Source organism: Pezoporus wallicus, unplaced genomic scaffold (genome assembly GCF_028554395.1).
Source record: "Pezoporus wallicus isolate ANWC-B61680 ecotype Strahan unplaced genomic scaffold, APGP_CSIRO_Pwel_v1 contig_2771, whole genome shotgun sequence".
In the NCBI taxonomy this organism is placed as follows: domain Eukaryota; kingdom Metazoa; phylum Chordata; class Aves; order Psittaciformes; family Psittacidae; genus Pezoporus; species Pezoporus wallicus.
The window spans coordinates 60,300-121,247 of NW_026640005.1; the positions used below are offsets into that span (position 1 = coordinate 60,300).

General features: G+C 39.2%; 2 protein-coding genes across 2 annotated transcripts; one reads left to right on the forward strand and one right to left on the reverse strand.

Annotated features, from left to right (window-relative positions):
* The first annotated feature begins 3,367 nt into the window (after positions 1–3,367).
* Positions 3,368–17,692, forward strand: LOC130603380 (RNA exonuclease 1 homolog). The gene is made up of 11 exons (XM_057417050.1): positions 3,368–4,045; positions 8,265–8,361; positions 8,615–8,677; positions 9,172–9,306; positions 9,724–9,837; positions 10,397–10,470; positions 10,732–10,842; positions 11,128–11,243; positions 12,126–12,264; positions 14,564–14,684; positions 17,586–17,692. The coding sequence occupies exons 1-11, from the start codon at positions 3,368–3,370 to the stop codon at positions 17,672–17,674; spliced, it is 1,737 nt and encodes a 578-aa protein (XP_057273033.1). The 3' UTR covers positions 17,675–17,692.
* A 5,198-nt stretch (positions 17,693–22,890) lies between these two features.
* TEK (TEK receptor tyrosine kinase) lies at positions 22,891–60,580 on the reverse strand. Its single transcript, XM_057417046.1, has 23 exons — positions 60,136–60,580; positions 51,247–51,558; positions 46,392–46,502; positions 42,720–42,872; positions 40,669–40,800; positions 39,149–39,289; positions 38,302–38,430; positions 37,145–37,299; positions 36,729–36,870; positions 36,189–36,350; positions 35,274–35,408; positions 34,126–34,419; positions 32,493–32,792; positions 31,851–32,008; positions 29,834–30,044; positions 28,734–28,844; positions 28,211–28,401; positions 27,713–27,826; positions 26,486–26,556; positions 25,870–25,910; positions 24,713–24,809; positions 24,125–24,224; positions 22,891–24,017 (listed from the first exon to the last, which is right to left on the reverse strand). The coding sequence occupies exons 1-23, from the start codon at positions 60,185–60,187 to the stop codon at positions 23,943–23,945; spliced, it is 3,387 nt and encodes a 1,128-aa protein (XP_057273029.1). The 5' UTR covers positions 60,188–60,580; the 3' UTR covers positions 22,891–23,942.
* Positions 60,581–60,948: the final 368 nt, after the last annotated feature.

A 60,948-nucleotide genomic window follows, 5' to 3' on the forward strand; every position in this document is an offset into this window, starting at 1 on the left:
TTCCTCTTATGACTGAGTTTTCACAGGACAGTAAGCTAGATCTCATCAGCAGGAACACTGTTTTCAAACTGCTGGCAATAAAGCCAAATGGGCATGAGAGGCAAGGGCTGAGTGCTAAAATGACTTTAAAATGGAAACCATGAAATTTTGCAATACTAAAATACTAGCAACCTACGCTAATAGAAAAAAAACACCTGATTCTGCTTTCTGATTACTTTGTAATCAGCTACCAGCAGCTACTTTGTAAGTAGTTGCTTTCTGATTACTTTGAACTGAGCTGGTCTCATTCCTATGGTTTGCTGTGGGTTACATTCATTGCTACTAGGTAAAGAGTTACTAGCTAAGTATGTAGTCCAGAGAATCAAAGTGTCTCTTCATCTGGCTTTTAAGCAGATGCTACTGATTTTCTGCCTTCACAGCTCAGGAATGCCAAAACTTCAGTCAGAATACAGATTCCCTCTCTCTGTATTCACTCTTCCAATGAAGCAGGTACTTGATTTCCACAACATGGGAAACTGTTTTTCACAGTTCACTGTAAATGGTAATGTGGTTTTATATTCTTTCTCAAAGAGTTCTGCCCTTGTGATGCAAAGGGTTAACCGATGTACAGGGGGGTTAGGGTTAAGCCTCTTGCTAACTCAACAAATGTGTGCTCAACACTTACCGTGCTTGCTGGAACAGGGTGGAGGGACCAAGGCTATTGATAAGAGGAAGGAACAGTAACTCCTGTTCTCTGGACCCCTAAACCGACTGAAACCAGATTTGTGGTTTGGACAGTGACTAAATCACCAGTGAACATGCGCAACAACTAGAGGTGAGAAGTTCAGGGAAGACTTGTTTACTTTGTCTTGAGACCCCCGCCCACGACCATCAGGAGACCCTACGCAAGCAAGGACCTTTTACCTCATTATAATATGAAGCGGGGATAGGTCATGAATATGTATAAGCGTGTTACATAACCTCATGAATATGTAACAGTTTAGAGGATAAACATGAAGGAGAACAACCCTGAGGTGCGCATACCTTTGGAGCAGCGATCCCCCATGTGCCTCAGCGCTGAATAAAGAATACCTACTTTACACCTTTAACGAGTTGTGGAGTCTACCTGCATATCACTTGAGCATAAAAAACTGCAGCCTGGAAATAGTACTGGGATAATTTGATGGTAGTCAGGAAGAAAAAGAAAGAAAACCACCACCAGTGTGGGGTCATTCGCTTCCTGACTTCCACTTGCTGATTTTGCAGGTAGCTGTGCTGCATGATGGGACTCGTTGAAGGCTGTCCATATGTATTTACTTTCAAGTGACCAGCATCTGTCATTAAATGCAATTTCTTCTTTATTCTGCAATTTCTTGCAAGCTTGAGCCCCAAAGGTTCAATCAGGCTCTAGTTAGTCAAAGAAAAAGCCTACAACATGGCTTACTGCATAGTCTGAATAGCACCTCACCTGTATAAAAGACGTGGAAACATTACTTTTCTGAGATATATTTCTCTGGCAATAACAATTCTGGTAAGACCATAGTGGCTTAGAGTATTTCTTTGAGGTAGTCAGATGTACTGGTTTTGTCTGGGATGGAATGAGTTTTCTTTGCAGCTCTGTATGGTGCTAAGGTTTGCGTTTCTGCCCCAAACAGTGTTCATAACACACCCATGTTTGTTATTGCTGAAGAGTGTTTGCACAGCCTCAGGATCTCTGTTTCTCATGGTGCCTTTCCAGCAAGTAGGCCAGAGGTGGGTGAGAAGTTGGTAAGGGACACATCCAGGAAAGCTGACCCAGGCTAACCAAAGGGATAGTCCAAACCATATGATGCTGTGTGTGGCAATAACACCTGGGGAAAGAAAGAGGAAGAAGAAGAATTTGAAGTAATAGGCACAATGAAGGCCTGCTTTCCTGGAAGTGGCTAAACGTCTGGAATGGGTGTTGTTCCCAGGCAATGGGAACTAGTGCATTAATTCCTCACTTTGCTTTGCTTGTGTGCACAGCTTTGCTTTACCTAGTAAACTGTCTTGATACCAATCCACAAGTTTTCTTACTTTACCCTTCTGATTCTCTCTGCCATCCCACTGGGTAAGTAAGAGCAGCTGCATGGGCTGCAGCTGCCAGGCAGGGTTAACCCACAGCAAAAGGGTTGTGAGGCTTTGTGGTACTGCCCTGTGTTAATGTATTGTTTTTGTGTTAATGTCGAAACTGCTTATTTTGAACAACCTGCAAAGGATCCTGTTCACTAACAAAATGTGACTTTCTAGTATTTCCCTGAAATGTGTTGTAGTTACTGATACAATCACTGTTGAAATCAAATGGTGATGTGTTTTTAAATGACAATGTAAATAGCATTTTTGTTAAAATACACAATTGATGCTAACAGATCTCATGGATGACAGGGTCTCTAAACAAGTAATAAAACTCTGGGAGGGCAATAACCACTGCATTTTGTGATTTGCCAGAATATCTGTTTGAGGGTATAATGCATTGAGAAAGTATCAGGCTGAGTTTTGTTATGCAGTCCACAGCCTATAAAAGCTAAAATGATAGTGGTTAGTCACTTAAACCTGCAGTTGGAAATTCAATTTCTGAGGCTGCTTGAAGTTTTTGCAAAATTGTGAACATGCCTGGCTTGAAATGTTACTGGGTATTTGAGACAATGAAACTTGTAATCTTGTGCATGATTAATAAAATAGATTATTTCTTTTTTCCTCAGCTGATATCTGTAGATTGCTGTTTAGGATGTCTTAATTTAAGGTCATAGCTATGCCTTTCCTCAAAGAGAGGGGGGTGATTTACAAAAACTCAAAAGGATTAAATTAGCAGTTGGTTCAGTCAAGAATTAAGTTAAGGAACAGAAGGGGTTCTCACAGTACAGTATTCCTGATTAAACTATTGGAAACAATTTAACCCTTGAAAATTATCTTACAGAAAGACACTTTTTCCTAAGGAAACAATTGTCCACTTTAGCACATGCATGTCACATGGTTTCAGTTTCCAAATATACAAATGATGGTTGTTGGCTTTTAATTAGACTTTGTTGATTATAGTTGTCCAGCAACTGTTATTTGATATAAACTTCTTCAAAATTATTTTGCAGGTCTCTCTTCTGAAACAAATGAGGATGAAAATGCTAAACAGCAGTTTAACCCAACCACTCCTCCATGTGGAAATTGGGGTGGGAACTCAAAGATGCCTCCATTTAAGATTGGATGTGCAATCACAAAGATGCCAAGAAACCCAGTGAAACCTGAAACTGAATTTTCAGACTCTGATGAGGAAGGTAGACTTGTCATTGATCTGCCACCAGAAGTTCCTAATAAAAAGCCAAGAATAAGAAGGAACTGTAGAAAAGCTAACAGGGACAAAGAACTGACTGCTGTAATGTGTGCAGGAAAATTACATGATGATGCTATAGCAGACATTCTTGGGAGTAGCGAAGATAAGTCTGAGGAAATTACTTTGCGGAAAAACAGCAAAAGTTTAAATAAACTTGGAAAACTAGGCAGTGTTTCTCCAAAAGCAAGAGAGATTTGTTTGCCTGATGTAACCACTGGTATGTTGAAGGGTTTGGGGGAAAGAGATGCCCTTACTTACAGTGAGGACAAATATGTGTCTTCAGCTGCTTCTACTGAGGCAGGCATGGAGAAGGGAATTCTGAAGCAAGGAAATGCAAAAACTAATATGTTGGTGAAAGCATTTCAGGAGAGTACTACTAATGAAATCTGTGTGAAGAGCAGAAGAGTAACAGAGTCTCCCTTGTGTACTGGTCACTCATCAAAAGATGGAACTGCAATTGGAAGACCTTATAAGGAAATTATAAATACAGAGAAAGGACAGAGTATAGAAGAAAGTGGGGGTAATGATAGTGCAAAAGATACGTACCTCTATTCAACTTATTACTTAAATAAGAAAGAAAGTGGTCTGGGTTCATCCACTGAGGAAGCGGAAACCAGTGGGGAGGACACAGGGCTCTCTGAACCAGATGATCCTTTAGAGGAGTGTCGAAGAATTTTTGATGAGTTTGAAAGAGAAGCAAGAAAGAAGGACCATGATCAGCAGGTAATTTGTTTTGCTTTCAGTAGTTGGGGTTTTCTTTTCTGAGCATATTAGGGCAGGATGTGATACCTAGTCAAGTACAAGTACTCTTTCAAAAAATGTGTTAGTAAGGGTTAAATATTTGAAACTTCATGACCAGTAGACAGAATCATAAGGAACACTTAATGATTCTGTAGTTTAACAATGGGTGAGCTCTGCTTCCTGAAGTAGAAAATTGCTCTGAATAGTTCCCTGCTATATGGGTTTCTATTACTTTTACTGTAATAAGCAAAGCTTTAGAGGCAGTTGAGTATTCAGTAGTCTCCCATTCTTATTAACAAATGTAGCTACATTGAGTACCACTGCCTCAGGTTCAAAGTATTGTGTTCTGAATGTAAAATAACTGTCTAACGATGGAATTGTAATTTTTCCTGGTGAGTTTTTGACTGTGTATCCTGAAACATTGGAATGAATGGGTCGTGAGAATATTGCTGAAGTTTAGCGCTTCATAAGATTTGGTCTAAATAGTCTATTCTTGTTTTTTTATAGGCTTATGGAAGAAATGTAGATCTCAATTTGTTAGAAACCAAAGTAAATGCTCCTGGGCAAAAGAGAAGAATTGCGCACATGGCAAAATTTGATGTGAGTTATAATCTTGTGATAAACTGAGGATCAGCATAAAATATGTTGAACTTGAGGTTGGCAGGATTCTGTAATCTAATTGAAAAATATTCTGAACTTAGAGCAAATGTCTCATCAACTCTTCTGTTAAAAGCTGTACCAAGTAGTACTTGGAGCTGGTTCCAGATGCAGGTAAAACAAGCTGCTGACAAGAGCAGCTAACGCTAATGGGAGCTGAAAAGTCAGTCTGGAATGGAGGTATCTACCATGAAATTTCAGATACAGCGCTTGTGTGTCACCTTCACTTTTTCTATTTTTACAGTGCTTTAGGTGACAATGTCAATAGAAGGCATCATTCTTTAAGCCCACCTCCATTACCCCTAAGCTGTTTCAGTTTAGCATTTTCCTGTCATGAATAGAATGCTGAATCTGATAGCAAAATTCCATTTGAAGAAGCAGTGTGTTAACTTTAACACGATCTTGCTGTGCTTTGGAACTACCTGAATATTAACTCTGGTTTTGTGTGTGTGCATATTAGGTACCCAAGAAAAATGAAATGGTGTTTTTCAAGGCATCTCCTTGGCAGCAGCATCATAATGGAGGAATTCAGCAAGCAAGCTTCTGCTCTCCAGTATGTACCTGGTTTCCTAAACAGAATTCTGCATGCCCCAGTAACAGTGAGGCTAAGTTGTGACAGTGATGCTGCTTTTGTTCCCTGTATGCAAAACTCTCCTTCTCCTTGGTGGTAGCACACATTTAAATGCTGCTCTTAAAGGATATTTCTTAGCAAATAAATGTGATATAGACATATGACTCAAATTACCACGTTTGGTACGCAATGCATTTTTGTAACTTTTTGGACTTTTTTGGGTGTGACAGTACTATAGTTAACCTAACATAAGGCAGATTGTCAAAAGTGATGATCTTCTGTGATGAATTCTATGTTATTTGAAAATAAACAAAATGTGATGTGTAAAGACTCTACATTGCATAATCTAACAAAGGCTACAGATTCCTAAAAATTTTTTTTTTTCCCAGTGTGGTTTACTGGGTCTTTAGTTTATGCTCCGAGTGAAGTACTGTCTGAAATAAAGGCCAGATGGAGAGCATGACTTAAATCATAACTGAACTGCTAGTCCTTGCTAAACAACTGAACTTTCTCTAAGGAAAAAAAAAATTAAATAGTTTTAATATCTGCCATAACCTTGAGGAGAAGACTGATTAGTTTAGTTCAAGTAGGGAAAATCTCTACAGCTACTATTTCTGATGGTAGTTCCTGGCTCCCAGTATTGTGAAACTGCAGTTTTCTGAATAGCTATTCAGCAATGTTTGATTTTTAATTAGGGTTTTTCCTCTGAGGGTGGACAAAACAAATGGCTGAATTAATCTTACTTTTGGGGGGTTATTTGTTACATATTGACCACACTACCATGAGGTTTGGTTTTGTTTTATTTTTTTTTGAGGTTTTTATGTGGAAAAGGCCTTCCATTCCAGAATCGGGATGCAAAGTACCACAGGAGACAAGGCAGCGATATTTCACTTGCTTTCTCACGGAATGTGTCAAAACATGTAGCACAGTGAATGAGGCTATTAACAAGGTTTGTTATGGTTTATAGTTCTTTCCTTACAAATCTTCAACTTAATTAAGTCAGCAGTTTTATCTTGCACAATGTGTTGGTGGCATTCTTTTTATTTGGTTAATTTTTTTAAAGTAAAATATTTCAGGAAGCAGAATTTAAAATGTACTCAATCTTACACTTGCCACTGTTATCAATCACTTTCCTCTAAGCAAAAGTATTTGTCTTTACCACTGTTAAAAGCTTCTAATAAGACATGCCATTTTGGTAATAAAAAAAGAAAAACTTTTGCTTCTGCAAAATAAAAGTCTTGTAAATACTGAAAGCTTCCTGGAATGTAATAATGGCTTTGAGATTTATTCAGAACAGAAGGAAAACATCTGTGAACCACTTTGAGCCTTTGGTCTTGTCTTTTTGGTTTTCACCACACCAAGTACTACTCCCAGCAGATATTGTCTGACAAGCACAAATATCCCAAGCTTAACCTTTAGGTGATCTAAATTTCTTACAAGCTGGAAGTCAAAAGAATTTATGGAGGTGTGCTGATAAGACTCTGTGGGTGTTTTTGATTACACTTCGAATGGAAGCTTGGAAAACATCACATGATACTACTCTGCTGTTACTGTGTTGCTGTATTATGTAGCACATCTTGGTATGCCTGATTTTCATTTTCATGAAGTAATGTTCCTTTTACCTTCCCTTTAACTTCATAGAACCATAGAATGGTTGGGTTGGAAGGGCCCCTGAAGACCACCTAGTTCCAACACCTCTGCCATGGGCAGGGACACCTTCACTAGACCAGGTTGCTCAAAGCCCCATCCAGCCTGGCCTTGAACACTTCCAGGGATGGGGCAGCCACAGCTTCTCTGGGCAACCTGTGCCAGTGCCTCACCACCCTCACCCCCATAGTGAAGAATTTCCTCCTGTGATAATTCTCAGGTTCATCTGTTTTCCCCTTTCCCTTTGCTTAGGGCTTGTAACTTATGAAATGTACATGCTGTAGTGATTGTTACAAGGCACTGTTTACACCTGAAATAAGCTGCACTTTTTGTGAACTACCCATGTAGTGTTAACAGTAAAATAAAACCAAGGAAGAAGGTATCTTCTTCCCCAGAAGATTAATGTGTGTACTCCTTATTTTGAGCATGTTTCTTCCTGACTAAAAGGTGCTGGACCTTCCTCTCCTTGCTGTTCTTACAACTTTACAGAAAGAAAATTGAGGAGACCTTTCTTCACCTCCTTTGACGCAGGATCAGAAAAAGTTGTCTTTAGCCAGGGAATGTTTACCAGTAGGAATGGTTACCCTGAGAGTGCTCAAATCTTCCCAGGGATTAGATTTCAATTCTGAGTTGAAGCACTGATTTTTTCCCAACAGATCTTTGCTTCACAGGTGCTGAATTTGTCTTCTAAACTGCCACATGCCCAGAAAACTTGTTCTAATAGTTCATTATCCTGGCTGTGAAAAACTGTGGGTTTTCTTTCTAACCTGAACCTCTGTAGCTTTAGCTTTCACCCAATGGATCATACATGTTTTACATCGGCTAGACAGAATTCAGAATTCTGCAATCAGATCTTTTCTTTTTTTTTTTTTTCTTTTTCTGTGAAGGTATTTATAGACCAAAAAGTTCACCTCCTCAATCCCTGTGATAAATTAATTAGATTCCAATAATGGTCTCATAATTGAATTATCTAGATTTAAGACTTTCTCTTGTACTCCTACTTAAAATACTTCTGATATATGCAGTGATAACACTCAGCATCTTTGCTACATCAAACAGAGCTCTAATATTCAGGTAGGTTTGTAAAATACTCTGTAGATCCTCTTTGGTAACAGTGCCTTTCACCATAATGCCTCCCTCTCTGAGCAGGACTTTAAATCCATCTGACTTTTTGTCTCCTGTCGTACTTCAAATTTAGGACATTACTTGCATGTGTAACTATCTCTAGGTTCGCAGCCTTAGATTCTAAATGGCAGTGCTTTTTGTAGAACATAGAGTGCTCACTAAATGTCTATTTTTTTAATTTTTTTTTTATTTTTAATGTAGGCTCTAATAGAAGAACAATCTATTTATGATCGCATTGGCAATAAAAAGATGTACCTGAATCTTGCTGTGAAGACTCTCAAAAAGCTAAGAGGTCTTGGTAGTTTTGCTTTCAATTAAGATTTATTTTTTTTTTAATGGGTTCTAAGTGTAGAAATTAGAACAGCAGAAAAATGTCTGAAAATCATTATTTAGTTCAACTTTACTAAAGATATTTCTGTATCTTTAAATCCTTTTATAGAAATATATCACTGAAATAAATTGGTGGCTTGATTTATAAATATTTGCTTAGGATATTAACAGGAAATCTGAAATTGAGAAGAAATACTAAAGACATGTTTTCCTGCCTTTAGGGCAACCTAATAACAGCAGATCTTCCAGTGGCACAGGATCCCTACAGTCAGAGGAAGAAAAAGGTAAAGAAAGGGGAAGCAAGATGTCAGTTCTCCACTGCCACCTATAAACGGTCTTATTTCAGCATGACAATGTTGCTCTGGTTTTGGTCATCCTTCATCTATTTGCCACTGCAAGGATTTTGTACACAATTCCCCGTTTATAACTGAAAACTCTTTCACAAGGGGAAAACGTTGGAACTTTTTTTTGGGAATACAATGTTTTTTAGTACTGCATATCTAGCCTTTCTGGGATAGCTAGTGAATCATCATGCCTATATAGTGTCTATTTTGAGTAATGCTTCACCTCTAATCACCTCTAATTGCTCTGAGATACAAGCATATATGTTTTGGTGTAAACTGTAGTGGTCAACTTGCAATTTTGCTTTGGTTTTATTTTGGAAGTACTAGTGTTTTTAAGTGCTACTTACAGTTGTTTTAATGTTGCTTAAGCTTTAGGTTTGTTTATGTTTTGGCTTTTGGTTTTGTTTTTGTTTTTTTTTTTTTAGCATTTACAGATGGTGCTCTATATGAACTCTTAAAAAAGTATCTTCTGACTAAGGAGCAGTTGAACGAAAATAACTTCCCTCGACAACATCCTGGAAAAAATGGTAGTGCTATTCTTACTGGTGTAAAAAATTCTGGATGTAATGGTAAGTGCCTAGTAGGCTGCAACAAAATTGAATTTCAATCAGTTGTTCACAGGACAGTAAAATACATGGGTATAAAATTATACATTATGCCTGTGTTCCGTCTTTACTGCCTAGACTGCATGTGAATTCAAAGTTTTCAAAGCTAAACAATGAGTCTTCATATGTCCTTTTACATTTTTGTTCCAACATAGTAATTAAAGTCGTAGGTAAACTTGAATTTCTTGTTGTGCTATAGAGGAACTTTTTCTTGATACATGGCTTGTCTTGAGAGGCTTCTTGTATATTGATATTCTGTTTTCTCATGTGCTGTTCATGAAACTTCTTTTATACTTCAATTCAGCATTTTTTAACTTCATGGCAAGCCACCTAGGAAATACACTCTGCTTATTGGTTTATTGGTTTTTGGGGTGTTTTTAGCTTTCAAAAGGGTCTGCTGTAGGTGTGGTGAAATATATGCTGTTACTTCTTCGGGAACACATCAACGTAAAGAGGAATGCAACTATCATTCTGGTGGAGTATTGAAACAAAGAGGTAGGTGACCTTGGCATTCAGTCTTTATGGAAGCTGTTAAATGTTATGACATCTCGTGTCAAAGCTGAGCAAGATCAAAGTAGGAACTTTTTTCCTATAAGGTTCAGCTGAGATACATTCTGCTGTTCTTCTGGGAATGTGTCTAGCTAGTAAAGCCTGTTTTCTCCGAATATGCCCTAACTTTAGGAAAGCTGATATGAATAAAACTGTGTGGGAAGAGGGTGGCCTTGCATTGACTTCTAAGAGAGCCTTGTCATGGTTTCTAAGAGACACCTTAAGTACTCAGAATCAGTCTTAAATATGCCTCTCACAGAGAACTTTCTAGAACATAGTGCAACTTTCTCTTTCTTATTTATTGGTATTTCTTTTTTACAAAAACCTTATCTTGGGAGGGAACAATGTAGAGTTTGTCATCTTGGCATAGGTGGCACTCGCTGTTTTCCACAGTGCTGTTTCAGGAGAAAATGGAAAGGAAATTTGAGAAGCCGAGTGAGGATACTGATTTGTTTTTGCTGGTTGCTGCTACTACTGCTCAACTACCAACTTTTCTTTTTGTCAGTACCTGGTGGTGTAGAAAAACGTTACACCTGTTGTGAGAGAGTAGTTGGGTCTCCTGGATGTCAGATTGCAAAGGTAGGAGTAATGTTCTAAGAAGATTTACATAAAGCAGTATCTCACTGTCCTTTTGATTTTATAAAAAGGTATGGCTCAGTGTTAATGACTTGGTACAAGCCTTTTAGGTTTACTTATTAGTGTTCACTAAATTATATGACACATGCTGACAAGAAATATTATATATATATTCCCAAGTCTCTTAGAGAAACAAATTTTCTGGCAATTTGTGTAAGATCTATCTAGTAAACTTGCACTTAAATACCAATGGAAACTTTGCAGCTTCATGTTCATGATGGGAGAAGGGAGAAATTGGAAGGCTTCATGAAGACGTTAATTAAATCACCACCTCTTGATGGAACCCATGATGTATATGCTCTGAACTGCGAGATGGTATGTGCAACCTAAAAACTTTGGTTCAGCTAATAGAAAATTATATTGCTTTTTTATGAAGCCATATCCTAGTTGTAGTAGTTTGGCACTGAAGTCTCTTAGGTCTGCAGAACTCTGACTAGACCTTTCAGTATGACTAGTCATCCTACAAGACTGACCTTTAGTATTGTGGGCAAAAATATTTGGATCTGTTGACTTGGTAGCTTGTTGTGCTTTATGAACAGCTTGCATAATGTAAGGAAGCATTGTTGTGTAAATGCTCATTAAATGTACTTTTTTCTTTAGTGTTACACAACCCGTGGCTTGGAACTAACTAGAGTCACAGTGGTTGATCCTAAACTACAGGTTGTGTATGATGTATTTGTTAAACCAGATGGTAAAGTTGTGGACTACGATATAAGGTATGCTACTTACTCTATAATACTTCAGGATTAGATTTAATAAATTGGCGGATAACTATATAAGAAGAAACATGCTTCTCCCAAATGCTATTTCTAGTAACATAATCAAAGACATTCAGTCACCCATGAGGCTTTTGTTGTTACATGCTCAATTAAGAACAGTTCTTCTTTTTGCCTAGTTCCACCTTTTTTTTTCCTTTTCACATTGAAAGACCTTTTTTCCAATTCAGAAAAAAAAAAAATGTTAAACCTCCCAGAATTTGCTCAGTTCCCTAAGGTGACAGAAGCAAATGCAAATTTAATCTGTAAGTGTTGTCTCACAAAAAAAGCAATATAGTCATAAGCCATGCATTGAGGTCATCAGACTGTACAGCTTAATAAGATTTGTCTGTATTTAGTGTAGATCTTGTATTTGTTCTTCATATTGGGTTTTGTCATTAAGACCTGAAAGACACCTTTTTGATTCCTGTTAGTTCTCTGAAGTCCTGCAACAGCTCGATGAGGAAACGCAGGTTTTGAGCCTCACTGTAAAGAATTTGGAGGAGAACCAATGTAATGTGTTCCTATTTCAACACCAATATTTGCTTGCTCAGAGTCCTGTCTTTTGGTCCATGCTTAAACATGCTTAAGTCACTTGTAGTGGTAGAGCTAAGTTAATATCACCTACCTTAGTTTATCTTATACTACCTAGGTGAAAAGGAAGAGAATGAAAAAATGTTTTACATTGACTTCAACACCGTGTGATTTATGTTTGTTGTTTTTTGTTTTTTTTTAAAGCTGGCTAGAGTTAACTTTAGATGCTGGGGAAATGATCACTGCAAACCTAGTTCTAGGTATTTCTTAGTATTTCTGTCAATGAAACTCTTTTGATCTCTTTTTTAGACTCTCTGGAGTAAAGAAGAATGATCTGAAAAATACCACAACAACTCTTCGGGCTGTACAGGCGGTACTGCTAAACTTGTTCAGTGTGGATACAATTTTAATTGGACACAACATGGAAAACGACTTATTTGCTCTCAAGGTAAAGTAGCTGGTTTTGAAGCCAGTTTTAGGAGGTGACTACTTGTTTTTACTGTATTCTAATAAATTTAAGAAATAAAAAGAAGGTTTTATTTCAGCAGATCAATGGGTATGAAAAAATAATTAAATGTACTTGATTGTTAAATGATAGCTGTATTAAAAGTATTTCATATCAGGAAGAGATGTCTATACAAAATACACTATGGTAAACATCTTCACATTTCAGCTTCCTACTCTGCTGTTTAGTGCTTCTAATTATGGAACCATACATCACTACTGAATAATATTGTCTTTATTTGTGGGTTCACAGAAACCTACATTTGTATGTTTTCTGATCTTGCAGAACTCATGACACCCTATGCATAAAAGGCAGTGACAATTCAAGTAACACTAAGGTATTCTCTTAGAATTGCTGTAAATAATTGTGCTGTCTGTCAAGTAGTTACCTTAGGTACCAGAAATGTGTGGATTATGCTATTAAATATTAAAGGCAGCAGTATTCCATCAGAAGCATAGCTATCTGCCCAGGAAACCTCTTATGGTGAGGCACTGGAACAGGTTGCCCAAAAAACTGGCAAGTACTCCATCCCTGGCAGCGTTCAGGCCAGGTTGGACAGAGCCTTGGGTGACATGGTTTAACGTGAGGTGTCCCTGCCCATGGCAGGGGGGTTGGAACTAGATGATCTTAAGGTCTTTTCCAACCCTAACTATTCTATGATTCTAAGGATGCAAACAACACTAAGCCAAGTTTTTTCCTGTGGTGCTCAGTGCAGGGCTTAAGGCAGCAGGCACAGACTCAAATACAGGAGGTTCCCTCTGAACACCAGGAAACAGTTTTTCACTGTGAGGGTGACCAAGCACTGACACAGGTTATTGAGAGAGGTTGTGGAGTCTTCTCTTTTGGAGATGCCCAAAAACCATCTGGACATGTTGCTGGGCAACAGGCTCTTGGACATCCTGCTTGAGAGGTGGTTTGGATAAGATGACTTCAAGAGGTCCTTTCCAACTTCAACCATGCTGTGATATTACTAATGAAGGAATTAGAATTGAGCCTTGATAGGCTTCCCTGCTACTGACATCTAAAGGCCAATGCAAGTGAGGTTTTGCAGGATGGCAGTGGCTGTCTAAAACTAGAATGAATCATGTTCACTGTATATATGCAGTGAACATATAACTGGAGACATCGAAGGATCAAAAAGCGACATCGCTATGAACGCTTGGGCGTCATGAGACAGGTTAGTTTTACCCTACTGGTGATGTGTTGTTGCAATAGTAATCCTCAGTATGAGAAGAACCACAGGTTCAGACCCCTGGTGCGTGCACTTGGCTGAGGAGCTGCTGGCATGAGGCTACCATCTGCGGGCTTATGACTGAACGCCTCTAAGTATCCCGCCTAGGCGCTTGTTGTGCTATTGCATCATCAGTCTCTTGTGATTGACCCAGGAGTTGACAGTCTTGATCAGAATGCGTGGGTGACGGTCTTCCTTAACCTTTGTTAGCGAAGGCAGGCCTTCCTCATAGGAGAAGGAAAACTCCTATCTTCAAACCTGGGCTGATGGAGCTCGTCTAGCCTTGTATGGTCTTCCATAAAAGAGAAAGACATTCTTACAAAACCTATGACCTGTGGACTTTGCTGTCACTGTCCTACCTAACTAGGCTGTGGCAGTTAAACCTCAGGTTTAAAGGGTAGGGCCAGTTTTGCGCAAGCTGCACTGCACCTAAAAAATCCACTGCGCAGGCTGGAAGGTCTTACTCTCACTTGTCTGTATGGACAGGCGAGGGTCGAAACGGTTGGTGACAAGGTGCATGGGTAGCTGCAGATCCAACCTTGCATGTGGGCGGACCAGCACATGGGTAGCTTGGCATCACTCAGGAGATGACAGTCCTGGATGGACATTTCCTGATTGCCTAAGCACCCTTTTTTTCCAACCAGATTTGCATACCCCATATGCCTTTGGTCATTTTGCTTGTAGTAAACGCTGTTGAAGCCCTTCCCAAATCTTCACTCGTGACGCCAAGCCATCAATAACTGGTGAATAAATGTCAATGAGTTGTTCAGAAATCACTGCAAAGGATAATTTTTCCACAGCTTTTTGCTCCACAGTTTGCCATTCTCTAGGAGAAAGTGGCACACAGGACAGATGATGTTGTTTTGGGGGCTCAAGGGTTAGTTTGGGCATATTATTGAGAAGGAAAGTATTTTAGATACTAGTTGAGATTTTATCCTTTTTAATAAATAAAGGATGTACAAGACTGTAACTGGATCTGTAATCATTACTGTGGCCTCTGCTCTTTTTCAGCTAATTCATGACATGGTGGTGGACACATCAGTAGTGTTTCCTCATCCGCTAGGTTTGCCTCACAAAAGAACACTTAGAAGTCTGACAGCTGATTACCTCAGGAGAATTCATCAAGATGATGGTAAGAGCCTGGGTTCTTATTAAGCAATCAATATATTGCCTCATGAAATGGGAGACAGGAATTACCCAGAAAACTGAAAAGATAATAATACCCTTGCTGTCATTTAAAGCTTTGTCTTAAATATCTTTAGTTCAATTGTGTAGTAGAAGCAGAGGATATTCCTGAACGGTAAGATGGTTGGTGATGTGATTTAACCCTGCATGGCAACTGGGTAGCATAAAGCCTCTCACTCATTCTCCCCCCAGTACAGCTGGTTTGTCAGAGGGTTATACAAAAGTGTTCCAGTTTCTTTCACTTGCAAAGGGACATTCTTACAATTCTGAAGGTAGTGTGGTGAGCCTAGCATCTATGTCAGGATTCACTTGATTATCCAGACTGATACACGAGCTCTTCAGCTGGGATTTTCAGTAGTAAAATTAAAGCAAGTTTCTTTGCTGACACTCAAAGACAAATCAAATCATGTTCTACAGCATGCATATAATACTTACAAAGCATTGAATTTGACAAATATATTTTGCTTTAACCATGCCATTCTAAAGGATTTTTTAATCTGATTTTAGATACTCAGTTTGTTCAAATAAACTGGCAGATTCATATTTGCTTTTATCAGTGAAGCCTTCTGGACAATAAACAATATTCTATTCTGCTAACATACCTCCACTGCCCAGGGAATACATAAATGGTCACACTGAGCAAAACTCAGTGGCATTTGATATCCAGTGGAGTAGCTGGATCTGTCTGTCAAAGCTAATATCCCCTGACTTCCTTTGCTGTTGCAGGCTTATGCACACCTTTCTAGCGAGGCTAAGAATGTCAAAAGTTATTTCTAAAGACTATAAGATGGCTATCTCAAATAGTAAAAATTCTGCCTTTAGCAGACTTTTCTGCTTAAATTTGGATTTAATCATGCCTTGTTGATCACCACTGAGCTAAAATCCAAGCTTAAACTATAGAGCTATGTAGCTGCCATGTCTAGGAAAAAAACCCGCAAACCTAAAAAGTCCTGACTCATGACTTCCACTCTCTATGTTTTTATCGGTTTCTGCTGCTGCTTTGTGCTAGTTTGCATTAGTTTTGTATTAGATTTTACAAATTTTGATTCTGATTTACTTTCTTTGTAAACTAGGGTTTATTAGAATGAAATGCCCTTTGCTGTCAGAAAGCAGTAGGTCTCTGGTGTTTTAGCTTGCTTCGACTGCACTGCTTTAAGCCAGAAGATACCTGAATTGCAGTGACATGTCTAAATGTCTGAAAATCTTTGTTTCTGAGTCTAGGCTGCTACATGTAAAAAATCATCTCAAATCACTGGCATTTCAGTTTTACCAGAGAAAGCTAGAAGCTGGTACTTGTACTTTTGAGTCATCTGTTGTTGTGATAGCGTTTAAGTGCTCTGTTTCTCTGGGGAATGAAACACCTCAACTAAATCTAAGAATTATTTATTATTTTATTATTTATTATTAACTTACTATTTTGGGGTTTTCTCCCCTGCCCAAAGTGGTTGTGGAATCGGTAGTTGTGGAATCTGTGCAGTAATTCAATGCTGTAGTGCAAAGAAGCAATGCCTTTTTCTTTTTGAGCCACTAGCTCAGAAATGTAAAATGGGGAGGGGATTTTGCCACCTTCAAATGCAAATGCTGATCTCTATAGAGTCATAGAATAGTTAGGGTTGGAAAAGACCTTAAAATAATCTAATTCCAGCCCCCCTGCCATAGGCAGGGATGTCTCACATTAGATTGTTTGGCCCAAGACTATGTACAGCCTGGCCTTGAACACTGCCAAGGATGGAGCATCTGTATGCTGTCATTTCTTCCACAACTATTCTGGTTTCTGAATAACCAGATGCTATCCCAAACCTGTTTATCTCATATCTTCAGTACCTTTATTAAAAGTTTTATATTCGAAATGGTGAGTAAAATCTTAACCATTAGGATTTAGATTTGTTTTCATCAGTTTGTATAGGCGTTGAGGTATGCATTCAAAGTAGTCCATGTGAAAATTTGACACTGTGTCAAACTTTTGCTTATGAAGATGACGGCTGAATATAGTAGGTCTGTTCTCCACCTATCCTAAAGTTGCAGGGAAATCTCAACACACAGCTTTGGCTTTCAGCAGGGAATGCTTGGAACTTTCAGTAGTTAATTGCCATTAACCTGGCAGCCAGCTTTTCTTGTATTGTTCTGATTTTAGAAGGGGTATTCTGATATAGTATATATATGGGACTATAGTAAGCGCCAACTAATGAGAGGATTGTATGCATTTCTTGTTCGGATGACTACCACTTTTTTTTCCCCAGCCAGAATGCATTAAAACTTTTATACTTTAATTCCTGTTATTATAGTTACTAAGTTATGGGAATTGCATAAAATGTATAAATTTGTAAGTTGTTAACTTTATTAAGTGGTTGTTTTAAGCATATATAATTTAAATCCTTTATTCTGTTCAGATTTTGTGGTGGATTTCAGTTGATCAGGACAAGTGGATTGTCTTTAACTAAGGCAGAAATTTATAATCTAGTTGCAAAATCAGCTTGTCATATGTTACTCTTTCAGCTTCTGATTTGAAAGTACATGACTGGGGGAATCTGGTTTTCCAAAGACAGTTATATTGGACACTGGAGGTTACTCTGGGTAGTAACTCTAAACTGGTAATCTAGGCCTCATTGGATATTGGAACTGGAGGATGTGGTGGTAAACTGAACATTGCTGGACAATACTGGATTGCTAGAAGCATGTGACTATTACCTTGAATCCTGGTAGCAGGAAGTTGCACCAAAACCTGTCAAATACCAAGGATTGTCTTAGTATGTTCAACAATTGTTCACCTTAATAAGCAAAGCTACCATTCTTCTATAAAGAAATAAATATTATAGCACAAAATAATTTTTTTAAAATTCTTTTCTAGATGGTTATAATTCCAGGGAAAATGCAATGGCTTGTATGGAACTAATCCTTTGGAAGGTCAGAGAGGATAATGGAATGAGAAAACAGTGATTATTGTGGCTCTGGAGGACAAAGTCAACCTCAGCTTGGCTCGCTGCTCTGTAATGTTTCAGTACCAATTACTCTTCTGATGTAAAGAGGTGAAAATCTAATGGAAAAACCTGATTGTTCTTCTGACGCCTAAGGTGTGCAGGAAGGAGAAAACACAAATGTAGAAAATACGTGCAAGAGGCACAAACTAAATTCTGGTGTTAAGCAGGTTTTTGGGTTTTTTTGTTGTGTTTTGTTTGTTTGTTTTTGTTTTTTTTTTTTGTCAAAAGTAATTCTATAATTGTCCTCACAACTCTGTGTAGCTGAAAACTATCATTTGCAGTAAGTGAAAGTTCTGTTGTTTCAAGTTGTGGATATAACCTTTTGATTTCACCTTGTTCAGCCTCCGAAATAAAACTCAAGTTTCTGCAGTGTGGTTAAAGTCTGAGATTGTATCCTTTTCCCCTGTCACTTCCTGGTTCTCTCTACCTCTCCATCTGTTTTCGGAGAGAGAGAAAACAAACTTAGTCATGCTTAATGCACTAATAGACACAAAAAGGTATAAAGGTAGAAATGTGACCTCTTCTGGAGCAGAATCAGCTTGTCTCTTAAATTAGTTAAGGCTGGATGAAGCTTTTCAACTGTAAAAGCAGCAAGGCTCCCAGAAAGTTTCAAGAAGTAAATACCTTCACTAGGCTATAATTTGAGATATAATCACCTGTCTCCTGCATAAGGTAGGAGTCAGCATTTCCTGCCTTCAGAGAGGAGGATTGTAAAGTCTGTTGCCACTTATCTTTCTGTGAAGGAAATTTAAGAATGGACCACATCTTTTGTGCAAAACTAACTCTCAGCTGAAGTTATACTTGCACTGATTAGCCAAAAAAAAGCTGAAAGCGGTAAGGGAAAAATGGTCCTGACTGAGGACTGTGTATGAGTAACTCAGTAGTGTAAAAATCTCAGTTCTTGGATGTACTGTGAAGAATGATTATACTGCATGACAAAATCTGTGTTGAAGGTTAGAAATCACTGTAGCTGCTTCTTGATCATTAAAGAACCTGGGGCCATGTCCTGTTCTGTGAGATACTGATGGGCAATAGCTGTTGTTAGAATACTTTTCCCTGTATTAAAAGAACAGTCCTGCATACAGGCCCTGCTACAGCTTTGAGAAGGGGCTTTGGCATGTTCTTTACAAACTCGCTTTCTTTACTTACTCATGATCCTCCCAGGTTTGAATGTAGGTCTTTTTAGTGATGATTACCTTTATTTTGCTTTGAGTAAAATGAAGAAAACATACAAATGTCTACTCTGTAGGACCCGTTCTGCAGAGAAACCTATGGTAGTCATCCAGCAAGTTGTTAGCAGGGACCAAACTGGTACCTCTGAGGCCCTCTAAGGAACCTGAAATATCTGACTTGTCTTTGTAACTTCTTGAAGTTACTGAATTATTGAATTATTAAAACCAAATACATATACTGTGCATAATAAGTAAAATCATTTTAGATACTAACTTTTTTGCAATTGTTTCAAAATAAACAGTCTTTTGATGCTGAAAGAAATGAAATTTCAGCAAAACTGAAACCTGGTGTGAATGTAAGAGCAGTTAATAATTAGAACAGTGACTTAGCTCTGAGTTGTATTGCTGTCAGCTCCCTGATGCTGGGTGCCATAAGCATACTTTTCTCCTGCCCACATATATCAATGATATAGTGTTCTAGTTTTGGCTGGGATAGAATTATAGAATGGACCTTAAATATCATCTAGTTCCAACCCAACCTTCCACTAGACCATGTTGCCCAAGCCCCATCCAACCTGGCCTTGAACACATCCAGGGATGAGGCATCCACAACTTCTCTGGGCAACCTGTGCCAGTGCCTCACGACCCTCACAGGGAAGATTTCTTTGGTGCAGTGCTGAGTTTTGGTTTCAGTTTGAGAACAGTGATGATAGTTGTTGCTCAGTAGCACTTACCCTGATCAAGGACTTTTCAATCTCATGCTCTTCCAGTAAGGGAGGGCACAAGAAGCCAGCAGGAAGCAGAGACAGGCCGCCTGATCCAAATTAGCCAGAGAGGTATTCCATACCACAGCACATCATGCCCAGTGTATAAATTGGGGGGAGTCACCCGGAAGGGCTCAATCACTGCTTGGGTCAGGCTGAGTATCAGTTGGCAAGTGGTGAGCAATTGTATTGTGCAGCACTGCTGTTTCGTTTTGGGGGTTTGTTTCACCTTGTTTTTTTCCCTTAGTTCTATATTTCTGTCCTTGTTATTTCCCTTAGTATTATTGTACTTTATTTGAATTATTAAACTGTTCTTATCTCAACCAATGGGTTTTACTGTTTTGTTTTTTTCCCTGATTATGCTTTCAATCACACTAAGCAGGGTGTGGTGGTGAGCAAGCGGCTCCATGATACTTAGTTGGCAGGAGCTGGAAATTTCACTTATGTTTTTGAGATGTGAGAGACTGTTGTGGTCTGATTGGATCGCCACTGTTTAGAGGGACTTGCTAAAAGTATTGGCTCCTATGCCATCAGCTGTGTCATATTGTGCTGTTAAGTGAATATGTGAAAGAGCTCTGAAGTATTATAGGGAAATGTCACACTAGGTTTACTTGATTGAGGGCTTTGAATTACAGACTGGAACAGTTTGGCTTTTTTTGTTTCAACTGTTCTTTAATCAGCATTTCCCTGTGTCAAACCAGTTGCCTTGCACATGGGAATGTGTGATCAGTATGTGACTTGGGGAAAGGCAAAATCGTGTGTTGGGAGCAGGGAATGTAGTGTAGTAAGGGGGAACACTTGTGTGTAATCAGGGCTGAGCTATGCCTTTGTAATTTAATTGCTCATACTCTTTAGCTGGGCATCTGTTTATGTTGTGCATTTTCCTTCCCCCATCTTGCAAAGTTCACAGAATCACTGTATAACTGGGATTGGAAGGCATCTGGGGAGATCATCTGGTCTAGTCCTCTGTGGTGGCCAGTCAGTTTTTTAATATCTCTGAAGGTGGAGACTCTGCAAAGTCTCTTCCATTGCTTGACCACCCTCACTGGAATTTCCTAGGTTTCTGTTTATGCTCACTGTTTCTCATCTTGTCAATGGGTATTGTTGAGAAGAGGCTACTTCCATCTGACTTGCTTCCTTCCACCAGGTATTTATATGTTTTGATTAGATGTATGTAATAGTTAACAATTTGTATTTTGCTTTCAGAAATGTCTGACCATTATATTTTAGGTAGTGGAGAGGGCCTGTGTTTGACCTTAAAGTTGTGTCAGGCAAAATCTGTCCACAGGAAGTAAGAATTAAATATCCCCATTATTTAACACCAGTTGTGTGTATACTTTTCCATTACTGAAGAGTGGGAGGATTTCAGCCATTAAGTGGGTCATCTGAATTTAGACACCACAAAGGGTACTCATACCTTACTTTTCAACCATTCTAATGAGGATAAAGGTGCTTATTTGGAGTTTTTGTTACCTCTGCCCTCACAATGGTATCTAGTTAACCCTGCATTACCTGCCTTTCTCTTCTGCCTTTCTCTTCTTCTGCCTTTCTCTTCTCTTCTTTCTCCATTTTCTCTGATCACATGACCGATCATTTCTTTTCAGTTGATTATCAGCAGTTACCTGTCCTTCTGTGTCATATGCCTCCTCAAAGCATGGCCAGCTCCACTTGTCTGAAACAATTCCTTTCTTTCCTAAACAAAAACTTGTACTGAGTAGGAGCTGAATAACTGTGTGTGAGAGAATATGGGAAAACTGATGCAGCAATACTGAAAGCCAACATGGAGAACAGCTGATGATAATTCTGAAGTCATGCATAGATATCAGCAGATGTAAATAGAAGGAGGTGTATGAAGAATGTTAGGACATGGGATGTTTGAAATAATGGAAAACTGCTGGCACTGGTAGCATTATGAACTTCACAGCACAAAAACATAGAAGACACTTGGGAAGGAGGTGATTTAGGAATTAATGTAACGTGCTGTGAAAGGCAGAACATAAAACCTGCTAATGGTTAAGCTGAAGACTTTGTATGCCACCTACTGCCATAAATCAGGCTTTCCAGCACTGGACAACAGGCAGTAAAATCTAGCTACTGAACCTGGGATACCCAGTGCACATTGCAAGTATAGAAGCAACTAGTCTACCTGAGACTTTGACAAAGCTAGTTAATGTTTCTAATACCTATAGTTCTCTGATGTATAGACTGAATAGATACATCTAAAACTGTGTATTTGAGTTATTAGGGGTTTTTGTGTATTTTCAAAATAGCAGGTTTTTTTTTTTTTTTAAATCATTTCAGCTGTTTAGAAATCTAATGTGTGCCATAATGTTAAATGAAAATATGAACATTTATAAGAACACTTAAATGCCCTTCAGCTAAATTTACAGTGCTATTTGAGCACTTAAAATGCAGACAATACTAAGACTTATTGGGTAAAAGAATGACACTGATTCTTTCTTTATGTGGCATTTTGGTCCAGGTAGAAGTTTGCCACAGAAGAAGGGATTCACATCAAGCAGCAGAATAGTCAGTTGTGTCTGCTTGTTAGGAATGTGTGAGACAATGAGCTGTTTTGGACAAGTGAAAAGTTCTGCACAGAAAGCAGAACAGTTCTAACAGAAGTTGATAGCTAGCTTTGCTGAGTTGCCTAGAAAACACCCATGGAGGTCTGTTCCTATTCGCCTCACCGACATGTAGGAACCTGGTTGGATTGCAAAATGCAATGCCCATGCTTCAGAAGAGCCTGGCCAAGTAGTTTTTTCCTGAAAAATATGGTGGAATTTGTTCCTCTTTTCCATTTTAGAGTTGTTTCTTGGTCCAGTGAATCTGTGTGCTCTTTGTAAAATTCTGGTTTACATCTGCCACCTGTTCTTACAGTGAGAGTTCTGCTTATCTCAGGACCACATGAGTGTTCTTAGCACCCTTGTTTGTTGACTTACGGCCTTTTAATAAGGCTCTTGGTGCTTCTATTTGAGTCATCCTGGCATATTCCAGTAATATTACTCTATAGTAACATTATATCCCTGCTGTTATATCCCTGCCTTGTAGCCAGCGTTATATTCATGGAGTATTAGAAGGGGAAGCCTTCTTTTCTTACTCTCTCTAGCATCTTCCTCCAAGTCTTGCGGGAGGTGACCTGATCCCCCGAGATAGAAAGTCCCTGTGGTCTGGTGGTCGGTTATGAGCTGGCGAGTTATGGGGTGGGGTATGGGGGAACATATGTGCAAATCATGAGGTTAGCTGATAAGTGAAGTTTTAATAGGGTATGTCTACAGGATCCCACATGGCTGACTTGATACCAGAAGCTCAGGCCAATCCTATCTCTATTTGTCTATCCTAAGGACTAGAAGACCTTTCTGGCAAGCCAAATATCATTGTTTTGAAGCACTTCAGTACAGTATTTTTAAGAGGCCATACCAGAATACAGCCTGCATAAGTGATTAAATAAGCAAAAGTAAGCAAGCCCTGCTTGTACGTAGTAGGTAGTAATTTATAATTATGCAGTGAAATTATTCAATACAAATTGAATAAGCCCTGTGTATAACCAGGCTACTTGTAAAAAAGTGTTTTACAATACATAGTATGTTTCTCAATTCTATGTTTCATGATAATTGCTGTATGGCTGCCCCCGATAGTATTAAACACTTCGAAATATATACTTATTTTGCATCCAGGCAAACACTGACCGTTAAACTGGACAATGAAAGAACCACAGCATGCCTTCTATCTTACAAGTGTCAATAGAATTTCACAACAGATTATTTCCACTAGCTCACTTCTACATTCAAATAGGAGTCTTAATAATTAATTATCCTTGATGAGCATACTGGATTGACATCTGCTTGCAATTCTCATTGTCACGTTGAGCTTAGCATTTTTGTTTGAATCACAATGAAATGTCTGCAAAATACTGCAGTAATATCCCCATTTACTATCAGTAGCTCCTCAAAAGTAACAAAAATATCTAAGATGGCAATACCTAATGCATTACAATATGTATGTATACACTATATCTACAGACTAGGAAAAAAAGAAAACCCTGCATATGAAATGGCATATTTCATTACTTCAGTCTATTCCTACTCTGAACAGTATATACACTCCTGCAGCCTGTGGAGGCAGAGGTTACTGTGTGATATACACACACATATCTGTAGTAAAACAGTATCACTGTATTATATACAGTTAGCTGTACAAAGTTCTACTCAGCACATCACATTTGGGGCTCCAGCAGATTGAGTTTTGGGTTTTTTCAATATGTCACTGATGAATGAAGATTTCTTCTGTCTTAAGCAGCTTCTTCAGCGGAGCAATCAATGCCTGCGTAAGTAAACTTCTCGTATAGGGTAGTGTTCACATAGGTCTGGGAAGGAAATAGAAAGAGTGTGATGCAATGTGTGTTACCTCAAGAATCACAAACTATATTGAAATTATTCATGGCCTAAGTCTTTTCTAGGGATTCATTCTTACCTTCCTTTCTTCTAACATCCTATTCAGTGACACCAGTATCTGAGCAAATGATGGTCTTTCATATGGTTTCTCTTTCCAGCACTGCCTCATTAAGTCATACCTTTAAAAGTCAAACATCAACATTTGATAGTTTAGATACACAGACAAAAGCTACAAATTCATGTTTATTGGAAGATGATGCACATTCCATTTTTCAAAAGAAAATGGATTCATATATAGCTGGAGTTACATTTTGCACAGCTGGTTGCTGTATGAATAGAATTTTCTTTTTCTCTGGAATGATCAGAAAGCTCTCTTTGAGCTAAAGACTGGACAGACGTAAAGAATAGGATATCTGTCAGGAGCAGAGAGCTTGGGAAAGGGTTCACGGCAAATAATAATGCGTGGTAGTTATAAAAAGACTTACGTAATTATTTCGACTTATCCACCCCTTTAAAAATACTTTTTAGAAAAACGTAGTTTTTGTTTTTCTGGAAAAAAAGTTTGGTTTATTAGGTTCTTGTAGACATTGTGTATTTCCTATAGCAGATCCTGGGTTACCTGGGTTACCTGTTTTGCTGGGTTTTTTGTGGTGAGGCAGTTACTTACACTTCATCATCACAGTTGAGAGGCTTTTCCAGTCTGTACCCTTGAGGCAGTTTTTCATAGAGTTCTGCACATGTCATTCCACAATACGGTGTTCCTCCTAAAGGAGAGTTTAATAATTGTCATGAACACAAGGGGTTTTTAATTAAAAACAGTTTAATTTCTTAGCAGAAATGAAAACAAAAATGACTGACATCCAATCCTAGGAAATATTTTGCAGCTACATTTTTGTTATGTTTTCATTCTGCTTAATCATGGCACAAAATAAAAGTGAATATAAACTTTATCATCATTGGGACTGGCCTAAATTTCTCTACAAGCCTGAGGGCCTGCATCTGATTGTATTTGAACTGGCTTTGCAACACTCTTGATGGTAATAGGAAAGTCTTTCCTTCATTAGCATGGTATTAACAAGATCTGGTATGGACTCATGGAGCTATTACTGTCAAGCTGGTTTTGCCAGCTTTTTGAGATATTTGGTTGCTTAGACTCTTGATTTTCCACAGTGCAGCATGTTAGTTCCTATCCATATCTAGCATAAACCATTTAGTAAGGAAAGCTAGGAAGAAATTAGAAAGCAAGAGTTCACAAGGTACACCTCAGCCTATGCGTCTCTTGGTAGCAGACTATGGGGCACATTCCAGGGCAATACGTAAAGGCTATGTAACAGTAACTTTGAATGGTTTGAGGCTGTTCATCAGTATCATGATAAATAGAGGTGTGTGCAGAAAGGAACTCTGAAGATTAACTTTCAAAAATCTTGTAGAAGATGTTTGCTCCTCCACCACCAAGAAGTTATTAAAATAAAAGTCTTGATTTAAAACTCAGGAAGGCTAAGGAAAAGCCAGCCATCAAATTCAAAACATATTGGAAGCATATATACCATGTGACATGCTGTACTTTACATTTAGATACAACCCAGGTTTTGGAGTGGAAACATGGTTAATATGGTTTTCTCATTTAGAATGTCACCTGAATGGCAAATGTAATAATTGCATATCCATGCACACTGAAGCTAGAGAAAATTTAGCAGAATGAAACAGAAAAAAAAAAAAAATCAGTTGCAAAGCAATTTTTTTTTTTTTTTTTACAGACTGAGTGAGTGGAGCTGGCTTGGCTCAGACAGGATTATTTCTGTAGTATAAAATTCAGATACTCACCTAAACTAACAATTTCCCATAAAAGGACACCGTACGACCATCTGCAACAGAGGGATATTATGGAGTGCACCAAGATTTCATATTTTTAAATGGTAGATAATTTTGCGAGTATACAGAGAACACAGAGAAGTGCTATTCATTCTGTTCATTTTTTTATTAAATTTTGTATAACAAATCAGTCAGCAGGAGCAGGATATTTAGCAAAATTAATTCACAGCGAGTCCATCAACCGCAGACCTTTACTAGGCTGTGATCTGTCAGCAAATACTGCTATTACAAAATTGCTTTGCCAAATAGAACTTCCAATTTCCTGATGAAAATATTGAGTTCCTCTGGGTCTCCCAGGGAGAGAGATTTCAAATGAGAAATATAGCTAAAATAGAGGCTTCAATGTAGATACCTCGTGAACAGAGAACTTGTTTAGACACTGATGATGGAATAAAATCCACTTTTTTTTTTTTTTAATGGGTTTTACTTTTGACTCCATTGCTCACTCATGCTGACATAGCTATGGACATTTTTGAGTTAAGCGTGGATGTCATCGTGGCTGTCAACCTTTCCTTGCTATTGAAAAATACTTCTTTATTAAAAGAAGGCCACTAAAAAACATACTTACACATCACTGTTTGTGGTGTAAACACTGTAATTCAAAGATTCAATTGCCATCCATCGCACTGGGAGCCGTCCCTGGAAATTATTTTATGAAAGTTTATTTGTTGGTGGATGGTTGGAATAGCAGTATGGCAGTTTATACCCCAACAATTGTTCTGAGTGTTACCTTCACAACAACTGATGTCATTGTGAGTAAGCTTTGTCAAATAAATAAAGATATTTCTTTGTTTGTTTACTTCCCAAAGGGACAGCTCACACTAAAGCTGATAGAAAATTTATCCCGCACCAAGAGGAAATCGAAATAATTCCTGACTGATGTCTTATGATGCCTCTAACCAGTCTTGCTTCCCTAATCACATGGTATTATTCCTGGTCTGCATGATGCTTGTTACAGATCTTCGTCCTTCAAGTCTTCCAAAGCATTAGCTCTGGGCAGCTGTTCTTTCAGCTCACATATGCCAAAATGCCTCTGTTTACTATGCTGCTAACTTTTGCTTTGTTTAATAGAATTAGACTAATTTTCCTCAGCTGGACAACATCTGGCATAAAAATACTATTTTCATAGCTGTACGGATCCAGCCACATGCACATATTCTCTTCATTTGCGCAAAGTGTATTATATCGGCAGCCTGCAAGAAATCTGGAGAGGGACTTTTTACAAGGTCTTGTAGTGACAGGACAAGTGGGAATGGCTTTAAACTGACAGAGGGGAGACGTAGATTAGTATTAGCAAAAAGTTCTTCCCTGTGAGGATGCTGAGGCACTGGCACAGGTTGCCCAGAGAACCTGCGGCTGCCCCATCCCTGGCACTATCCAAGGCCAGGCTGGATGGGATTGGGAGCAGCGTGGTATGATGGAAGGTGTTCCTGCCCGTGGCAGGGGGTTGGAACTGGATGAGCTTTAAGGTCCCATCCAATCCAAACCATTCTGTGATTCTGTGATTTTTATTAAATTTCATAACTGGCTGCAAAATTGTTGATTTTACTACAAATCATATTCATATAAATAATTTTCAATTGTACTATAAACACGGTATAGAATTGGTTTACAAGTAATGTACATATATTAATAAACACAATATAAATATTTTTACATGCTAATATGTAACATTTAAATAATCAGTTCAGTAGTACATGTAAGTTTGCATTTTTGTTCAATAAAAACAAAAAGCAAGAAACGAGAAAATGAAACATGAGGAAAATGGACTATATCAGTTTCTTTTCATCCTTACCATGGTCTTCTTAACATAAACTTCTTGACCTCTTGATAAGCCAAAGTCAGCTATTTTTGCAATGTAATTTTCTCCAACCAAGATATTTCTTGCTGCTAAATCTCGATGAATAAACTAAAATAATAAAAATAAAAAGCCTAAAACAAAATCACCACAGTATCTATAAACTTTACGTATATTATTTGAGTGCTATTTTGAAAATTGTAAATATCCAGAATAAGAACAATACTGAAACCAAACAGCTTGGTATGTCACTGCTAAGAAAATTTTAAACTTTATCTGAAGATGAAAGCAGTTAGTTACCATGTTGTTTGTAAGTTTTAATGTCTCTTCCTTGATTCCCATGACATAGTATTTGGTAGGGCTAAGTGAACACAACAAAATTAAACTCATCCAATGTGTGCTATAGAAGCTAATCCCACTTTGATTTCACTGAAAAACATAGTTCCTGGAAAATTAATTGGTGGGCTTTCAGTGGGTAGAGAGCAGAAGACTGACCTGTTTCTGGCTCAAGTAGTCCATCCCTCTAGCAACATCTGCTGCAAAATGCAGAAGTTGCTGAGAGGAAAGTGTAGATGCAGTACTGTTGGCAATAGCAAATGCTGGGTCTGTCTCTAGCACTCTGCTTTTACGAAGGAAGTCCAGTAAATTTCCATGGGGGGCATATTCAATAGCAAGATAAAGGTATCCTAATGAAACATTGAGATAGTGAGCACATCACAAAATAAAAGGTGATCAGTAATAGTATTTAGACACACCATTTTGAGTGAAAAACAAATAAATGTAAAAGAGGAGGGGGAATATCAAGCAGCATAATTCCTAGGTGCAGAGGAGAATTTAGAGCTATTGATGAGTACAATTTCTGAGAATTAATATGGGCCAAAACCCAAGTTCATCTGGCTTTTTAGCAAATGGTGCAGAAAGACCTGCTTATGAACTGATGTTTCTATGGACTGTATGAGATGTACAATGGTTTTTTTCAAACAATTTGTTTCTGTACATGTATTCAGGAGTATCTTACCTCGATGTTCACATGCTCCTAAAAGATTTATGATGTTAGGATGATGACCAAGTTTACAAAGAACTTCAAGTTCTCCAGCAAAGTCTCTGTGATCATCTTTTGAGGCATACTCTGGAAATCAAATAAACATGCATTTATGTTTTCCATTGAACTGAGTTTATGACCATATTGGTGTTGGTTATGAGGACTCTGGGCTCCCTGGAGCACTACTGCTTCAGCCCTGATAGGGAGAGAAAAAACTGTAAGGTACGTGAATATTTGTTGAAAAAAATAGTATTTGTCAATCAAAGATAAAAAAGAGAGAAACTAATTTCTTGTAGCAGCCATTTGCAGAGAAATAAAGCATCTTTATTCCCACCTATTTCTACCTATTTCTGTTTTATAATCTACCATGTAACTTCCCTTATTACTTAAGAATGTAAGATGTCGTAGCAGATCATGTGAAAAATCTTTCATATATGTGCTGTTGATTATTTCTGTCTGCATGCAGACCCTGGCTCTTTTTAAAATTATCATCATGCTTAAGGATGTCTCCCAATTTGCCTAGATAATGATCTAGCAAATTGCAAGAATATATGTACATTCTTGCAGTACTCTGTGTATTGTAGTTTTCTCTGCAATGTGGCAGTCATGTCCAATGAGTACAAAGAAGATGAGTGATCCTCATAATATGTGTATACATGTATAGATGCATAGACACAGTAGTCTCTGAATGGCTAAGGTAAAGCAAGATGAGCACATGCAGTGCCCTGAGGCTAGCTCTGCACTCCTCTCTCTCTTACATGCATCTTTTAATGGCTTCCCCTCTGCAAGTCAACACATACATGAAGTTCATTCTGACTTATGAATTGAAAAATACATAATAGTTAATGATATCAACATTTAAAGAGAAATATAAACCAACATGACTGTGCAGAAATACAGTCTTTGCCAGGGCACAGGTGCTGGGCTAGTAACAGCTGATAGAGTTTCACTAGCAAATTTGAATATTTATTTTACCTTTAGAAGAGGATTACTAAGCATTTCTTTTGACATTTGAGAAACATTTGGAACAAACAACCAAGTAAAGCCTTTAGTCTCAGAGTCTTGATCTTTACTACCTTTCATCCTTTTAATCGCAGCATCCATGCGTAAGCCATCCTTCTTAATGCGTGCTTTCAGAACTTGCCCAAAGTTGCCTTCACCAATCACATCTTGAAATTTTATGTCATTCCACTCAAGAACTGGATAAATAGTGGGATCTGGGCTGTTCTTGGCTTTCCTGCTCAGGGTGAGAGTACCTGAGTTAAACTGTACAGCTGGCTCCTCCCTCTGTAACAGAGTTAAGTAAATGACATTAACTGTAATTTACACTTTGCTGAACAATGCTCTGATTACACTCCCCAAATACAGGTGTCCTCACTCATGTACACACAGACAGAGCCTAATCCATCTCTTGCTTACACCAGAGTAAGTATAGTAGACAATTACATCCGCTTTAGACACTAACTGCATCAAGTGCTTCTGCCCAGATCCACAAAATTAGTCAGGTTCCTAATTTATACATAAGTACCTTAGTAGACCTAGGCCTGAACAGTTTTATCATCTTGAAGATGAAGGTGATGGGTCATTTGGTAAAACTGATCTCTAAAGCAGTTTTGAGTCTCAGGCTTGAGATTTATCTTGCACTAAGCTTGGATAAAACCTGCTCTGATCAGGCTCAATAGAAGTCTGAGGAAAGAGGCAAGGTGTCCTAGGTTCAGCAGTAGCAGTCATTTTTCTCCCCCTTAGTAGCTGGTGCAGTGCTGTGGTTTTGACTTTGGACCTGGGAACAGTGCTGATTAACACCGATGTTTTTAGTTGTTGCTAAGTAATGTTTAGTCTGACCAAGGACTTTCTGAGTCTCATGCTCTGCCAGGGAGGAGGGGAAGCCGGGAGGAAGCAGAGACAGGACACCTGACCCAAAGTGACCAAAGAGGTATTCCATACCATGGCACACCATGCCCAGTATACAAACTGGGGGCAGTTACCTGGAAGGGTGAGATCACTGCTCGGTTGGGCTCAGTATTAGTCAGCGGGTGGTGAGCGGTTGTATTCTCTTCCCTTGTTATTTCCTTTATCATTATTATTATTGGTGGTAGCAGCAGTGATTTGTGTTATACCTTAGTTACAAAACTGTTCTCATCTCAACCCATGGGAGTTTCATTCTTTTGATTCTCCTCCCCATCCCTCTGGGAGCAGGGGGAGGAAGAAGGTGATGGGGGGGGAAGTGAGTGAGCAGCTGCTTGGTTCTGAGTTACCGGCTGGGCTTAAACCGTGACACAAGGGAACAAAAGAGAGAGGAAATGATCTTCCTCTGTGCTTGAAGGGACACCTCTACTTCAGTTGCACATTCCCATGCAATACTTCTGCGGGACAAGTTTCTGGAAAGGAGCAGGAGCTATTCTGTGTGGGCTGGGACAGATGATCTTTTTGGATGAGCCCCTCTGTCCCCTGTTTATGAAACAACCTGCGCAGATATATACAGAGGAGCCCTTTCGGCCAGCTTTATTCTGCCTCAAAATTTCCCCTCTGAAGTAAGAGAACAGTACCAGAAGGCAAAGTGATAGACTACAGCAGGATGCAAATACATATATATGTGTATGTGTATATGTGTGTATACGGAGAAATGTCTATGTAGTGTTACAACCTTTGGCAATCTCCTTACAGCCACAACTATGACGTTGCCGTTGACTGATCCCTGGTATGCTGTCCCAGAGTTGGAAAGCCATGACAGAGCAGTCACTGATGCTCAACAGCAATGTTAAGAAATACTGTCATTTTCAAAATCAGGCACAACTCACAGAGGGAGAAAAGGCTCCTCCATTCTGTCTATTTGGTACTTGTCATGCACAGGTGTGACAAAGTAGAAAAAGCAGAAGGTCAAATGGTTTCAAGTCAGGTTTTCTACCTCATAGCTTATAGCTGTGATTGCCTTAAATCCAGGGTCGCTAGCAGAGAAGCTTTACAATAACAATAGTAGTTACACATATGAAGAGAAGACAGAATTTGAGGAAGCTAAGAAAAGGGAATTAGAAAAAAACAGGAAAAGGTGGGCCAAAATTAATAACCACTGACATAGGAAAGCCAAAAACTCACCACCACGTTTTGGAAAGCTTGAGCCATTCGGCGCTGGAAGTTGGCTCGCTTTAACTGCAGCATGATGAGAAAGGCCAGGAGAATTGTTACACAGGTCATCCCTGCAGAGCCAAGGATGGCAATAAGCAGCATTTTTCCTCCTTTTGATTCGTAGGAGGCTATCAAGAAAGCACATAATTATTTCCAGCTAACTCTGAAAAAGCCATGAACAATATGTAGCTAAATACTCCCGTCTGCTAAACTATATAAAGACATAGATGTATATCCCTTTGTTTTCCAGAAATATCATAGACATTAGATGCTCTGATTTTCAGACGCACAAGCATCTGTAGGTCCCGCTAAATTCAGGCAGAGAAGACCTGAGGTCACATTCAGTGATACAATAGTCCTATTACATGCAGCTCCTTTAGTTTATGAGCTGATGGGAACTTTCTAGTAGATACAGACAAATGTTACATGTTGTCACTTCAAAAGTGCCATGCAGTGAACTGAAAATCAGATTTTGGTGATGCTGTGTTGCATGTCAAAATTAAGAGCAAAAGAAAACTAATACCCAAAAAAATATATTATGACTTTGCCTTGTTAATTAGTTTATACCACTGGCCCTGGTTTGTGCAAATCCAGCAAGCTGGAGCAACCAACCTTTAGTTTCTGGAAGAGTCTTCAGCTCAAACGATGTGTTTGGGTTGCTCAAGCCAATGTTGTTCTGAGCATTAATCTGAACCTGGTACACAGTGTCTGGCTCAAGACCCTTGAGGTGGTATTGAGTAATGCTGGTGTTCTTTATGATAATATCAATGTGGTTGTACTCAGCCTTGCCATAGATTTTGTAGCTGATGATGATGGAGGAGATGGAATGACCCTCAGCAGTTGTCCAAGAGATGACAGAAGATGTATCTGTGGTGTTGGAAAACCTGATGTTGTATGGTGCAGGAGGGATTCCTGAGAACAAAAACAAACACACACAATGTTTTGGAGTGTACATCCACCTTTTTCTCCTTCCTGCAGTGAGCCAAACACTTTCCTTGGTGCTTTTGCTGTGCTAAACAGAAGCAGAATTTTGTTGATGAGTTATGGTAACTGAATGCGACAGTTTTATGAACTCCATGTGCTGTCACCCATACTGCAGTACACCATACTTCCAGCAGAGGTTGTAGTGGCCTTAAGTATAATCCTGCCCTTGGATTGTCCAGAAGAGACAAATTCTCTGAGCTGTACGCAGGGACAACATAATAGCTTTAAGATTAATGCAGAAAGGGTTAACTTTCTTCTATACTGAGTTATCGTTCCCATGTGATTCCCAGGTCCCATACTTTCATTGCTTTATGGAGCAATTCCCTGTCAGGATAAAAGCTGTTAGAAAGAAGGGAAATCAATACCAACATTTCCACGAATTTCATCAGAAAACCACCCACAGGGGTGAGTGCTAGACTTGTGAACACACTCATGGCTACTAAGCTAAGTACCTGCTCCCGGAAAACAGTATCCTTATGCTTTTCTTAGTGCAATTTGGTGTCAAAGCTCATGTAACCAACATGGTGTCCCATGATGGCCGTTGATACTTCTGCTGATACATGCAGGAACTCAGTGAGGGCCTCCTCTCATGATCTGCAAGGAGGAAGAAGCCCATCTTTCTAATGTGTGGTATAGGCAGTGGCACACATCAGCCATGCAGATGGACATCTGTTTAGATGGTACTTCATTCAGATAGAACATTTATTGTGGCACTAAGAAAGAACACTACTTGCACTCAGGGAATTCAGGTGTGGGCACTGGTCTTCAGTGTAGCACACAGCTACTCTTTGCTTACAGGGGTTTTACCTTGCATTGTAACTTCTTTTCTTTGATTAACTGCTGACTATTTTTATTTTGAATTGCAAGGTCTGAAAGGTTTTTTTGAGTAATGAAAGAGCTTGGAGTAATGAACTCTGGGGTCTCATCATTACGAGGAGGAAAAAAATGCTGCATATATCAGAAGCGTGAATTGCACTGAAATAAAGATGTGGATTCCCAATCATCAATTTGCTTTTCTCACTTTTTAAAAACTCGTTATTAGTTCCTGATAATTTCCAGCGTAAGAATTTCTTTGGACACTGATCTGTCTTCAGTGTACTGTACTGGTAATACCAACTGGTAATAACAACCTCAAAGGATCGTCAGGAGCTTGGTTACCAGGACATTGGATTACACTTAATGTAGTCATCGAGTGACAATCAGTCTGATTGCTGCAGGAAAGAGGAGGAATTAAACAGAAGGATGTGAATCAGCTACTTACTGTCACTGAAAGTCCATGCATACAGATAGTTGCTCCATTCTCCTTGGGACCTGGTGTTCACCCTTACCCTGCACATGTATTGCTGTCGAGGCTCAAGATCTTTAATGATCAGGGTGGACATATTTCCTGGCACTTGAGTAATAACACTGCTCTCGTCACCATTGTCATTCACACTCTTCCTTTCCACTTCAACACGAATGTCATCCTCTGTCCTCAGAGTTAAAGGATGCCATGACAAATTCAGTGATGTCATACTTTTTGGAAAGAGAGTGAGACCTTCTGGTGGAGGAAGACCTTGGAAAAGCCACAGTGAGACAGGGAACAACATTTCATGTCTGGTGTGCAAGCTAAAATAAGGGTACCAGTTATTCCCAAACACTAGCCCTATCTTGGAGTGACAAAGGGTAATTCTCCCCCCCATCCTACCCAATTTGGCAGAAATTACATCTAAAAGGTGCTGATTGTCCCAAAGTATCCTATCAACAGCTATTCTGTCAACAAAAAGGTCTCTTCACTGAGCTGGTGTTGCAGATGCACTTTTTAGATGTGAGAAGCCAGCTCTTTCGCTCTCTTGTTAGACAGTTTCTGTTACAATACTATTTTATTTTATATGTCTCTATTCAGTTTGGGTTGTATCCTCAGTGAACTAAAAGCTTTTCTTTTTGTTCAGGCATTTTTAAAGTAAACTGATCTAATAGTAAGAGGAAGGACTGATCCAGTATTAGTAGAAAGGACTGGCATGCAAAAGAAGGGATTTATACCTCCAACTCTGCTGCATAGCCAGCCAAAATATGTAAATTTTCCCTTCCCAGACCTCCCACCTCTAAATCAGGGAGAGTAATAGCTGTGCCTTTTTCTGTTTTTTTTCGCCTCTGGGTTTTTTTGGCTTTTGGGCTGGTTGCGGTTGGTTTCATTTGGCTTGTTCGTTTTTTTTTGTTTTTTTTTGGGGGGGGGATCGGGTTGTTGTTGGTTTCATTTTGGTTTTGGGTTTTTTTTCTTTGCCTGAGATTGTTTTGAAAGACTTTACATCACTTTCAGGTCCAGCCTTCTTTGCTCAAATGAAAGTGCTCTGGCAGAGATCAGGGAACAGACCACAGGGGAAAACAGCTGAAACATCCCTTTAGTAAAAAGCCAGGGTGGCAACTTACCAAGCGCAGCTGTTGTGAAGCTAGCCTGTGGTCCAGGATGGCCTTCCCCTCCTTCCCCTCGCCGACTCAGCTGAACACAGAACTGATACTCTGTTTTTGGTTCCAGATTGTCCAGTCTTTTGGTTGTGCCTTTTACTGACAATGAAAGGAGAAAGTAAATCTCACGTTCAGCCCATGCTGAAAAATGTTAAGAAAGAAAAGGTTTGGAAAATATTCCTGAACCACCAAACACAGAAGGTAAGATACTAAGGCTCTTTTTTTGTTCCTGATTCACTAAAATAAACTATGTAGAAGTATAAAATACTTATTTTTAAGTTGAGCTCCAACCTAGCCCAAGGGATGTTTCCATCTTCCTTCAGGGCAGACTGGTTGCCTGGGCAATGAGCATTGGGTTATCTTGAATTAGTAATGACAGTAATTTGTTACTTGTTAAAGTTACTGCAATATTTCCTATAATATTTTAGGCCTTGCATAAAATGTCAAAACAGGGGCTCAAAGAGGTCATCTAAATAACAAGCAGGCTTCATTCTGCTTATACTATTCCTTATAAATATTTAGGTAAGCTATTTGTCTCACTAAAGGGCACAGTAGAAACAAAGGAAGATTGTAGATGATCCAGAACATCTCAACACTGCTCACTATTGAAAACCTGCTGTTTACATGGGAGCTTTCAACAGCTGGGCCAAATACTGAGTACTGTTTATCTTACGGAAGGAGGGGGGAACCCCTTGGCTACTGAAAACTGAATTATCAACATTATACATATGATACACAAAGAGTCATGTGTCCAATCATAAAAGATTTAACTTTGATGTGTTATACTGTTTTTTGAGTCTAGTCAAGAGCAGACACCACGTTATATTTCAGCATGCAGCTGAAGTTTGTGCTGAAGGGAATTAAAAAACATTCTCTTACCTTCCACAGACATCCAGGACTGATAACGTTTTGCTGGCTTGTACAGGAGTTTTGTTGACACAACAGGTCCATCTCCAAGATGTACCTCAGCATTGATATCAATTATGAGGAAATTATGTCCACTGTCTGTCAGCCTTGGGGCATACTGTGGCACAGGAGGAACTGACCAAAAATGCAAATATTATATCAGCCTTTTAATTCCCTATATTAACAAAACTGTGGCATCTTCCTAGATCTACAGGAAAATGGGAGATGTTCTTTGAAACTCTTATAGACATGACTTCACATCCTAAAGCTGTCAGTTTAGATCTTTCAAAAAAACCCTTCAGCTTTCTTCTAATCCTTATCATTACAGTTATTTTTTCAATACACATAATTAATATGTTGCTTATAAGGGGTTCCTGTTCATATTCTGACCACAGATGTTTATTCAAACAGTTTCCTGCGGTGTAGAGAACAGAAAGTTCTGATGTATTACAATGTAAATCTGCCCTTAACATTAGAGGAGGCAAAGACATTTGAAGAGATTCATGCTTTTACCTTTGACTGTAACTTGAAATGGTTTCTCTGCCATTCCTGCTACTGTCTGCACACTGCAGACCCAGGTTCCTGTGTCACGGAGCTGGATTCGATTAATTGTAAACATGGCTTCAGAGCGATTACTGGTAACAATTAGGGAAGGCTGAAATGAACAAAGACATACAGAGCCTGAAAAACGTGAGCATCTAGGAATATTACCAAGATACTTTCTCACAGTTTAGAAGCTCATCTAGAGTTTAGTGATAGCAGTAGAAAGGATTTATAATGGTCAATTCCACAGTTTCATTTGAGCTCATGAGGTATCTCAGAATATGGAAATTTCACATTATGCTTGAAAACCATGATGTGCATTTACTGCAGATAAAATCAATGTAAGCGCCAGAAAAAAAAGGGAATGCAATTAGTCAGGAGCCTACCCTTAGGACAGTTCCATCTTGCTTCAAAAGTTTAAATTCTTCAGATTTTGGAAGTGGCACCCCAGTTGCTATACAAAAAGGCTTGAACTCGACACCAGAATTGAGTTCTACAGGATCTAGTAAGTTTTCTATCCGAGGTGAAAGATCTGCTGAACCTACAGAAGATGTATAGTATCTTAATGTCAGATTTCAAACACAATTTTAAAAGTCAGCACCAAAACAAATTTAGGTGTATAATGATCATAGGCAGCATAGGTGCCTGGTTCTCCCTTCGCTCTAGGCCATATGCAAGGATCATGCTTACCAAAGTCAGCGCTGTTAACCTCAGTGTAAATACCATATGAGAAGGAACAAGCCCAGTGACTGTTCTTTCTTTTCCCCTCTCCTGTCTTTCTCACTTGCATTCTAAAGCAGCAGGAGTTTAACTATGGCAAAATCATGTACAAATTTTGTATTGAATGTGCAGTATCTATTTGCTCTCCATTTTGTCTAAGTGCAGTCAGATCACAAGAGTATAGTTTGGCTGTTTGGAACACAGTCTTACTTCGCTGATTGTTTTTGCACTTGAAAACCTTTGCAAATGAATAGTGGATTTGTCACTTTGTTTATCAAGCAGAAATAATAAATGCTGAGTGTATCTGTTAAAATACTGTGTGTGAACCTTCCCTGAATCCAGGGATTCTAAACAAGATATGCTCAGCTTTACAAGTTTAATTTTCTCAGGGAGACAGAGCTGATTTAAACTCTGGGGTTGTCTTGGTGTTTCAGTTACCAGTTTCAGACCATGAGGTATATAGTATAGGAGTGTATGTAGATGAATAAGAGGTCGGTAATGGTAAAGTACCATTAGCGTCTCTAAAAACTGATCAAGCAGATAGCATGTCAGTAACTGATATTAAGGTCAGTGTCAAATCCTATGGAGTAAGGTTGAAAATCTACCTCTAATGAAAACAAAATCAGAAGAAATGGTAGCATACCAGTCTATTAAATGCAGCATATGAGGCAGAGGCAATAAGGATATACACAAGTGTCTGGACCCCTGAAATGTAATTGGCAGAGCAAGGATACCAGCCTGAAGTGGTAATGCTGTACCAGCATGAAGATCTGTTTCAGTTACACTGGGAAAAGCCATTTACTACCGTGTTACCTTGCTTTACCTTCTTTTTCACATTGCAGACCATGCCATCCAAGGGAGCAGATACATCCCTTAAATCTGTCGCATGTCCCTCGATTTTGACAATTACATTTGAGTTTGCAGTCTGACCCATAAAAACCAGGTTTGCATTCTGCAAGCATATATGTTTCCAGTTAGTGTAAAGGTTCTAGAAAATGTCTTCCATTAGTTCTCAATCTCATGCATCAATTCTCCAATAGGGTCTAGTTACCTCAACAGGTTTGAGTTTGAAACTGTATTTGTTAACACTAAACCATCCCCAAAGTATCCTGAGATGACACTAACATCAAAAATGTAGAGCACGTTTGTATCCACATCTGTCATTTGTAGACTAGATGCCAATGTGAAAGCTTTTTCTATCTCCACTCTTTTATCACTTAGACCGTTGTAGTGTCCAAAGGCTTCATCAGTTATGTTACCATAGAACAAGATGGCGCATATTTGTAAAGGAATATGTGCCTTGTATCCCAAACAGATTGCAGTCTAATAAAAATGAACAAGACTGATTATGCTCATTATTGTTCAGCAATGGATATATGTTTGGCACTGAATTGATCAGTTTGGCTTGTATATATACAGAAAGACTGTAGCTGTTAGAGAATTTTTAACATCTTAGTAGAACATCAGCTCATTTTGCAGAATAATTTGAACAGGTTTCATCTTTATTATGACGAGAATCTGACATGGTCATCTGAGATGGGTAAATATATTACTCCTTTTCTACATAATGTAAAATCCCCTGTCATTTACTCTGCTCTGCTAGCTCCCTTCTGTATTTCCTATGTGCAGTACACTAAGGACTCTACTATTCTTCATATTTTTTGCTATACCTTTGTCACATTCCAGTCCCATCCATCCTGTGGCACAAGAACAACCATATGGATCTGGTAGACAGAACATATAGTTTCTGCAGCCATAGGTTTCTTTACAGCTCTCTTCGCATGTTTTGCCAAATGTATTTGCTCCGCAAGCTATGTAAGGGAGAGAGGGAAAGACTAGCCCAACTCGATTAAGTCCACAAAAGATACAATGCTTCTAATGATACAGCTTTAGACAACAGAAAGCATAAATTAAAATAAAAAATAACATTTTTACCATTCAAATAGCAGTTACATTAACGTCTGTAACAATTTAAGCCACGGCTGCACTAATGGTTAAATTCAGGCAGCACAAACAAACATAACTTTCTCCCATGTGAGGATGCATCAGCAAATCACCCATTGTTTTGAATATGCTGGGAATGAGCTTCAACAATAAATCCTCTTTATAAGCCATTTTAATATAAATTGGACATACAGTGCCATAAATAACAAATATTCTTTTTATAGGTCAGTGCATATGAAACTGCCAAGCTAAAGGTTTTGCTTTTCTGATAAGGTCAGTGCTACGTTAGAGTGGTTCAGATGTCAACTATTCCAACATCTCAGCTCTAGTATTTGCAGCACTGCAATTCAGTCAAAATATTAGGATACATACAAAGCACTGAACTCCAGAATTTCTTGGGGAGATCAGAGCAATGTTGTGCCTGCTGTAATTCTTCCAGAGTCCAAACTAATTGTTACAAAGATATGAATAAAGAGACATATACTATTGATATGCCCCTGCAGAGACAAATCACCCTGTGAACATATTTAGCACCTTTTTCAGAAGCAGCCAGGGAATCTCTAACCCAGGGTCTTCATTTCCCAGTGTTAGCGTATCCTTAGGATCTGCTATTTTACCATGCATTTAACAGTCAGTCAGTAGCTCCAGGGAATCACAGAACAATTTAGGTTGGAAGGAACCTCAAAAGACAAACTGGTCCAGGCTTTTGTGGGAAAAGGAGCTTAAATGAGATTATCTAGCACACTGTCCAAGTGCATATCAATCAAGAAAAGTTGAAAACAATATAATCTCTATAAGGAGAAAAGAGGGAAAATTTAAAAGGTAGAATCATAGAATGGTTTGGGTTAGAAGGGACCTTAAATATCATTCAGTTCCAATCGCCCTGCAGGGACACCTTCCACTAGACCAGGTTGCTCAAAGCCCCATCCAACCTGGCCTTGAACACTGCCAGGGATGGGGCAGCCACAGCTTCTGTGGGCAACCTGTGCCAGTGCCTCATCACCCTCATAGTCAAGAATTCTTTTCTGATATCCAATCTAATCTAAATAATAACAACTACCAGAACAACCTTATTCATTCAGGGTTCATCTCACCAACACTGTCTTGTCTCCAGCACCAGCTGTAAATACTATAGGTATAAAGAATAAAACAAGGCTACTCCATTTGATGCTTCCCTCAATATTCTGCTAACTTCTGCTACTGAGAACAAATCAAGAAGCAATCTGTGAAAATAATATTTGGTTACCTTTCTCACATGTTTTTCCCATAAAACCTGGAGGACAGATGCATTCCCCAGTATCTTCATGACAAATGCCATTGTTCGTGCAGGAAGGGCAGTGGGAGCTACAGGAAGGGCCCCATTTCTGAGCTTCACATCCTTTTATGGAAAAATATAGTGACATATTTTTTGTCTTCTTGCTTAGTAACAAATCAAGTAGTAAAATTCTTTTCAATTAAGACAAACAGTAATATGAAAATAAGATCCATATGGACCCCCCAACAGCCCAACCTCCTGACCTAATGTAAGGAATCACTTTTTTCACTGTGGTTACTACGTAACAACTTCAATGAAGAAACTGAAAAAGTCTTCCTTGTTTGAAACTAGATGTAGAGTTTTTAGTTTGCAAGAGTAAGTTTTTAAGTTGAAAAATATCACATATTTAAGATTTCTATGCTTGTAGTAGGGCTATGAGACTTACAATAGGATCAGGCTTCACCTGGACCTGGTTGCAGGACCAAGCTTGGCATCACTGGTATTATTTCAGCATTTGGCAAGTCATGATTCTTTTTTCTGTAACAATGTATTTCTTGAAAGTTCATTAGACCAGATTCACATCTGTTATTTCTTTACTGTCATCACTGGGTCTTTATAACAATGATCAATCAGTTGATGATCTGTTTCTGAACTAAATGGTCTAAGAGCAAGCAGTTGTTTTAAAGCTTGTTCATGATTTTCTTTCGCACTTCATAATTTAAGAAGAGACTACTACCATTAATCTTGCCAGTGAGTATTTAGCTACAGATTTGATAGAAGCCCAGCTCCAGTTCTAAAATGTATATAAGACTTCATCTTGCAAATGCTTAATCTATTCCTATAGGATGCAAAATTCATTGAAAGTAATAAACTGGAAAGTCCTGAGGCAGGCTCACTAAAGATGAGTAATCCAGACTTGGTTCAGTTCTGGGTTTTTATCAGAAAGCATTTAATGATTCAACACGGCACTTGGAGCTCTGTATCTTCCTTCTCCTGGAAGGAAATTCTTACATGTGGATACTTTAAAAAACGGCTTTTGCTAAAAATCATCAGTCTGTGTCTATAATCCTAATTCAAAGAAAGACAGGACATGTTTGAGCAGTAGCATCACCCATTCTTTTTACTGTTAGCGTGCTACCTAACACTCTCCCATACTGTACCCCAAGGTTTTTCCCAGTGGCTAGGATAGACAAGATAAAAGCCTATGGCAGAATTTATGGCTAAATTTTCTGCTGTGCAGCTTGGTAGTAGTGTAGAGAACAGATCTTGGATCATTTTATTTAATAAGGTGGCAATACCTTCAAAATCCAAACTTAAGGCATTATATTTATTGATTTGTGACTCCTGGAAGCATCCTGTGGATGTTAGCAAGTAAAATATGTTTTACCATCAGAAACATTTTCTCTATTATGTAAGATATTTTAGCAACTATTTATTTTTACAAGTCAGTTTTAGATTTCTATGTTAATAGAATATAATATTCTTTATATCTGGTGAAAATAGACATGTAGAATGCTTAATGGAAAATATCTACCTACATTGTAAACTGGTCCTGTCATCCACTGGGAGATGAACTTCAAGAGCTAACTAAGGCTGTGGTAGTTCGTGAAATTAGAATAATATGTGCTAAACATGATAAATCTTTGAATAAATGGTGTTTGGATATAGCCCGTCAGAAGGAACAAAGACATTTGAAATTCCTATTTTGTGCTCAGACCCACATCTCATTTTCATGGGAGACCCAGTGCCACCTTCTTTGTTCATACTTGATGTTTGAAAAGCTGGGATGTCGAGAAGAGAGCTAGCTGTGCTGGCAACAGCTAAGATGAATTGAACTGAATCTGATTTTTTTCCTCTCCCAGCTGTGTAAATCAGTACCAGCTTGTACCAAAGATCCTTGAGAAAAAAAATCTTCTGACATAATCTGAGAGCAGTTTATGCCAAGAAAGACTCTGGCCCTTATTTGGGCATAGTATATGTTTCATTTCATGTTCATTATGACTTTAAACAATTAATTGTCAGCCTACATTAATGGAACTTACGTCTTACAATAAGCCTTGTGTAAGCAGAAGTAAAGAGGTTTCCTCCTATATATCTGGCAGAGTAAACCCCTGAATCTTGTGGTTGAACTTGAGAGTAGGAGACTTCTAGCTCCCCTGGTACTTCATGCCTCGGCACAGAGTGGATGAAGGAACCTGAGGAAGGAGCACAGAAGTCGTTCACCCTCTGCAGGTAGAAGTGAGTTTGCATTGGTTATTGAGGAAGGACAGCTTGGATGAGCTAAACAGGATCTATTTGTTAGTTATGAATTTGCTGATGGCTTTTTAGCTAAACTAGTTTTTGATAATTGGAGAAGTGCATGTAAAAATGAAACTAGATCCTGAGGAGATTTGGTTGATGAATGTGACAAACAGCTACATGGTCAGTGTTTCTTTACAGGAATGTTGCTGTAAACGTAGTGGTTAAAAGGGTTAATTTTGTTTCTTAGCTTTTCCTGAAGTGAAAGGTAACAATCTGTAAGGAGTTTAATGTGGCTGGAAGGAGTCAGACAACAAATGCCAGCCAGGTCCTACTTAATCTGAGTAACGCAAAGATTTCCATAGCAGAGCAAAGCAGGAAGAACAGAGCTCAGCTTTGTCTTTTCTTCCCAGACTTAACATGTTTCTGTCTCTTCTGTATTTTTTTTCACCAGGGAAGCTTATCGGTGTTATTCTAGGTTTGCTGTAATTGGTCATACATGCCTGCTAAGTAATGCAATAGAGTTTGGTCTTCTCCCATCACTCTAGATCATCAAGTAGCTACATTTGAACATTTGTTGCTGTCAAAGAGAAGTTGCATCCACTGGACTTCAGGACCCTTGGGATTCCTTGCACTCGCCTGCCAGAGCAGGGCTGCTGCAGGCAGCTAACGCCAGATCCAGCCAGCTATCCCCAAAACATATATGCACATGCTCACACACACTGTGCTGATAAATCCAGCCACTAGCAGACCCATGCAGCAGAACTGTGCCTTTACATGTACTGCATGTGCACGTGAGACTCACACTCACACAAACAACCCAGAAAGCCTAATCCTGTTCTCATTTGCCACCTAGTCAAGCCTCATATACACCCAAAAGTGGGTCCTATGGCCCAGACCTACAGTCTCTCTAATTAATGGCTGTCAGACCTCTTATCCTACTTGCTGGCTTGAAGTTCACTAGTGTGTCACACACACGCTTGCACACACAAGTGGGTCCCTGATGTAACTGGCCTTAGACAGTCTCTCCATTTACTGGCCCCAGACATACAGGCCTTTTTGACCCCTGGCATGTGTTTCCAGTTACTAGGAGTCAAACCTATTGTGCCTTCTAGTCTGGCCTGAAGGTCACTAGCAGATTACACATATGACCACCAAGTAGACAGCACACCTATGTGAAGAATAATTAATAATAGAGTTTAATAAGATCAAACCAACTGTCTTGTAGAGATTGGCTGGACCAGTGGCATCTTTTACCTGCATCCTGCCCCATTTTTCCATGCTTGTTCCTTTCCTGTTCATTTTAATCCCTCCCTTTCTCCTTTTGGCTCTTTCTTTCAATATCCTGTTATTTCACACATCCTTATGCTCCCTCTCAATCATTCCATAGTAAGTTTGCTCTTTCCGCCTGAGACTCATGATAATCTCACTCTCTCACTCACCTACAAAGCTCTGATTGAAGCTGCTCAGGGCTTTGTGCTGTTCCCACAGTGGCTCTCAGAAGCTGCCCTTTGGTGTTTTCTCTGCCATCTTCTACTGCTTAGGGCTTGTGTGTCTGGTTATTTATTACTTCTCTTATTTCTTGTCTTAGCCTTTTGTGCTGAATTACCATTCACCAGATGATACTCCCACAGATGAGGTCCCCTTACCTTCTACATCCCCTTACATTTACCCTGATAATGAAACAACTTTTTCCACTTTGCTGAAGTAATTTAGAAGATGAACAGTGACAGGCAGGAGCTTTACTGTCTGTGATCATACATAATATCATGTTATCAATTTGACTCTAGTCAAACTTCAGGCAGATGAGAATCATAACTAAAATGGCAAAAAGATCTTGGGTCAGTTCAGTCCCTGACAACATGTAACAGTTTTTCAAGAAAACAGGAACAAAGAAAAAGAGAAAAGAATGAAGGAGATTAGTTCTGAAACTGTGAGTTGTGGTGTTTATTATTATTATTATTATTATTATTGGGTTTTGCATATCTTTTGAATTACAAGCTGCAGAACAAGCTTGGCAGCAAAGTACCAAGAAAGCCTTATAGCCTGTTAGCAAGGTTCACTTTCTGTGACTTGTTTTTCAAGATGGCGCTTTTTATGTCAATGTCTTAAAGCAATCTTGTTTAGCAGAACAGTTTTATTCGCCAGACAGCCTTTGTAAGGGTGTGTAAGGGGGAAGTGGTATTTTAAATGACTGAAATGGAAGACTGCAACAGTTAGATATAGCAGGACAAGTATTTTCTTTGCCAGCTGCTGTATCAGAAATCCTCAGGGATGCTATTTCAGCTGTAACCTCAGGTGAAGAACTTGACCTACTGTCCAGAGTCATGGTTAATCTGAGGCTTTTTGCCAAGTTTCCAGTTGGAATCCCAGCTGAGGCAGCATCATGATACAAGCGCTCCTGCTCTGACATAGCAGCTGGTTCTTGTATGAGAAAATGCTGACAAGAGATCATAGAATTTCCCTGAGGATCCTGAAAGGACAAGTGATGGCAAACTTTCTCCACTGTGCACTGCATGGTTGAACCTCTGAAGAGCAAGGAAACAGGTCTTTGAGAAACTCTGTTTTGCATATTGCCCTTTTTGGTTTTGTTTTCTTTTTTTAATTTTCTCTTTCGGCCTGTAAAGAAGTGCTCCAAATATTCAGTAAGTTGTGTTGAGGCTGACCCACTGCATGCCTTCTTTTGCAGTGTGTTAACACTTCCTTACCTCATCCTGCTCTATTTACTCCCTATTTCCTGGTAGATCACTGTAAGACAGACCATCAGTAGGCAAAGATGGACCAGTACATCAAGTGGGCTTTCCACAACTGATTTGTTGCAGTCTAACATTCTGAAGGCACAGTGAGCTTTAGTGGCAAGTGTCAAGCCGTAGTAGCACATAGCTGAATAATGAGTTAGATGTGATTTAAGGAACATCTTAGTTAGAAAAGTTATGTAATAAATTTTACAACCTGACTAATTTTTATTGTTGAATGAAATAAGGATTAGGTTTTGTTGACAGTTTTGCCTTTCTAGTAGTAGACTATTAGTGCTTAATTTTCTTAGCCTGAAGAACTTCATAGAAGCAAAATGGCCTATGAAAGACATATAAAGAAGGAAAAATATGCACTTGAAAAGCAGTAGAAATGTAGATAAGAGATGCAGGAACTAGGCCTTCACAGTGGCACAGAAAAACAAACAAACAAAAACAAAAGCTAAAGTAAGCCAGGCAAACATAGAAGAAAATCAAAAAGGGAAGTGAGAAACAAAACAAAGGTATAAAGAGACAATTTGACATTCTTTTGGAAAAGAAACAGGTCAGTTCAATATATTGGATATGGTGAGCGGCTCCTTTAGGGAACATTAAGTGCACGAAGAATTATGTCTCCATTGCACAGCATGGGCATCATCAGCAATGACTTTAAAACAGTTATATGCCACTTGGGTAAGACTGATAGCAGAAAGAAATGACAAGGGAGAAAGGTTAATTACCTACCATTTTTGTAGATCACTGCATCTTCCTCTTTTGCTGCCATTCTAATGAAGGAAATATTCACATGCTCTCCCTTATTTGCTGTAACAGTTAATGCCACTGGATGGAATGAGGCTGAAAACAGAACAGGACAGAAGTATGGGATAAATAGCAGCAGTTGCTATCTCTATCTAGTATCTGGGCTGAAAGCTGAGGATAGTTTACAGCATGCCCTAACTCAGATTTTGATATTTTAATTTCTTTATAGCACACACTGACTCTATCACCAGCAACCTCAGCCCTTTGTCCTGGCCAACAACAGAACATGGGGCATGAAATAAAAAAAGTAATTTGATTTTGGTGGAGTAACTCAAAACACTTCCTAACTAGGAGCTGCAACTGTCTGCATAACACTTCCCCAAGTTTCTTCATCCCTTGAGACATTTTTCAAGCAGACTGAGTAAAACACTGGAAAATGTATTCTAGGGAACAAGCTGTCATCGGCAAACACAAGTTAGAAGTTAAGGATGCTTTCTTCCATTTAGTTGGAAAACTCCACAGGAAGGCTATGAAGTGTTTTGAGAACAAATTCAGGTATCTGACCATTTTTAGCTCTGAGTTGTTATGTCATACTATCACTGATAAGTCGATAGCAAAAAAAAAATAAATACAGAAACTCCTCTAAAATGAGGCAAAGTTAACTTCCAAACTCTTCAGCTTTTTATTTGAATGAGAATGTTACACCTCAGTACTTTTCCTTTTACATCACCCAGGGGAGTGAGGCATTGATTTTCACTAGCCCCTTTTGTCCTTCTGGTTTTGAGGCTGTTTAGCCTTAGATTTCCTCCTGTGCAAATTCCTCTTGGGCAAGTCCGTCCTGAATCTTGTTTTCGTTCTGCTCCTGGGATCCCAGTTCTGCTGCCATCTGACTCCCCAGCAAGATGAATGGGACCTTTCTGACAGAAAGACCCACATGAACCTCTGCTGGAAAGAATCCTTGAAGAGCTGTTCATGCTTCTAGTCAGCTCTGCATATTTGCACTTTTGCATAGGTTCCATTTCTAGTAGTCACATTTATTCATTGGGAATATTTCATTTAAGGAGCGCACATACAGGTTAGTACAAACTGTTAAACAACTTCTTCATAAAAGGTTGGCATTTATTTATAGTCATGTAGCTTTTTTTTCTGTTCATTACTAGAATACTTTCAATAAAATATACTTCTGTTCATATCAGTGGTTGCAGAAAATAAATTTTTGAGTCTCTAGCTGGAATTTGGTGGCAAAGAAATACACAGAGATAGGATCAGAAAGCAGAGGAAAAATGATAAACTAACTTTCTACTACATTATATATGTAAGAGAGCTGTGAAAAACAAGTAGGTAGATGTTACACACAGTTACACACAGTGTAAGGCTGAAACTGTGGTAGCACCTCCAGTAAAATCTAAGGGGGAAAGGAAGGTGTTATTTGTATAATATTTGAGGAAAAAATATTTTAATACTTCTCTTTTAGAATGGTATTTTAATTAAAAATCAAAACTTTTGTGTTATGTGTTGTAAAACTAAAGAAAGAAAAATCGAGTAAAAATGAAGACATTTGTCTCAATCCAAGCCAGCCTCTCTCCCAAAATTTTATTTCCTTGAGGATTTTAACAGATTAATGTTTCATTTCTGCTTAGAAATAAGACAACTATAGAAAACTCACAGTTCTTTGCAGAATGGAATTTCTATCCCTTGTGCAGTTCTAGCGTTTATGCTCTGAGCCTCTGCCATGAGTTTTCATTCCATCATTAAGTGCTATCCAATTGGTTTCAGCTGGGGTGTTCCTGCATGACGCTAAGTATTTGCACAGGGATCTATTGAGGATTTGACATCTTACCTTGGCACTGGTACCTGAACTACCTCTTATAGAAACATAGATTTCTAATATAGAATAATGAAAAAAGATCTCATTAGAAACCATCAAATAAAACTGAAAGCAGTCCAAACTTACTGTCAGCCCCTGATTTAGAAATTATTTATGAATAAAAAATGCATGGTGAAAACCGTGATCTATTTAGGAAAAGAAAATTCAACAGCTTACTCAAAAATGAATTGCTAGTTATAAATGATTCTAAGTGGTTTACTGCAGTGGGTTTTGGACCAAATTTAGTGAGGCATTAATAATTGTTTTAACAAGATATTAAACTTTTTCATTCCCATTTTCTTTTCTTGGTATATTGTTTAGCTTAACCACAAGACTTTTTCATCAGAATATTATTGCAATGGAAAGGAATGCACACTCCCTTGTGGGCTCAGTTCCAACGTATTTTTAGATTGTGACTTGTATTTCAGTATTTCACATCTCTAGTATGCCAATTCCTTATAGAGACATAATGAACTGAGTTTCAGGGCAAGTGCCATAATGCTCTGATGTTAGCATTTCCCTTATTGTCCCTTTGCCCACTCTGGAGAGTTTGTGTGTGGGAAACTCACTTTCTTATATGAAAATACACATTTAATGTGTAGAGAAATAGCATAAATTATATTTGACTAGAAGGAGAACAGGTTATATATTGTTATTTTCTAGATATGTATGCTGTAAACAGTATAAGCATTAGTTCCCAAACATATATAAAAGATAATCTGTTCCCTCTTATTGTGTGTATAAGTATTCCATAATTGTAGAATTATAGAATAGTTTGGTTTGGAAGGGACCTTAAAGATCACTTAGTTCCATCTCCCCTGCCAAGGAAGGGACACCTTCCACTAGACCAGGTTGCTCAAAGGCCCATAAAGAATTCAGGAGAAAGGACTTATTTTTTTCAGCATGGCACATGTAGAGTAAAATAGGAAAATTAACCTGTTGCATTTCTGTATTATACAGTAAAAATCTTACTGTAACTGGTAAGTACATAATCAGGCAGATGACAGTTCCCAACCACATCAGTGGGGCTACCCAAATGATTAGTAATTAGTGTTTCAGCAGCAGTGTTTCAGCTTCTTGCCCTAAGGCTGCAAAACAGTGACTGGATTTTCAGAAGTGCTTCTCGTTCTGTGCCTTTTCTCTCCTCAATGGGAAACCACACATTTCAACTCTTGCTCAATTTTTGGCATTGAAAAACACGTTCTGCCTTTAAAACTTATTCAGACAATAGCATAAAAGGGAAAAAGGTCTGTTTCCCAACTATAGATGCTTTGCCAAACCTCACAGTCCTTCACTGACCTCTTCTTCCTCTCTCTGTGCACTTTAATAGCTTTGAGAATTTCTGCCGTGCCTCTTTCTCACCCATCTAGCCTGATTAGATTATACATGCTCACCAAGTTGCTAGCTCAAATTCTGTCAGTGGAAGCTTTCGCAGAGAAAGTCTGAGAAATGGATTCAGCCCAGGAATTATCCAAAGAAACATACTTGCCGTTGGTGTGAGAGTTGTGTTATTTCTGGTTAGAACAACTTTGGTCACATAGGAAGCTCTCAAAGTTTGATTACTTTAAATTCCCTGCTCCTAGGTCCAGAGATACAAAGTGCAAAAAAACCCAGATTGATTCAAAGGACACTCTTCCACTCACAGAGGTTGTTGCACATGACAGTCAGAGATGGCTCAGCACACTGGCATTCTGCCACACAGGCAGGGCCACACTGGCTTTCCATGGACTGTTATCTTATCTGTCTCCTCATTGCAACCTCCTTTAAAACAATAGAGGTGTCAGCCTGCACCTGCAGAGCTTTCTTGGTGACTAGTCAGAGAAAACATAAGTGAGTGATAAAGGCACTTGCCCTGCCAACCTTGCTTGTAATGTTCCCATACTGTAAGATGCAAACAGACACCAGCTGTAGCTTTGAGAAATGAAAAATCTATTTGTCTTAATTTGCTATATAATTTCAGGAGATACCAACAGTGGTAATGGCTCTTACTGAAACCTTATAAAGAAAGATTAAAGGTGTCAAGTCTCCTCACAGACCAGCTGCCATGGCATAAAACATAAGAAATACAGTCAAGTCTGCTAGAAATCAGCTGAAGTTTTGAAAAGTTGATTTTCTGCTGAAAATTCTCCAACATTTCTTGCACTTATCTGTAGTTTATGGTGATCTCTTCTTTGGAACTTGTCCCAGAAGTTCAGTGAGGTACAGAGACAAATAAAAGCTTGCACATAAGAAGGTGTAATTTAACAGCTAGAGTGCTGGACCTTCGAAATCGCACCTACTCTTATCATTATATCCCTGCTATATTTTCTTTTTCTACAGTGCCTACCCTTAAACCCAAACCCAAGTCAATAGTGAGATGCACCGCCTATTTTTGTGAATAATCCTCTTAGATTTTTGAAAATTTCTCTGGAGTTTCTTTCTAGTTTTGAGCTGGACTGGGTTTTTTCATACTGACACAGACTGTGCTGATCCAGTGCTGCTGATCTGTAGTTTTACTGAACCTTAGGCAAGCCAGTTATTTTCTAGGCTCAGGTTGCCCATTTATAAAGGAAAGGGTAGTGATGTTTTGTTATCTACACCTCAGACCTGTTGAGACTTTAAAATGGAAGCATGCTTAGAAATCAAGGGTCTGGTATGTGAAAAGATCAGTGCAGGAGTTATTGTATTATAATTTCATGAGGTCAGTGAGGCCAGTACTTATCTTATTTGCCACCTGACTTTGTGTTCCTGGCAGTAGCCAGACACAGGCGGAATACCTACAGGTGTCTGACTGGCTTCCATGAGGAAATGCCTAGCAGCTAGTATCAACCAGTTGTCTCTGCATTTCATTACAAAACACAGGCTTGAGCCAAGAGTATCTTTATTGACTCCAGACTGCCTTGCCATGCTGGTGCCCACCTGTGTCAACCAGTGATAACTGCCAGCCTTGCAAGCACTGACACACAGAATCCTGATCTGATCACCATACAGTACCTCTCAGTGGCATCTTCATGGTGTGTATCCTTGTCACCTCATCCTTGAGTTTCCCTTCACAGTAATACGCTCCAATAGTTTCACTGGCCTGTTCCCTTTTCCACACCACTGTTTTGGCTGTTGGCCTCTTCAGATCTTCGTTGACTTCCAGTGGTTCCCGGTGTTGGTTTGTCACATCCTCCTGGTCTCGGTCTATCGTGATAGACTCACGGGAGTGCCATTTGGAAGTGATGCAGATAAGTGCTGTCTCGGAGTTGTCCACCAGAGGGAATGAATTGATCAGTATGAGGTCCAGTGCCGCTTCCACTTTACCTAAGGGAAAAAGCAGCAAGTGGAAAAAGTTTACTGCAGAGTTTGTGTATATGGCTGATCAAATCACCAGATAAGCTGTTTCACCCATTACTCAGGGTTTCTCTTGCACAGTTTCTGTGCAAAATGGAAAGATTGCAGATTAACTATTCCACTACACTGACTTTAGGATTTACTTCTTAAGTCTTGAACAGATAGAGCTTGTTCTTCTCAGAAGAAGAAGATCACAAACTTGTGGAATTTCTTTTGGAAAACCATGGGTTGCAGAAGCAGACATATCCTTGAATAGTTAGACGTGTACATAAATGCCTGAAATACGGTGCTGGTAACAAGGCCAGTGGATAATTTTCAGGGTTAGTTTGATAGTGTTTCTTTTACATTCTTTACATGGATTTTATATACATGAACTGATATAGAGTAGATATATCTTTTGATTATGCGAATTGGCAGTACTTTGAACAGTTGGAGTATTTTCTGACAGCTGTTTTATGAATCGGGATTAATGATTTCATAATCATGCACATGTTAACCATTCGAAGCCCTGACAGACAGCGGCAAGAACTATGACATAAAAAAGCAGTCTCAGAAAAAAAGAGCAAGTCAGCAGCACTAGTAGAATCATTTTTCCTAAGGTTAAGTTTTAATCAATCGAAATGGCTCCTTTTGCTCAACAGAACTGCCAGAAATACACGGAGATTTGAAAATGGTAGCTACAAGCCTGATTAAAACAGTCTCTGGAAGAGTACTACAGATTCAGCTGTTGAAATGCGTGTAGCAGGAGGGAAATACAGCTCTCCTATAATCAACAATTTGCAAATAACAGGCATTTCCCTTTACTTTTGAAATTCAGAGTAAGGAGAAAGGAAACAGTAACATTTTTTCCAGCTGAAGCAGGAAGAATACTTGATTTCTTTTATTCACCACATCTATTTTCCTGCTTTGAATACAAGTATGTTTTGTATTTACACAGAGACACCTAATATTTAGTGCCACTCAGCTTCCAAATGTTCCTCAGATTGGAAGGAAGGGGTATAGTCTTAGATAAGGGAGGTCAAAAGGTCTTAGTGCTGACTGCAGTCTTTGCGTGAGTCCCTCTAGTGCTTGGGGCCAAGGGAGGAGGTCCTCCTCTGCTGTCAATGCCAGCAGCCACCCTGGGGACCTAAGTATCTTGACAGCACACTGATGCTCACCACACCCAGCCAGCCTGCCACAGCTACCACTCTCTAATGTGCCAGCCCAGATAACCTGCGGTTACACAATGGAGGAATGAAGCCTTCTGGAAAGGGCGCAAGAGCCACTGCAGTTGTGTGTTGCATAAAGGTGCAGGTCGGAGAAGTCAGTTCATCCCGCTGCACGTGCAAAAACCAATCCTTCAAACAAAGATACAGAAGTAAGTGATAGAAACGGGGCCACACTCACACATTCATTTTGTAGGGCATTTATCTCAATGTTTTTACTTTTATATGAGGAGCATTTGTGCTCTCCCTATGGGTCTGATGCATCACCTGAAGGCAGGTGTAATTCAACAGACACCAACATTGAAAGCAGAGGGCTTCAGTTTCTTTCAGCAAGGATCACATGCCAAGTACTGCAAGATCCTAATTTCTGCAGAATTCTGTGAAACTTGGAATCAAATCTGGATACAAACTCCATGACTTGATGTGTTGATCTGTGTTGAGGTGAGGCAGGCTACTGCAGATCAGGACTGTGCCTAGCACCCACAGGGCACAGAGCTGCACCTGTCTTTCCAGTACAGGGGTATGGGCCCAAGTTGCTGGGGTCCTACAGAGGATGGCTGCTTTTCCAAGGCTCAAGTTTCTTTTCTCTATCATTTCTCTGTTCTCTAACTCCAACACAGATTGAAAGGTGAAAAGAATACTTTCCCACCCCCTGCATCTCAACATTTTAATACACTAAGAAAAAGTAGTGGAATTGTGAGTTTTGAGGACTAACTTTCATGTTGCCTTTGATCCCCATGCAAGACCCCTATGCAAGAAATAGCAAAGTAGATTCAGGGCATTTGCTGAAAGCTTTTCTGTTTCTTTGTATTAATCAAATTGTGTAATCAAAGTGTAGAACAATCACAGCTCAGGCATATTGCTTATTTACTCTTGTGCTTATTCCAGATGAATCAAATTCTAGCCACTGGTGGATGGATAGTGTTCTGATTGATTGTCTAAATATATGTGGGGTTTTGTCATATTAAGCACTGCAGAGTAACCTAGACACCTTCATCAAGCAGATGGAGCGCAGGTGAAGTTTCGTGTCTTCTAGAGAAACACTACAAGGCCTTTATTTGTCTAAAAGGTAGTAATACCTATGCATAAGTATGGAATTGTGTGCCAGGCATAATTTGACAGCTAAGGTTTCACAGCTGGAATATAGTGCAAGCAGAAATTACAATATATACAAGTGAAATCTTTGCAGTAAGGACAGCTGTGCTTTAGGTGTATTTTGGGGGAAAAAAAAATGAAAAAAGCACTCTAGCAGCACATTGATTAGAAGGCAACTCACTTGTTTAACCCAGAATCTAGCAGGACTGCCAGTTTAAATCAGTCTAGGCCTCTGAGGTGATAGAAGTGCTTTCTTTGACTGCACTGAGAGCTGCTACCCTCAGACTGGGGGGGGGGGGGGGGGGGGGGAACCCAGAAAAGTGTAAAATATACGTATGCTTAGGGATTCCTACAGCATCTCTTCCTGGTAATGCAACTTAAAATAACCCAACTAGCCTTGCTAAAGAGGAATTTACTTAGTCTAGCAAAATTTAGGCAAATCCTACCCTTGATGTTAATGAAGACTTTAAGTATGTAAGGACCAAATAAGGACAACAGGATTTAGCTCTCTGAGCAAAGCACAAAAATACAGACAGGAAACTCCCTTTCCCTGTACCCGTGATAGTTCTCTGTGCTTCCTTGAAAAACTCCTTTGACTCCTGCCCTGGTCCTTGAAGAACTGACCTTATCAGGAAGGCAATTTGCTCTGCGTGCAAGCAGATTCTGAGAAGACAGAGCACTTGAAAACACTAATGTTAGAAATGGGAAATAACATGCACAGAGGATTCATTGCCCAGTATTTACTCATTGTGGTGCAGTGTTTTGGGCTCTTCCACCACAGGGAAAATGTCACCCACTAAATCGGTAAGTTTAAATAACAGCACACCCATATAACCCAGACAACAAAATGAATGCAGGGAGACATTTGCTGTTTCTCTCCACTCATCCTTAACCACAGGGTTGTGCTCTCCCTTGTTAGGTTATACCTGGATGTATTTTTCAGAACTTCTCTAGTACACATACTCCTGGGGAAATTGTGCTGAGCAGAGAATTAGTGTGTATCACACTGTCGTTGTAGTCCCTCAGTGGTCTCATTCCCTATCAAAATGCCGCTCATACGGGCACAGGGTCATCATGTTTTCTGTGCTGTGCTGCACCAGGAAAACTCAGTGAGGACCATCTGGAAGAAATGGCTCTCAGGAATTCCCTGGAACACATCCCAGACATAGGTCTGATCAAAGAGCAAGAAAGTCTCTGATAGAGTTTAAAACATCACTTCGCTATATCAGAACTCTACAGTACTCTCACTTCACCACTGATTTTGCCAAGTAGAGTAATGGGAGTTGTTTCTGGTGCTAAGCACAGTTTGTGACTAATGAGGCTCAGGGCCCTGACTAGTGGCAGCCTGAAAATAACACAAAAGAAAATCATCAGCACAGTCAGAAGTGCAGATGGAACTGCACTGTCAAGAAGGACCTGTTGTAGTCCAAAGGGGAAATTAACCAAGCCGCTTCATAGGACAGGCTGACACAATGTAAAAAGTAAATAAATACCAGGCAACAAAATACCAGTCTTGAAGTAAAAAGTTTACATATATAGTACCCTTGAATACAGAAATTTCATTTATGAACCATTTCAAAACCCTTCCAGAACATAATAAATTCCTATTATCTTCATACCCTGAAAGTGTTTGCCTTTCCTAGAGCTGAATTACAAAATTAATTTTGATGGATTTTTTTACTTCTCTGTGATACGACCCTGGTTTAACGTTATTAGTGCCTGTTCTTAGTTTGGGTGCTAGTTGAAGAGCAATTATCAAACCTGTACCTTAAAAAAAAATCAGCATTTTTAATGCTTAACAGGTCTCAAGTTTCCCCACATGTATCCTCTGAAACCACAGTGGAACAGCATCCTAAGTATGATCTTGCCACTAGCACAGTATTGATGCTGTCTTCGGAGGATAGGTCTTTGTCACAGTTTCTCAAAGATTTTCATCCGCCTAGTCCCAGACAGGTCTTGCATCACAGTGGGAGCTGACCGTGGAACTATACATATGTCGCACAAGTGGAAGGCGAATCCATTTTTGCTTCATTTCTTCTATGCCTATCCAACACTCCACACATCACAATGACTTCTTGCTTTTCCATGGCAAGACAAACAGGAGTTTCGTGTTTGAAAGATGGTCTGGGCCATGCAGGCTCAAATCTATGTGACCAATACAGATCAGGTTTCTAACACAGGTAATTCTCTTTGTGAAGGACCAATTACACATCTCTCTTGTCCTAAAGCAAGCTGCTAGCTGCAGTCAGTCCTGACTTCTATGCCCCCCCCCCCCCCCCCCGTCCACCTAACGCTTTACAGATGAAATTCTTGTGTCAGTCTATTGCAAAATGTTACTTAAATTTTTACATTAAATGAAATTAAAAAAAAATCCATCCAACCATCTTAATTATGACTAAATAATCCCAAAATCTAAAATACATAGTGTGTATATATATAAGAAATCTGTATCTAAAACAATAACACATTAACACTTGTGAATGTAGCATAATTCCATTTCACTCTTTTAGATTTTATTCCTCAGAGTCTGATGCAATGCCTTTTCACTCCTGATTACTCCCCACTGCTGAAATGGCCTTTGGGAACACAGGCTTCCTAATAGCTACTCTACCTCTCGCTGGGTCTGAACCAGGCATATACCGAAAGCAAACTGCAAAGATGAGAAATAGAAGGGCAAACCAGAGAGAATCATCCCACTTTTGTAATTCTACTTAGGGTCAGTGCATAGAGCTGCCTGCTGTTGTTTTTGCCTTCTAGCTGCAGAGTCAAGGAGCAATGAGTTAATTCACAGCTGGAACTTGTTTCTTTGCAAACATATAGGCAGCAAGGTAACTAAACCAGAACAGCTCTCTTTCTCCCATAAGACAGATTTGTAAATCATGATTGTCCTAACAGAACTGTGCAGACACACTAACATTCAGCAGGTCAGAGATTCAACCAGTGATCCCTGTGGCAGGACAATCTTTCCTGGATTATACAAAGGCTACATCTCAAGAAGAGTCTAAATTACGTGTAAATTTCAGACTCATGAAAAAGGCTCCAGGATACTCTTCCCTCTTGGCAAATAACCTAAGTGTGGCAGGCAGATGGGATTGCTTTGTCTCACAAATCAAATGCACTTCAGGAACAAGAAATTAAATCTATGATTTGATCTGACAGCAGCATGTTTGAAGATACTCACACAGGCCTAGTCCTTTAATTATCGGAAGAATAATATCCTAACATGAGTGCCTGCTCATGGTCAAAGGTGTGTCTTAACCAGAGTTTATATAGGTTTTCTTTAGGTTAGGTTAAATTTGTCAAGAGAAAAACAGGTCTTGAAACTATCATTAGAATTTTTCCAGTCTAATTAAAAATCATGACTTCTTGTAAATTTGAAGAGCCTACAGCATCATAACAGTGCTTCTGTGCACAGTAATGTATGTTAAAAGTTGCTTAAATTTATAAATATGTAAATGTGTCATGTAATAATAATAATAATATATACGATTTATCAGGGTTTTTTTCATATTGATCCCAAAGAAAACACAGCCATCAATGAGGATGTTAGAAAGCTACCACTGAATGCCACTCCATTGTTATCTCCACTGTTACCCTTTCTTAACAGAAAAGGTTAATAAACCTTTTGAGTCTTTACCATAGATGGGTCCACACACACACAAAAAGAAATCCAGTATTTTTAGATTTAAGATTATTGGTAGAACAAAGCTTAGGCACAGAAGATTCCATCTGTCTTGCAGAAGAGAGGCACTAGACAACGTATTTATTTCCTCCCAGAAATAGTCAAAGAAATGGGCTTGAAACTGGTTTTAATTGTTGCTGGTTTCTACAGTCTCTTACTGATGGAGGCCATCTTGCTAAAATAAGGCTTACACACAAACATTTTTGAGAGTTAGCCAACTGTGAGAATCTGAAAGCAAATTATCAGACCATTTGAGGATGTTAAAAGGGAAAAGGCGACATCTGACACTCATTCCTTGCTTTTTCCTCTGCCTTCCAAGGGAATAGGTGAGTCTGCAGCTCTCTTTGGTCAGAACCTAACTAACTTAACTAGATTGTACCTAGTCACAACCTTGGGGTTTGAATCCATACTTCAGGATGGATTCCAGGATCATTTTGATTCTACAAAATGCTCAGTGCAGTAAAATGAACCAAAATAAAAATGTGTGGTGATGCTCAGTCTAGTTTCACGAATGCCGGTAGGATAAAATTCAACCCTTTGTCAGTTTAACTGAACATTTGCTATGTCAAGCAGTTCAAAAGTAAGCATTCGTATGTATTTTGAATGTTACTTTCCAAATCAGATCTTTAGCTGCAAATGGAGCACTTTTATTAGAACAACAACAAGAAAAGACATTATATCAATGGCCGTTTCTCGTAACAGGAGCCAAGACAACAGTCTTTGCTTTGGAAAAGGGTGGAGTGGATTTTGTGCCTACCCAGCAACACACCCATGAAGAAGCCCATGATCACTGGGGACAAGGTTAAGCCAGTCCACTGTCTGCGTTGAGTGTAAAGCCTCCCCTGCTCAGGGAATGTCATTCCTGCTTTCCTGAACTCCGCCTGCAGTATCTAAAGGAAAGCGGGATTGCATTGTCTTCCACTGCTTGCCCCAGGAAACATGATATCATTCTCAAACAAAAGCGGGAAAGCTGACAGATCTATTGAGATGGGTGTGACTACAGCACACACCTCGCTGCTCAGCCCCTGTGGAAAAGGCACTGACGGGCAGCTCTTCAGTACCGAGCTGTCTGCACTGCCCATGTTTACAGCTAATCTCTGCAGACAACTTTTGTTCTTCCCCTACTTCTGACTCAACAAATGTCGCTTGCCTGCTGTATCAGGTGTATGTTTTGATGTAGAGAAACAGCAGAGACAAGGAAAAAGAGCTGGGATAACTGGACTCCTTTTCTTCTCTTTCATGCTGCTTGCAGCACCAGGTTGTCTCCTTCAAGTGAAAAGCTGAAGTGATCTGAAGGCTAAATAGGCTGAAACAATGTGCATAATTAAAGCCACAAAAGAGGATTTGGTAAACAATATGCAGACTATTACACCAAAGGCTAGATAAGAATACTACCAAACGTATACTCAACAGATTTTAAACATATATTTTTCCCTGTGTTAATCTCTAGGTGCCAAAAGTAAAATTGCAAACTCATTTGTTCATAATTTCTCTTAGGTATTTGCATGCTGCTAATCCAGAAGATTTGTGAATTTTCAAGCTAGTTACACAGCAGTGAAGACTTCTGCTTTTTCTTGCTACTTTCTGGTTTTCCTTGCAGGACAACCTGCAGTTTTATAGCATATTACCTTTTTGCTGGACTGGAAGAACATATACATGCCTCAATGAAATGGTTAGGAATGAGTTAAGCCTAAGGTTATTGTGTAAACTGTATTTCTGTTTTACCAATTTTGCTTAGTATATTACCCAGAACAAACTGGCCAAAAAAAGCAAAACATGGACGGTGAAACAACACTCAAATGCTGAACAATTAGGAATCTGATGGCAAGAGAACAGGCTTCCTCAGGGCTCTGCTAGTGATACCTTCAGCAAACCATCTCTAACATTAATTCTCTGAATACTATAAAATAAGTTTCCATTAGTTAGTCTTACTGTGTACCATTTCTCCAGATGTCTTATGACTAAATTCTGACTTGCTGAACTAATGACATTTGCTGATAATATTGAACCACTCCTTAGCTGTATTTGAAGTGTTATTAACTGATCTTCTATAAGGTGCCCTTTTTGTCCACTTTCACATAGATTTCAGTTCTGGAATCTTGTCTGTCTAAAACCTTGTCTAAAATCAGATACTGGAATGCCAAGAAATGTCACATTTCCCACCACACAGCCATTTCATAAAATCAGACACAGAGCAGATATTGTTGGGGAATGACACCAATGGTTTCAAAGTTGTGAGCTTTGTGAAGAAGTTAATACCATTAGACAGAAGAGAAACCCTGTTGTAGTCTCTGTCTGTGTCCACAAACTATTTCTACAACAGAAAAGAGGTAGGAGCAGATTCTACATGTGGCTAAACCCTCCCCAGCAGCTTGGACACAGTCCTGCCCCCACTTGCTTTAAGAGGGCTGCAGAGAGGTAAGTGGACTCACTGAAACAAATGTTAGTACTCATCTATAAAGGTAAGTGCTGAAGTAAGGAGTAGGGAGTCATGCACTTTGTCTGCACATTGCATGAGAAGAAAGGCATGACAGTTCCACCACAGATACTAAAGCAAAGGCTTACCTGAAATCATCAGGCTGAATCCATAGAGAACTAGATGTGCTAAAGCATCCATGCTTTCCAAAATATATCCATCCAGTTCTTACAGTCGCTCATGGAGTATCCTTTTCTCAGGGCAGACGTTTACCGGTTACTCTTCTCCATTGTGGAACGCTGTTTACAAGTCACAGACAAGAAATCATAGCACTGGCGCAGGCTGGAACAGTCTCATTGCTGTCTGAGTACAGGGAGTTTAAGTTCCTTTTTCCTGTTTCCTTTGTAGATTAGGATGGGAAAGGCAGGATCTTAGAGGTATTTTGTATCAGCACGACTGCAGGGCAGTGTAAATCCAGTTCATCCAGCAATACATCAAAACGGTTATCTGGAGCTGCTGGAGAAGCAGGGGACTGCTGTTGGTCACAATCAGCAAAATAGGAACAATGATGGCATTCTCCAGTAGGCGGGAGAGTGCTAATAAAAGCTCCTCCACCTAGGTACAGTAGGGGGAAAGTGTCATCCCCTCCTCATAGCACAGATCTGTTAATTTCTCATGGTGCTATCATATTTTCCCTGATTTATTAAACCCATGTGTAAGCTGCTGGCTGCAACGCATCTCAGCATCCAGTAATGAAAATATGAAGTAAACAGTAACAAACCAACCAGATGAATCCAGTATAGCTCAAAGCCAGCCACAATCCAGCAAACTACTCCATTAGTTCATGTTCTTCAATGGAAACGATTCTGCTCTATGTTTGACAATTGGAAACAGACTGAAAACTTGTTGCAATAATAAATCATACCCAAGTTAGAGTTATTATGACTTCAGTGGGATCAAAA

Excerpts from the sequence above, each read along its gene's own strand:
- LOC130603380 (XM_057417050.1), top strand. The coding sequence starts at position 3,368 with ATGTGTGCAGGAAAATTACATGATGATGCTATAGCAGACATTCTTGGG. Across the intron at positions 8,362-8,614 it reads CAAAAAGCTAAGAGGTCTTG|GGCAACCTAATAACAGCAGA; the intron begins GTAGTTTTGCTT and ends TCCTGCCTTTAG. Across the intron at positions 14,685-17,585 it reads GAGAATTCATCAAGATGATG|ATGGTTATAATTCCAGGGAA; the intron begins GTAAGAGCCTGG and ends ATTCTTTTCTAG.
- TEK (XM_057417046.1), bottom strand. The coding sequence starts at position 60,187 with ATGGATGCTTTAGCACATCTAGTTCTCTATGGATTCAGCCTGATGATT. Across the intron at positions 40,801-42,719 it reads CACAAGGCTTATTGTAAGAC|GATGTGAAGCTCAGAAATGG; the intron begins GTAAGTTCCATT and ends TTTCCATAAAAG. Across the intron at positions 35,409-36,188 it reads GTCCTGGATGTCTGTGGAAG|TAAAAGGCACAACCAAAAGA; the intron begins GTAAGAGAATGT and ends TTTCATTGTCAG.